The following is a 60,948-nucleotide window of genomic DNA, read 5'->3' as shown; positions in this document are numbered from 1 at the left end:
AGCTTCTTCTGCGCGTTGAAGGTAGGCGGCGACGTCGACGTTATCGTCTTCGGTAACGTTGGGCAGCACAGCATCTAGCGTGGCCTTTGCCTCCCTGCCATGGACGAGCCTAAAAGGCGTCATCTGGGTGGTCTTCTGCACTTAGGTGGTGTAAGCGAAGACGATGTAAACTTGTGTTCGGCAGCGACATATATGGCGAGCATGTCTGTGATGGTTTTGTTCAGGCGGTAGGTCAGTTCGATAGTCTGCGGATGGTATGCAGTCGTACTCCTGTGGCTGGTTTGGCTGCAACACAGGGTGGCTTCCGTCAGTTCCGCTTTGAACGCTCTTCCTCGTTTCGTGATGAGCACATCGGGAGCGGCGTGTCGCAGAAGAACGCATTACACGTAAAATATGGTCACTTAAGCTGCTGTTCCGTTCGGTAGCGGGTCAGGTAGTCGCTCGCTATGATGATCGACTTATTTCCAGACGTTGACTTCGGCAAAGGGCCAAGCAGGTCCATGGCGATCTGGTGGAAGGGCCTTGAGAGGGTTAGCCTTGACATCAGTCGTGGCTACGGCACCAGCCCCCATTATTTTACACCAGTTCCGACTGCCGCCCACGTTTGACGGTTCACCGGCGAGGACCCGGAAGAATGGCTGGAACAGTTTGAGCGTGCCGCCGTATTGAACAGTTGGGAAAACCAGACTAAGTGAGCCATGTTTTCTTCGCCTTAGAAGGACTAGCGAGGATTTGGTTCGAAAACCACGAAGATTCTCTAGTGACGTGGGAATCATTCAAGCGGGAGTTACAAAAGGCATTCACAAGCATCATCAGGAAAGAAAATGAGCTCACCTGATTCTACAGCCATGCATCCAGCAGATCCACCAGATGTCACGTAGTGGTGACTGCAGTCCGGGGAGCAGGAGGCAGAGGGTATGGCTTCTAAACAAAACTCTTTATTTAATGCTGACTTGCACACACAACGAATTGAATTACTCGGCGGCGTCGTACCAACAGGCAGCGTTCGTACCAATCTTGACAGCGAAGTTTCGAGATAAAGCGTGCAAAGTTAACAGCACATTCTGGAACAACGTAGACTCGTTTGCGCGTGCATGCGATCAATCGAGATAAATCTGGCCGCGTCTTGCATCGCAAAAAAAGCGATAAAGCGGCGTGCCGGCAGCTTGGAAGAAAGTTTTGCGACATTAAAAATGTAAATGGGGATAACATAATGTGATGAATATAATAAAGTAATGCAAATGACACAATGCCAATCAATTCTGTTTTAAACAAATGGAAAAATAACGAAAACGGGGGTTTAATACATCTACACAAGAAAAGTAATGTATTAATTTACGATTTCTATCTATTATCAGCGCGTATAGCTAGGTGAATGTGGCCACGGAGAGAGTGTCGAAGCATCGGCGTACCACATGATTTTTGGTAGCGTGACATTTTCCAAATTTCGGTAGGATGTAGGATGAATGTTTGTCTTGAATGTTATGGGAGCAATAGAGTCTGTGGGAATCCTGACTTCCCGGCGTTGCCTTTGCGCGGCTGTTGCCGGCTTCCCGCATTGTTTCTTCTCTTTCCCTTGCTCCCGCCTCGGGCGGTGGAGGGGCGGCTAAGTGACTAATCACTGTCATTTGGCCACAGCTCTGCACCGGTTCCCCAAGGGCCTTTGCCACTGGTAGCTTTTGGCGGGATTTCGGGACCCGCTTGGGCGGCCGCGCGCCGCGCGACCATCCGAGAGGAGCCAGAGAGAGATACCTCCGAGACAGCGTAAGGTGCGTACGCTACTGTTTGCCTGAGTCAGCCTCTGCCGTTCAGACCAGTGCATACTCGAGCTCGCCAGCACGGGTCCTCTGACCTGCAGCGGCTCGAGCCTGTCCAGCGGGGTCCAGCGACCTCCGACAGGCGTACCCTTGCGTTGATTGCCCACTCTCTCTTGCAACCGGCCCAACGGTCGACACGAGAGAGATCACAGCACTGCCGCGGGGACATTCTCCTGCAGCGGCGTGCTCGCGGCGCGCATTGCTCTAGTCGCTTCGTGCGCGCAGCGGAGCCTTGCTCCCCGCGCGCCCCCGGACGGGTGACTTTTGAGTGTGTGTGTATCCGCTGGAGGACGACGTGAATAAACGTCTACTTTTTGAACTTGGAGGCCTATTTCTTTGCGGCGAATCGCTCTCCTCCCTGTGGAGGTTGAGTGCGCCGCATCGGTGCCCCAGGGTGTGTGTGGTGACAGCAGATCGGGGCCCTTGGCTCGTGCGAAGCCCGAACCCGCGGTGTCTGGTGGCCTGTGTCCACTCTGATACCCACAAGTCTAGCATCTCTTCAGAGGTCTTCATTTATTTCTTGCATTTTACTGCCAGCGTATAGAAGTACTTTGGACAGAAATAAGACAAAAACGGCTTAAAAAGGAATTGGTGCAATCGTAGTAATGTTCAGTAGTAAAATGGCAGTTTGGGCGAGTTGGTTCAGCATCTTGTAATAAAAACAGCGCAAGGAGTCAGGACGAGTAATGTTCACCAGCTGTGTAGTGAAGTGCTTTCCTTGGCAGCGTATGCAGGTAACTTGTATTAGTAAAAATGATTTTACCGGACAAACAATAACTCATACCGCGGGCACACAGCGCGTAGTAAATAAACACTATAAGACTAGATTGTAAAAAGGAATGGAATTTTGCCAGTATAATATCAGAATTTTAGCGCTAAGACGTACTAGACACAAGAAGGAACAGAACACGGGCGTTTGCTCAACACTGTTTAATGAGGTGAAAGTGATCGACATATATACCCTCACAAAACCCTTACGCATGCGCACACGTACAAGCCGAAAAGATGATTGACGGGGAATGAGCTGTGTGTGTTAACATTCATTACTGCATAAGCAGCGAGCTATGGAAAGCAAAGTGATAGTGTAACGTTAAGAGATCGGAAGCGGGCAGAGTGGGTGAGGGAACAAACGCGGGTTGATGACATCCTGCCAAAATCAAGAGGAAGAAGTGGGCTTGGGCAGGGCATGCAATGCGAAGGCAAGATAACCACTGGTCCTCAAGGGTAACGCAGTGGATTCCAAGAGAAGGCAAGCGTAGCAGGGAGCGGCAGAAAGTTAGGTGGGCGGATGAGATTAAGGAGTTTGCGGGGATACGGAGGCCGCAACTGGCGAAGGACAGGGTTAATTGGAGGACATGAGAGAGGCCTTTGCCTTGCAGTGGGCGCAGTCAGGCTGATGATGATGAAGATGATGACGATGATGATGAAGCGTTACTTGCCTCATGCGTGGCGTGTACAGAAGGTGTCCACACTTTCTGTCCACAAAGTAATCGAGCAACTTCGGAGAAACGCCGCGCAAGCTTCAGCCAGTGGGAGGAAGCTCGGGTAAGCTCGGGCAGTAACTCAGGTGAGCTGTGCGAGAGGTTCCTCGGGAAGAGCAACACGGGTCGCAAAATTCCGACGGGTGGCTGGGATAAAAACAGCCACCTTCCAGTGCAGTGGCGCATCGCCTAACCACTGCGCTGGTAGTGGCATAGGAGGACTCTCCGCTATCTATGAATGTCAATTAGGCATGGCCAATTACCATATATTCCCTATACACACACACACACACACACACACACACACACACACACACACACACACACACACACACACACACACACACACACACACACACACACACACACATATATATATATATATATATATATATATATATATATATATATATATATATATATATATATAATAAGTTGGGGAAGTCACATTGAAAAACTTAACAGATTTATTCAACGTTTCGACCAGGGACTGGTCTTTTTCAAGAATGATCATACAGTGCATGGAAGGGTCTTCTTATAGCAGTGAACATAGCACACACAGGGCTTGAAAAAGAAAAATGAGAAAAAATCAAAGGGGAAAGAGGAAGACAGCCGAGACACGAAACCCAAACGTCAAGGTGCGCCAGCAAAGGCGCCGCCGTGAAAGAGGTGAAAGAGGGTGGTGGGCCTGGGCGGGCACGCGACTAGTTAAGGGGAAAAAAAAAAGCGTGGGGGTGGTTAACAAAAGAAGGCAAGTGCCTGAGCAACAAATCTTTTTACAAACCTGTAGCTTCCGACCCAACTTCACATTTCAAACATCTGGTCCAAACCACTCTAGAAGACCTCGTAAAGGAGAACAAAATAACTGATAAAATCGCCAAGTCTTTGCTTCCGTTGTCTCCCATCCCCGGTAGGTTCTACCTTCTGCCAAAAATACACAAGGAAAATAATCCAGGACGACCAATTATTTCCGGAATAGGAACCGCGTCAGAAAAAATTTCCAGTTTTGTCGACAGCTTAATCAGAGACATACCACCAACTTTTCCTTCGTTTGTCAAAGACACAACTCATTTTCTTTCTGACATAATTGATCTGTTTATTCCAGAAAACAGCATACTCGTTACCCTCGATGTCGCGTCCCTATACACCAACATACCCCACTCGGATGGGATCAGGGCGGTGGCTAAAGCTTACAGAGGTTCAGAGCTGGAAAGACCAGTGGATGGCACGACCCTCGAAACACTTCTGCATTTGGTTCTGGAAATGAATAACTTTGAATTTGATGGCGACCACTATGTGCAAATTAGTGGCACATCAATGGGGACAAAAGTTGGTCCTAATTATGCCAATATATTTATGGGCATTCTGGAAACTGAATACCTAGAGAGCTGTCTCTTAAGACCCCTTTTTTATAGAAGGTTTATAGATGACATATTTCTTATATGGTGCCATGGTGAAGAAGAGCTACTCAAATTCATCGCTAACTTTAATAATGCTCACAGAAGCATCTCTCTTTCCCACACCTACTCAACCACTACGATCAGCTTTCTCGATGTCAAACTTCAGATCTCGCAAAACAAGCTTGTCACCTCCGTGTTTAGGAAGCCAACGGACAGGCACCAATACTTGCATTTTAAAAGTAGCCACGTAAATCATTGCAAGAAAGGAATACCATATAGCCAGGCTCTCAGATTTAAACGCATTTGCTCCCGTGAAGAGGACTTCGCTTCTAACTGTGAGACACTCCGCAAGGATTTGGTCCGACAGCGCTACCCGAAGCCTATCATCGACGATGCCTTGAAAAAAGCTGCAGTACAAGACCGCCGTACAATGCTAAATAACACCAAGACTGCGCAGACGAACTACCCAAATAATCTGATATTAACATACTCTCCAACAGCACCGAATGTTAACGCTATTCTCAGAAAGCATCACAACATTCTCCTTCAGAGCGACAAAATGAAGCGCTTGCTTCCCGAACCACCCCGTGTCGTATATCGGAGGGCAAGAAATATCAAAGATGCCGTAACCTCCTCGAAACTAGACAACGGTGAAGTCTCAGGGTGCACACCTTGCAATAAACCGCGCTGTAAACTTTGTCCAATGATGAATAAGGTCACAGAAGCTCGCAGCACAGCGTCGTCTTTCTCATTCAAAATTCGAGGAGATTTCAACTGTGACAGCAGCAACGTAGTCTACCTCCTCGAGTGCGGTGTGTGCCATGCTCAGTATATCGGGCAAACTGAAACTCCTTTCCGATTGAGAATAAATAACCACAGAGCACACATAAGATCACTGCCAGATCTGCCTCTTTCAAGACACGTAACGACAAAAGGCCATTCATTTGGAAACTTCAAGGCCACCATACTCCAATCTGGCTTCCAGACACATTACGACAGGGAAGCCTGTGAATCCTATCTAATATTTAAATTTAACACCTTGTCTGCTGGAATTAATGAAAGCCCTGACAAACTCTCCTGCCTTTCTGGCTAAATCTTCCTGCAATGTTTTGTTTGTTTGTTTTTCTTTTCCTTGTGAACTCTTTTGCATCGAAAATATTGTTTCTTAAATCTACTATGATGACAGTTGCACGATTTGTTATGCAACTGTTATGCACTTTCATTTCTAGTCGAGGTACTGACATTATTTTTGTTGTGGTTAAGCACGAATTCTGTGACGCTCGTCTCTCATGTGTATTCACCGCATTATTATCATTTTGTTGGTGCTGATCACGGCGTTTGGGTAAACTTTGTTTCTTGGGACAATTTTTCACACTCTTGAACTCTATTATTTTGGGCGCCTCTATTATCTCGCGTGCCATTTGTATTTATTCTAATATTGTTGTTGTGTTATTCCTAAGCGGTGTTTCCTGTAATGAAATTTGCCTTTTTGGTACACTTTCTAACACTCTGGCGCTGCCTTTAATTTAATTTGTGGGCTTTTACGCATTTCCCCACATATCCTCTGCTAAAGAATGCTACAAAAGTGACACAATTTTGTGTATATTCTGTGTATTCATGTCGCCTCTGCGTGTGTGTGTTTTTGTTCCTTTCGGCCATCGCAGTGCCATTTTCTGTCTTTATTTATACTTTTTTTTCCCACTCCTGTAAAGAAGGAGCCTATCCATGTGGTTCTCACGTGCGACCCTCATGTGGTTTTGTTTCCTTCGGCCATCGCAGTGCCATTTTTTGACTTTTTTGTCTTTACTTATTCTTTTTTTCTACTCCTGTAAAGAAGGAGCTTTCCATATGGTCTTCATATGCAACCTCATCTGGTTTTGGGGGTCCGCGTGCCACCCGTGGAGACACTTAGCTCAACCGCAACCTGTGCGTTCTCGTGCTTTCTTCTGGAGTCGCGCGGGGCCACACAGAGATGGCTAGAGGCGATACTTACGCACACAATTGGCAGGCACTTGCCTTCTTTTGTTAACCACCCCCACGCTTTTTTTTTTTTCCCCTTAACTAGTCGTGTGCCCGCCCAGGCCCACCACCCTCTTTCACCTCTTTCACGGCGGCGCCTTTGCTGGCGCACCTTGACGTTTGGGTTTCGTGTCTCGGCTGTCTTCCTCTTTCCCCTTTGATTTTTTCTCATTTTTCTTTTTCAAGCCCTGTGTGTGCTATGTTCACTGCTATAAGAAGACCCTTCCATGCACTGTATGATCATTCTTGAAAAAGACCAGTCCCTGGTCGAAACGTTGAATAAATCTGTTAAGTTTTTCAATGTGACTTCCCCAACTTATCATATTTTTAATCAGTTGCCTTGAAGATTTTGTTATCCCTTATATATATATATATATATATATATATATATATATATATATATATATATATATATATATAGCGACGGAAACCAAGGGACAGGGGATTTTTAATTAATTAATTTATTTTGTGCGGTTGTTCGATTTAGAATATTAATGAAAACGTTATCGCTTAAAGGTAATGGGTAAGTAAAGCATATATATATATATATATATATATATATATATATATATATATGGGCATCAACCCACGGTGCTCCGAATGGTGTGCGGTTTGGTGGCCTGTGGGAACTGAATTATACAAACGCACGGAGTACCGCTGACATAATCAACCACAAACGCACCAATGGAAACAGCAGTAGTACATAATTTTTTTCTCATTCACAGCACCTAAAGAGACTTAAGTGGTCCCGGTAGCTTTTGAAATGAGTTGGAAGCACTCCTTAGGCTAAAAATCTGTAAGGCCTTCATTTGTGTTACGCTAATGCAGTTTGCAATCAGAATGACGAAATAAAAGTGCTGTACATGTCATCTGCGCTCATGAAATAAGTTGGTTGTCATTTGCTGCGAGCAATACCATGAACATAAAATTCAGCAACAATAGTCCAAGAATGCACCCTGGAAGTCGTCCTTACTTATAACTTTAAGTTCATATAAACTGCCGTCTACACCAAGAATTTGCATGCTGTGTGAGAAATAGAAAGTCATGAGTAATAAGGTCTCTTACGTATTTCATAAATTTTCAGTTTATTTAGCGAACCTCGTAGCTAATACTCCTGCCACAGGGGCAATCTCAACGCTCCATGAGTCAATGACCTTCCATAAGGCCCTTGTAAGTTCCAAAGGTAGCGCAAACCATTTTTCACCGGCGTTTTGCCAGCGTTACGATGGTACCCGTTCTCGAAGTCAACGAAGTTCTAGCAAATAGACACCTTTAGCATACCGTGTACCTTGTTACCGCTAGCGGAATACCGGGAGCCCGCCTACTGCCGGTGAGCAGGCGTTATTGGTCCCGATGCTGCAGGCGCGCGCGTAGCTGCCGGATACGTGGCGCCATCTGGCGACGTCAAGGAGATTTGCGCATGCATTGGCTGCGCCTCAGTGATTTGTGGCTTCTCGTGTTCTAGTGTTTCTAGAACCATTGGTTCTAGCAACACTGTTTTGTCCTATGACGTCACCACGCTTGTACTTGCGAGTGTGGCCTGTGGCGGCAATACCTGTATTTTGATTGTTGCTCTTTTCTACGTTACAAGAGCTTTGTTGTCAGTATGAGTGGCGTTTTTGTAATCAGGAGCTGGTATTCTGTCGATACAAGCCGGCTTCAATTTCTCCTCAGTGTCCCTTTAAAGGGCAACTGCAGCACTTTTTTGAGAATTTCACGATATTCTAGGATTCAAATCTATGTAGGCTGTAGGTAAAGCCTGCCAAGTGTTTTTGCCCTAGCATTTAAAATAGTGACGTAATCGACGATTGAATTTTGCGCTTCTCCTCAATGTACCGGAGGAGTGCAGAAAAACTCAACGTGACGTCATGGAAGGCATGATTTGAAATGAACCCTGTCGTCAGCCACACCCTGCCCTGACTCGTTAGACGCTGCCAAACAACTCTCGGCAGGGTTCGACTTCGGTGGCGTTGTTTTTTTTCCTTCAAAGCAGGCGTTTGTGCGTTGGAAATGTACCGATACCTTCAATGACGTCATCATGCACCCCCCACTTGGCGTTGTGCGTTGTGGAGAAGCTTGAAGGGCATCCGGATTTTAACTGGCGATTACTTCACTATTTTAATTGCTAGCCCAAAAAGACTTCGCATGCTTCACCTGCAAGTTTCACACATTCTGCCCCATTCTTGGAGTGTCGCAAATTCGCTGCAGATTAACAGCAAGAAAACCAAAGTCGTTATCTTCACTCCAAGGCAGTCATCAGTGCAACGTATTAATTTAACCTTCGGTGACACAACAATAGAAGTCGTGGATACAATAAAAATACTTGGTGTACATTTTCATAAACACATGTTATGGGACACTCACGTTAACAATATTGTTTCCCGAATTGCCAAAAGCGTCGGCTTACTAGCGAAATTCAAATATTTTCTACCGACCACAATTAAGTTACTTTTGTTCAATGCATTGTTTCAGTCACATGTAAACTATTGTTTTCAGGTATGGGGAAGCCCAACATTTACAAATTTACAACAGATTCACACGCTACAAAAAAAAAAGCAGTTCGCCTTATCGCAGGGGTAGATCCTTATGCACACACTAGAAGCCTGTTTACGCAATTCAAAGTACTTTCTGTGCATCGGCTCTACTCTTATATTTTAGCCAAAAGATATAAACAGGATGTCCAAAACAATGAGGTCCTCATTCAAACCATATCAAATCTAAGTGTAAGAGAAGGTAGATCTACATCGCGGTCACCTAAAATTTGGAAAATTCCATTCTTACGCACAACCATCAGCCGTCAAATGCTCGAATATTCACTGCCAACCTTGTTAAATTATCTCCATAAACATGATATTAATATCCAAGGTGTTAGCACCCAAACTCTGAAGAATTTTTTTACACAACAAGAGTGATGGTTATGCTCGCTATAATTGTATAATGATGTTTTTCTTTTCTCAGGTGTATTATGGTGGTCTTGATGTGATGGGGATATCTTATTGTTGTGTAAAATGCGATTTTTTTTTCTTTTCAGACAAGTAGGTCTTGACTCACTTTCTATGTGTGTATGTTCTCGTGACTATGCTGCTATACACGTAAATGTGCAACTGCTGTATGCCTTGTAAATGGGGGCTCGAACCACGTCAAGTGACATGCTTTCACTTTTTTTCGAGTCCCTTTCCGCCTCGACGGAATAAAGTTCAATTTCAATTTCAATAAGCTCGTTGATTTCTAAAACCTATGCAGTTTCCCTTTAAAGGGAGACTGAAGCACTTTTTCTGAAAATTGGGCTGGCAGCGGCATCCTATAGTTTTTCATGCTGTATACTGGAATATCGCATCCAAATAAGGCAAAAACAAGCGCGAATTGCCTTTTTTAGCCGAAATATGCGGCCTGTGCCGCGGGGCACGCCGCGCGGCGCGCCGCCGCCCGTGATTGGTCAAGAGAGGTCGTGACGTCACTTTGAGGACTGGAGAAGCTGCCGATGCGGATCCGGCGCTGCGTTGAGGGCAGATCGCAGCTTTCCGCGTCGTTGTAAAAGCGAATACGGCGACTATTTTTTTTTACTGACCACCGAAGAAAAGGATACTACAGTTTGCTCATCACACGTATCGCCTGAAACCAAAAAAGACACAAGCAAAAAATTCTATGCCTAGCACAAGCATACGCCAACGTCAAAGACGCGATGCAGACCATGCGTAAAAGGTGCCAGCACAACCTCGGCTCGTATTCTCGGAAAGGAAGGGGAGCGAACAATACTCAAGTCAATTACCACCACCGGACACCTCCTGGCTCGCCCGGAAGAGAGTCATCCTAAAGAAAAGGCCCAAAGCACTGTGTCCAAAAATCCCGTTCTCAGTACCCGGCGTTGCAGGTTGGGGCAAGAAAGTATTTCAAGGAAACGATGAAGGAGCACAAAGTTGGTGTCAAAATTAGCGAAGCGCAGTGGCCAAGCACTGCGAGGCATGTGACCACAAGATAGTGACGCAATCATGGTGCGCTGGAAACCAAGCCAAATACGCGCACAAATACGCTTCACTCCTGGCGCGTTCAGCAGATGCCAGAAAATATTAATCGCTGCCTCGGAAACGTTCGCCCTTCCTAGATTTGCAGTTTAGGTTCAGTGAAGTAGTTGCCAACTATATGTGTGTTTAAAAGCCAAGCTAGCTGCAACTCGCCCGCTGCCATAACTTGATGAAGAAACCGAGTAAGGTTGCGGTGTTTTTTTTGCAAAAACTCGGTTGGCATTCATTTCTGTCATAAATTTGCATCCGAAATCAACGTCGAACGCTTTCATTTTAATTGCTTAGCTAGGATTAAACGAGATGCCGCATATGAAGAGCTTCGATGCTTGCTTGCTTTGCTTTGCTTTATGGTGCTTTGCTCTGCTTGCTTGCTTGCTTGCTTGCTTGCTTGTTTGCTTGGACACGTCGAACCGAGTATAAAATCACCAACCGAGCCTTACTGAGCACGTCTCAGGCGGTCTGGCCGCACCTAAGCTGAGGAGAGCGACGCATGCTTAAGCCTCTATAAGGTTTCTTCAGGGGCTAAGTGAGCATGTTTCTACTTTTAAAAGAGGCGCTTCTTCGGAATGGTGACACGCCTCTTATGCGCGAGGAAATCAATGGAACTGTGTCATGGTTCAGCCGCGTCTTTTCGACAGAAATCTCCAGAGATCACACTAGGACAAGCTCTGCCTGTAGCCGCTCTTACGAAAGTGTTTCGAGCAGAGTAAGATTGCTTTAGTCGACTTGAATTCTTCGTCACAGCAGCGAGCGGTTGCGCTGAGAGCTTGTGATCATGCGGAAAACAGTGGAAGACGACACAGTCGCGGCCGTAGTTGTTCGTGGACACGAACACAGAGTAGTACCTGTTTAATCTGATTCTCAAGGTCGGCTGACACACTTTGTACGTCACAACGCACGCAGTACGAGGAACAACGCATGCAGCACGAGAAACAACGAGCGCTGAAAGCGCGCTCGGGTGCGCCGAAGCATCCCCGGGTCCTCAACATGACGTCACGCTGGCCGACATGGACGAGGTTTCCTTCTCCGCTGTTCCCCTCTCCGGCGCTCGCGCGGGGCGCGGGAAATTTAAACATCGCATTTTTAATTGGTGAGTATTCTTACCAGGCTCGGAATTAACTTTCAACCTACGAATAACGATGCTAAAGTAGATTTACCCCGCGACTATAGGACGGCCCTACTAATCAAACCACTCCCCAAAAACATGCACCCCTTACACCATGAGGGTAGAAGACAACCAAGAGCCAAAGCCTTACATAACAAATACAGACAGTGCGCTGGAACACTTTATGTAGATGCGGCAGAATACAAAAATACCAATGCCTTTGCAATTGTGGTTGTGAACGAGAATGGTGACCACATCGTCTCGGCGACAATCAAAACGAAATCCTCTGAAACGGCAGAAGAGGCGGCTATAGCCCTCGCCCTAGCGCATACCCAAGGGAGCATCATCTTCAGCGATTCCAAAATGGGTATCAATAATTTCGCTAAAGGGCGAATTACAAACACCTCCCTTAGAATCCTTATCGCAACCAAATTCTCACCAAATTATTCCGAATTGATATGGGTCCCAGCCCATTCGGGGAATCCGGGGAACGAGGCAGCCCACAATAAAGCCCGAGGTTTCGTCGACCGGGCAGTGGATGAGTCTGGCTCCCTGAATTTCACGAAGGACTCCATGATCACATATCATGATCTCACCAATCATTTTAAACTAGAGAGGAGAATTTTCCCCCCTCCAGACAAAAGACTTACTAAAGAACAAGAGGTTACGTGGCGTCGTCTACAGACGAGATCGATACGCACCCCATCACTCCTCGCGCACATTTATCCAGATCTTTACAACCCAAACTGCAAACACTGTGGCCACCGTGCTACCTACGATCACATCCTGTGGGACTGCAAAATAGAGCCACCTCCGGGTGATCTAGTTACAGCTTCTTCTCTCGAGCGGTGGGAGACCGTGCTGGCTAGCTCTGACCCCAGAACGCAAGTTTTGGCGGTGGAGTGGGCTGACAAAGTCGTCGAGGGCTATGTACTCTCGACCACTTAACGCGACCTCTTGCCAAGCTCTTCCCGGCGAATAAAATGTTTTACAATCAATTGCGCCACTGTTTTAGCCAAAATCGGAAAAATAATTTCACAGACGTGATCAGCAATGACACTACTTCAAAACCCTAGAAGGTTAGCTGATTCGAAAACCGCCTCAGTATCCCTTTTAGGCTCCGTCGCGGCGTCGTGGCCTTGAGCCGGTTGGTCACGTGGTGCAGAGCACCTGCTGCTGCCAGCGGCGCGGCGCGCCGGCGAACCCCAGCTGCAAGAACTGTGCGCATGCGCCGTGTCGAGTGGAGGGGGGGGGGGGGGGTGATTTGAGAGGGTGAGAAGTGTCGCAGCTGTTTAAGTAGGCGGCTCGGCGGAGCTCTCGCGTCACTCCAAATTTAACCAGAGCTAAACCACAACCAATTTTTTAACGAACAAGTTAATGGAGTTGAAAATTTTGCAATTAAATGAAAAATATAGAGATCACACCTCACGCCTGATATCGGAGGCCTTTCACATTCACACATTAGGCAACTCATGTGTAAGCCAACCATCGGTGGCTCTATTCCCACAGGAGATCGCTTTTCTTAATCATTGATGATATCCGGAATGTATGCCTTGTCATGTTTACACCGCAGTTTTCCCTTCTATGCTTTATATTGCACCCCTCTTTCGCAATAAACCATTTGGTTGTTAGTTCAGCGCATGTGTCTGTCTCATCTTCTTCCGTCCCGTCCGTCAGCGCTGTTTTGCCGTACCATTCAACATGAAAAATATCTTTACTTTCTTTCGACTTTTTATATTTTGTTTTTTCAAGGTATGATGAGGGCAAGACTGGTCTAAATGGCCATCTAGATAACAATGGCGATTCACGAACCTCCATTGTACCTATGACCAATGACCCCTCGTGTGACACCGGTCGATCGCCATTGAGTACAATGTCCCTTGACTCGATAGGGATCCAAAGTGCTCGTGTGATAAACAGGTTTTTATGGAGGCTGCACAGCTTTTCTCTGTAGCCGAATGGCTGCGCTTGGATGAATGCTATTAGTAAATATTCTTTTATTACAAACCTACTCCACCATCGAAACCATCCTGTAAGATTTTTGGCATTTTCGTAACTGATATAAACCCCGTTTTTGTTGAGAGTGTTGTCTTTGTAATTACCCAAGTGAAATTGGCCGACGGCCGACCATCGGTAAGCAATTGGACAGTGCTCGGCAGCCGGTATCCTCGGCTAACCAATGGCGGCCCCTAGTCGGCCCGTGGTTGGCTGCCAATTGGGCTGGTTAATAGTTGGCCAAAAACGTTCAGCCAACTACCGGCAAATGATAGGGAATTAGTCGGCACCCAACGCTCGGGCAACCACACGGGGACCATCGTAGGGCCATGGTTGGCTACCCAATGGCTTGGCCGGTGACGTATATGCCAGACGCACGCGCAGTAGGCGCGTGGAAATTGCGGATGAAACGCTTGATCGACGTACGCTTCATATTATCCCAATATTTTTTTTTACGAATACACTGCGCGAATGACTGCATGCATGTTGAGCCTAATTTATCAATCGGTGAAATGTAATGTGTAAGCAATATGAAGGTGCAATGCTGCGGCATCAATTCCGTTTTAATGCTGAGCATTTAAATAATTGTCGGACGAGTGCAGTTTCATCGAGAGATAAACGGAAAGTCCCATAATTCTGACATCAAACGAAACCGAAACTCAAAAGTTTCGGTTTCGTTGTTTCATTGAAACTGGCAAGCAATTGTTTTTTTATCTAGACGTAGTGAAGCAATGTAAATTTTAACTTGCATAATTTAAAGCAAATGAATAAATAGCACATTTATTTTATTGTTTGTTCCTCGCGAACATATTTTTGACAGCACATCTACTAAAGCGCGGTGTCAGTCACAACGACTGAATCTGCGACGCGATGCTCTTCCCGCGCTTTTCAGTCTCATGCTCTCGTAGCGGCGGCGTAGCTGGCATAGTGCTTTGTTTGGATTTGAAGCATTGGTTGTTGCTGCAGTGCCGTGTCTTGGCTTTTCACCATGACAACACCACCTGATCTAAACGTCGGAAGGTAAGACCTCATCATGGAGCGGTTCTTGAGGGCGAAACGTCGCCGAGAGCTTTATCTGGCGAAGGCGGGCAGCGTTCGGTGTTTGCAGCAAGGCGCAGAGGACGCAGAGGCGGCAGCATGCTCTGAGACATAAGATTTGCACCGTTCGGGGACAGCTTAGGGCAAGCATAGGCAGCAGTGAATACTTTTGAATCCTCTGTCGTGGCAGCTGAGGCACAGTGTTCAAGTGGAGATCAAGCTGAGTCAGATGTAAGTGACTTGCACGGCCAAAACGCTGGTCCTGTGGTTACTGATGAACATGACTTGGTTGATGTTCCCGACAATGCCGAGTGTCCAAAGGGGATAAGGAGTCAGTTGAGGGCTTGGGCTGTGAAGCATCATATCAGGAGAGCGGTAGTTAATTCACTGCTTGACATTCTTAGGCCGCACTTCACTGATCTTCCTAAGACACAGTACGCTCTAGTGTCCACTCGACGAAGCGTGCCACTTGAACAACTCGGCAGTGGTGAGTGCGTTCATTCTGGCCTTCAGAGAGCTTATTGCGTGCATTGGACATGTGGCATTCGGCTCGAAGTAATGGAGCCGGAAATTCTTCACCACAGTGGTGAAGAATTGTCATGCTGTGCTAAACATGCTGGTCATTTTATCAGTCATATATTCTTCATTACAATACATTTGTCCCAGGTGGTGGAAATTCCTGGAGCCCTCCACTAACGTGTCCCTCATAGTCCATGTGTTGCTTCTGGGATATTAAACCCCTCAATGTTTTCCCAGGAAAAAAAAATTAAGTGCTTCGAGATTCTATTCTATTTAGTCTACTTTGTCATTTAAGGGTAAATATGCATGTTGGCGGCAGGGTAGCTGTTTTCTTGCTGGCTTAGATTGCCTCATTAAGGCAACTTGTTAAAACAATTGCTACTGTATACTGCATCAGGTTTCATGCAATTGTAAAAATAATGAATTTCTAAAACTGCTTGCAATTGTTTAGTGCTATTTACAATGGTACATACAATGCCAAATTTTTCAGTATATAAGGCTCTGATTTTAGCTAAAACATTTATAATACTGTTGTTAAGACATTGAAGACTGCCCACAAATATATCATAATGGATGCTATGTACAAAGGACAGAAATTCTAGTTTATTGCATTTTGCCCTTTGCCGCATGTTATTTTGGGTTCAAAGTGAATATTGCAATGGTTATGGAATATAGGGCTGGTTACTATTATATCCGAGTCTGGACTACAAAGCACTGGATTATTTGGTTGGAATATCACTGCTGAGCTGGTTTGAGCCTTTCTGAAGTGGTGGCATTTGTTTTTGCTCTCTTCTTTTATCGTAGCTTGCCTGAGAGCACACTACCCTGAACAAGCGACCCTGAAGAATAGCAGCGCTGTTATAAAGCGCTGGCTGATTGGCGCGCAGGATCGGGAAGGTGGCCGCAGCCAGAGGCGCCAGCCGACTCGAGCAAGGGAGGCAGTGGGCACAGAAGAATAAGAATATATTCAACAATCATAAATATGCGGCAATCATAAACAATCATATTCAACAATCATTGCAGTATGATACAAATGGTTACAGCGGATAAGAATGAAGGTGGGCACGTGATGGCGGCAACATCGGCGGGGAGGGCATTCCAGTCAACAATGGTGCGGGGAAAAAAGACCTGAAAAAGTTTCAGTACGCGATAGAGGCCGGGCGATCTGAAACGGATGTGCGGTGCGATGAAATATGCGGGTCGGATGAGAAATGTAAGGTGTTTGATTCAGAGTGCTATGGAAAAACTTGTGGAGCATAACACATGCAGGCGACTCGACGGCGAGCTTCAAGGCTTTTGAGACCGGAATTATTCTTTAGAGATGAAACGCTGATTTTATATGAATAAGCAGAATGAATGAAGTGAATGGCGCGGTTTTGAACTGATTCGAGTGCATTTGTTAGGTATATTTGGTGTGGATTCCAGATGGGACTGGCGTACTCGAGTTTAGGTCTTATAAGGGTTTTGTAAGCTAGAAGTTTCACGTGCTGCGGTGCATGACGAAGATAATGGTTTAAGAATCCTAGAGATCTATTGGCAGATCATATGATTGTGGTAATGTGTATTCGCCAAGAAAGATCGGTACGGAGTTACACCGAGGTACTTGAATGATTGGACGCTTTCTATAGATGAGTTGGCAACTGTATAGGAAAAAATAAGGGGGTTGACGCTGAAATGAGACGAGTTTGCATTTTTTAGCGTTTAGTGTCATTAGCCAGAGGTCGCACCATTCATGGATGCGGTTGAGGTCATTTTGAAGAGCCACTTGTTCAGAAATGTTAGTAACGGTACAATAAATTACACAGTCATCGGCGAATATGCAAATTTTACACGATACTTGTGGTGCCAGATCGTTAATACATATTAGGAATAAAAGCGGGCCGAGCACAGATCCCTGCGGAACACAGGATGTTATGGGGGAGGGTGCCTGAGTTGTGATTGTTAATAGAAACAAGCTGAGAACGGTGAGCTGGAATTCTTTAATTCTGTCTAGAATATTAGGGTGCAAATTTAAAAAGGCTAGTTTCAGTGATAGTCATTGGTGTGGTACCTTGTCAAAAGCCTTCGCGAAATCTAAAAATACTGCATTGGTCTGTATGTTATGGTTGAGGTTAGCATGCAGGTCGAAAGTGAAGATTGCCGATTGGGTCTCGCAGGAAAGTCCCCTACGAAACCCGTGTTGAGCCGGATGAAGAAAATTGCTAGAATCTAGGAGGTTTACGACATGGGAATAGATATATGACATATATATGTTCCATGATTTTGCAAGGCACACTGGTTAAGGAGATCGGGCGATAATTCAGTGGAGAGTCCTTTACACCTGATTTGTGGACCGGAATGACCCTCCCCACCTTCCAGTCATCCGGTAGCATTCCTGTTGAAAGTGATTGCGAATATAATAATAAAAGATATATGGCTGAAATGTGTTTGGTGTTTTCCAGTATTTTGTAAGATTGCACAGTACGCGTGCGTTTACAGCAAGTGGAACTGCTTGTATACTGATGTCTGCATAAAGGAACCCATTAATAATTGCTGCAAGTTCGTCTTCATTGTTTGTGTCTCCTCAAGATGCCTGTGCGTACAGGTCGGATTCCTCATGGCCAAAATTTAGTTTTCAAACGTCATATATAGATAAGGTAACCTCGATTTGTCATTGATTCACAGTCTAGCAGGGCACTGGCTGGCGACGGCAAGGTTGGCATACGGCCTCGGCCCTATGTTGGTAGCCAAAGGTCGGCCGGTGTGAGGCCAATAACCAATCCCGACCTCGGCCCAACCTAGTTTGCCAAGCTAGGGCCAAGGTCGGCCAGGCCGGCTACCGACTTTGGCCCAACATAGGGCCGAGGTCGTTCTTTCAGTTGGGTAGGGAATGGTACCCTATCGGACATAACTTCACCAGCGAAAGAACGAGACACCAGGAGAAGAAGAACGCAGGACAACGCTGGAGTCCTGTCTGAAGCTATGTCTGATGTACACCAACTAGCCCACATGGGTACCTTGGTACCCTATCGATACCGCTCAACTTCAGTTTCTCACTTACGTTGCAGTTTGGGCGTGCTGGTGTGACACTGCATGAAAGTTTCAGCGCACAACCATACGAGGAGGGTGAAAAAAGATAGGAACACACGAGCGCTAATTTGAAACAATTTCTTATGAACCACACAACGGGATATACAGGGAAGTCATGGCCTGACAACACGCTTGCGTAGCCAGCAAAATAGTCAGTTACAACGCAAGAATTGCAATTCCTTCGAGGACATGGCGATAGACGCCCTGGACACACAGATCTATTTTTTAATATATATATATATACAAAGAGTTGGGGCAAGCAGTAGCAGTTATCTGTCATTTCTGGGCTCAAAAAGAACTGAATCATTTCGTTGTGTGGTGTCCTCCACTCCCACTGCGCATGTTGGCATGAAGTGTAAATTCACCTTATAAAATTACCACTCTTTGCATTTTGCCGTCTCTAAAATCTGCAAGAGTATACAGAACTCCAAGTGACTTAAAAAGTGAGGACATCAGAGTAAATATGGCTGCTTAAACACCAAGCACTGATGTTTTTATTGCGCGCAGCAGTCATTACTATGAGCTGAAGCAACGTGCAACAGATTTACTCTGTCAAAAAGAAAAAAAAAGGGAAGTTGCACTGTTTAAGTGAGACCAGATGACTAGAATTAAGTCATCACGTTCAACTTGTTTTATGCGCAAGAACTGAAAATTGAAGCTCCTTGACAAATGCACATCACCAAGAGGTTTTGGCAGTGCAAAATGCCATTAATTAAGGCCTTGCCATTGACAAGGCGGGAACGAAGCGTGTCGTAGGAGTGGGAGCGGCAGAAAAACCCCAGGTGGTCGACATTTCCGGACATTTACAGCGTCCCTCACAGCCTTACTCGCTTTGAGACGTTAAGCGCCATAAACCAAACCAAACCAAACTGCAGAAAGGTCAGAATATTCACTGTCCTCCAAAGAAGCAAGTAATTCGACATTAAAAATTAAAAACCTGCTATGTCCTGTTTCGAAAGCTCATCACGATTTGCTGAAGTAAATACTTCATGCGACACAAAAGTTCACAGCTTGAAAACTTTTCAGACGATTCGTGCGCACAAAGGGTAGACTATTCTGTTCCTTTTCTTTCCCCCTCTTTCATTCCTTCCCTCATGACGCGGTTGAGGTGTCAGCAGAAAGTGAGTGAGTTGCTGCACCGTTTCTGAAGTCGTAACTACTACTGTGCGACAATTCTCTGATATCCTCCTATTCCATTTGCTGATCGAGTAAGGTTGTGTGGATTCGAAATTATTTTAAATGAGCCGAATATACTCTGAATTGTTCTACAGTTTTCAAATAACTGGCACTAAGTTCGAATAACGCACTGTGCAGTTTTCTTTGACTACTGTTTAAAAAACTGGGGCAGCTCGGCCGCCGCACACAAAGCCACCACGATCGGTGGGGGCAGTATGGAGAATTAAGCTCCGCTGCTCGGTCCATTGGTGGGGCGTTGTTAAATATGCTCATACGTGGCCACCGAGACTGGGCGTGCGGAAGTTCCATTCAGGTATAACAGATGTGCCTTGATGCCCGATCTCAGATGCCGAGGTTAAAACATATACCTCTGACCTCTCTCATCTGTGAGATCTGGCCCTAGTTTATTCACGGCCGTCATGTCTAGCAAATTGCATTTTATGCGAAGCATGTTAAATTAACGTAGGTTTCGGGCCTTCGCGCGACGCCCGGCGGTGGCCACCATTGACCTTCAAGTGACCTTCAAGTAGGTCACGTGACATGACGTCACGTGATGACGTCACACCGGCTGCAGATGGGGCCTCATATCGCGCCGTCAGTCGCCTCCCGGCGGTGGCCACCATTGACCTTGAAGTGAGATCATATTATGTGACGTCACGTGACCACGTCTCCGTTACTTAGCCCCATCCACACTGAGGCAGCTGCTTAACATGCTTCGCATCCACTGGGCTTAACCATGATAAGCCTCCAATTTTTTTCTTGTACGTATCGCTGGGCGCTCTCAGAGTTAATATACTGCCTTGTGTTCGCACCCTTTCGAGGAGATAAGTAGGGGCGCACGAATATTCGAAATTCTCGAATAGCGCATCGAATATCCTTGCAGTATTTGATTCCTTCATCGAATCGAATGCATTCTCAAAATTATTCGAAACCTATGGAATTCGTCCTCAGGTTTTGAAATGGCCACCACGGTGGCTCAGTGGTTATGATGAGTTGAGTTGAGTTGTGTGATGCTACAGGTGGAATTAGCCTTGCTTATTCTGCCGGGAATTGCTCCACCGTAGGGTCACTCATGGTCAAATGTTTAGGGGAATCCCCCAAGGTGGAGTAGATTTGTAGTAAGGGAGTAATTACTCATTGGAATCCACCCGAGCGCAGCCATACGGCTACAAAGGAAAGCTGTACAGCTTTCTCAGAAACTTCGTAGCCAAAGAAGAATTCGTCCTGGTCCGGGGTTCGAACCCAGGACCACCGCTACACCGGAGCAGTCGCTCTACCAATTGAGCTAACCAGGACGGCAAGCTTATGGTAGGACGAGAGCGAATTGATCAATAACTAGAAGTGGGAACTGTGTTGGTCAAATGTTTAGGGGAATCCCCCAAGGTGGAGTAGATTTGTAATAAGGGAGTAATTATTCATTGGCATCCACCCGAGCGCAGCCATACGGCTACAAAGGAAAGCTGTACAGCTTTCTCAGAAACTTTGTAGTTAAAGAAAAATTCGTCCTGGTCCGGGGTTCGAACCCAGGACCACCGCTACACCGGAGCAGTCGCTCTACCAATTGAGCTAACCAGGTCACTTATGTGTTAATAATCTCCTAAAACCGGTCAGATCTGCCCCGCTATGCACACAGTCGCTTATAATAGAACATAGGCCACTCCCGCAGTCACCATCTATGCACACGTCCACTCACAGCAAAACATTATCCATACCAGAAGTGCTATGAGTGAGTGAAGTGCTTCACTCCAGAAGTGAAATGCTTATGATGCTCAGCTGCTGACTCGAAAGACTCCTGTTCGATCTCGGCCGCGGCAATTCAATTTCGATAGAGGCCAAAATCTAGCGGCCCATGTACAGTGCGATGTTAAGATAGATGGATAAGATAAGAATTTTTTGGGTGCATATTGGTTACATAAATTCTGTATACAGGCGAGAATTCGAAAGTCAAGCGACTGTCACGGTACCCCCGGTAGATTAATACTAACTTGAATAAAAAACAAGCAGTGTAACAGACAGGTACAACTAGCAGAAATAACAATGGCAATTTAAATAAGTAATATTTGTATAATGAGAATGAAATAGATTAGCAAGACAAAAAACAGGCAAGCAAAACAAGAATAACAACTTACTATAAATAATATTGTAGAAAATACAGCGTAGTGAAAAGACATATAAAGAAACAATTGAGAATTCAAGGATACAGTTGTCAAACCACAAGAAACAAAGTAGAAATTTCTAGCAAATAATTAAGGACAAGAATTATCTAAAATAAATAGAAGCAGTTCACTTCGCATTTTGCTGCAACTTTTTAAATTCGATTTAAACATAGCCAAAGACATAGGCGATTTTAAACTCAGGGGTAAATTATTCCACAGGGAAATGCACGCAGAATGAGAATGACGTTTTCCATAATTAGTAAAAACTTGGGGAAGCAAAAAATTTTTTTGAGCTCCAAATCTCATAGGGTTACAATTTTTCAAAAAACATTTGTCAATAAATTCAAAAGAAAGTGCGTTGTTCCTTAATCTAAAAAACATGATGGCTAGGTGGTAATCAAATAAATTTTAACGGATAAGATATTATATTGACGAAGCAAAGGGATAGGAGTAACAAGATATGAACTGTGGGTAATGATACGAATAGCCTGATTTTGAATGTCCTGGATCGAGTGCAAATGACAGTTGTAAGTGTTCCCCCATACTACAATGCCGTAATTAATGTGAGCGTGAATAAAAGCAAAGGGATAAGAGAGCTGATGATGGAAAATAATGACGAGCCTTTATTAGTGCACGAATTCCAAATGCAGTTTCCTTCTTCAAATGGTCCAAATGATGATGAAATTTCAGTTGAGAATCGAGTTGAATACCCAGGAAAATGACGTTGTCGCAAGGGGAAATAGAAGTATGACAAAGCGATAATGAAGGCAAGTGTGCTGTGATTTTTTGTTTTGTTCGAAAAAGCATAAACTTACTTTTAACTGGGTTTATAATTAGGTGATTATCATGGCACCAGGACATAATGCTAACCAAAGAGGTATTTAATTTGGCAGATAGCGAGATTATACATTTATTACAAGAAGAAATTGTAGTGTCATCCGCGTATAATACACAATGAGTATCAGTAAGTGCGTCAGGAAGATAATTAATGTAGATTAAAAAGAGCAAAGGGCCAAGAATCGATCCCTGAGGGACACCTATGTTAGTAACCTTAAAATCAGAAAATGCATTAGCCACGAACACCACGTTATGTCTATCTAATAAATAAGTTTTCAAAAAGGCTGGTGCGGGACCAGTTATGCCATAAGCTTCAAGTTTGGTAAATAAAATATTGTGATTAATTGTATCAAAAGCTTTAGTGAAGTCTAAAAATACTGAGCCAACAAGTTCACCTCTGTCCAGCGATTATTTACTATAGTCAGTTAGGCAAAGCAACGCAAGATTGGTAGAACTTCCCGATCGAAAACCGAATTGACAATATTTTAGTAAGTTAAACTTACTTAAGTAATTATTTATTCTTAGGGTAAACAACTTTTCAATGACTTTACTGAGCGATGAGAGTATAGAGATGGGTCGATAATTATTTACGAGCTCTTTGTCATCTTTTTTAAACACAGGAATGATTTTTGCTTTTTTTTAGAATATCAGGAAAAATTCCAGTTTTGAAGACCAGGTTGATTATATAGCTCATTACATTAGATAGAAGAGGAGCGGCTAATTTGAAATGGCGCACACAAATGCCGTCTAAGCCAGGGCTCGAATTTTTTAGTTCAGAAATAGTGCGGTGTGCTTCTTCAGTGGTAACTGGAAAGAGATAGAATGAATGCGGTGTACGGGGCAAGCTTATCTCTGAAGTTGGGTGTGGATGATTGTAGGATGATAAAAAGTGATTGCAGAAAGCATTAGCAATATCTTTAGGTTGGTTGTAAGATTTGCCGGTGAAAGTAATTTTAGAAATAGGCGCACTCAGAGAACGCCTGTTCAAAAATTCGTTGAACAGTTTCCACTGTTTCTTGGAATCATTTTTGTTTAAGTTAAACGCTCTCTCAATAACATTTTTTTGCAAGGCTTAATAGGGAGTTCAAAATGTTGCGGTATTTCTTATAGCGGGCTGCAAGCGCAAGGTTAAAAGGCTGTTTTTTTAGTTTTTTTATACACATTATCTTTTTTGCGAATGCTTTGCAGAAGTGCACGAGTCATCCAAGGGTTAAATGCGAATTTGTATTTATTTTTACATTTGACAGTACAAGTGCTAGAGGAAACGGCCTGAAGGAAAGACGTGCAAAAGTACTCAAGTGCCAGCACAGGGTCGCGAAGTTTGTAAACAACTGACCAATCGGTAGCAAATATACAGATGTAAAGTGTCGTGTTAAGCCGGGGGGCGTAGCCGAACGCGCGCCTGAGCGCTGTCCGAAGAAGCAGTCCGGACACCGTGTACCCAGGCGATGAAATCAGCCCACTTTATTATCGCACACAGCTTTTATACACTCGCGTCACATGACCACAGATCCACTATCGCAGTCGCAGCGGACGATGCCTGCTGACGTCACGCGAGCATGAACAAACGATCCCTGCACATCCTCCTTTTCAAGCACTATTAACATCACATGCATACAAGTGAAAATGGTATAGGACGACAAGCATAATTGACACCAAAGAAAATACCACTGAACAAAGCATCAGTCGTCCACACCCAGCCTTATGGGCTTGCGAATGACTCTACCAAATCTAGTCCTAGTTACAATGCTGGCTTGAGAATTGTTACCGTCAGTCTCCGTCCGAGTTAGAGGCACCGAAGTTTCGCCAATTTGGCTGTCAGCACCAGTGGCCAATCGGGCCCGGCTAGGCTCTTCCTGACTATCTGCAAACTCGTAGCCCCCGCTATCTACCCGGTCTTTTGGGAGACGGTTGAGCATTCTCCTGTTTCGACGGACTTGGACCCCGCTCTCTGTTTGAACCCGGTATGAACGCGGCTGTGGTGCTGCTCCGAGCACTGTACCTTTGATGCGGAGATCAGTCACCCACACCACATCAATTGTTTCCAGCTTTGGGAGATTCATAGACCGATGACGTCGGTTGAAGTGGCGGCTTTGCCCCTTCCTGACCTTACGGTCATTCGCCATCGCTTCCTGCAGACAGCATTGTCCCGGATTGCGGTGCGAAGGCAGCATTGGGACTCTCGTCCTGAGCCTTCTACCCATTAGTATCTCCGCTGGGCTGACATTCAGAACACCAGGCGTGGCTCTATAAGCCAACAGGGCTAAGTAAGGGTCGTCCGATTTCAGAATGAGATTCTTAACCGTCTTTACCATACGTTCGACTTCCCCATTGCCCTGAAGGTGCCTCGGACTAGAGGTGACGTGACGGAAACCACACAGGTTTGCAAATTTCTCGAAGTGTGCACTGAAAAATTGGGGACCATTGTCGGTCACCACACACTCAGGAATGCCATGTCTGGCAAAAATGCTCTTCATGCGGCTTATCACAGTAGCCGACTTCGTTGACGGAAGAAGGGCGATCTTTGGGTATCGAGAAAGATAATCTACTAAGACAAGATATTGCCGTCCCTGAATTTGACACAGATCCACTCCTACTCTCTCCCAAGGAAAAGAGGGTGTTGGCGATGCAATCATTGGTTCGAACTGTTCTGGCGCATGCATCCCGCAAACGTGGCACTGTTTCACAAAACACGCTATCTCAGTGCTAAGTCCCGGCCACCAGATAGAACCTTTCGCCAGACTGCGGCATCGCGAGATGCCTTGGTGACCGTCATGCAGCTTGCTTAGTGCTTCTTTTCGAAGGGACTGAGGAATGACCAGCCTCACACCATTAAGCAGCAATCCATTCACAAATCCATTCACACCATTCACCATGCACTATTGTGCCAGTATGGCACAAGATAACAGGGAACATTGTTTTTTAGGCCACCCTTTTTCGCAGAGTATGCGCAGTTTTCGGCACACTCCGTCATTGGCTTGTCCTTTTCTTACTCTGGCAAGGAAATCATCGCCTGTTTCTAAGCCCAATAAACAAGCTTTCGAGTAAGCTGTCACCTCTGAGACAGTCAAGCAGCTTTCCACTTTCGTACGGGCTAACGGCGAACGTGAAAGAGTGTCGGCAGTGGTTAGCGATTTGCCTGGATCATATACCACGGAAAAACTGTACCGCATCAGACGCAGTCGGAATCCCTGAATTCTGGGCGGCATAGCATCGATTACCATGTGACCCAACAGCGATACCAAGGGCTTGTGGTCCGTTTCGAAAACAACTTCCAGACCCCGTATATACTCGTCAAACCTTTCTGCTGGCCAAGTCAACGCCAGTGCTTCTTTTTCGATCCGGGAGTACCGTTGCTCAGTTTTGGTGAGCGAACGAGAAGCGAATGCGACTGGTCTACGTTGCCCGTCTTTTTGCTTTTGGAACAAAACTGCTCCTAGACCGAAAGATGATGTGTCAGCTGAAAGAGTGGTGGGTAGCGAAGCGTCGTACATAGCCATGCATTGCGCAACAGATGAGCTCTTTGAGTTCTTGGAACGCTTTTTCCTGACTGCTACCCCAGATCCAGTCCCTATCCTTGTTCAAAAGAACGCGCATGGGAGCCGTCACTTGAGCTAAATGCGGCAGGAAGCGGCCCAAATGATTGGCCATGCCCAATATACTTCTAAGCTCGGTTACGTTGTTCGGTGGCCTCAAATCTTTGACAGCATCGACCTTCGCCGGATCAGGATGAAGGCCTTCTTCATTATGAATATGACCTAAAAACCGTACTTGCCTAACTCCAAATAAGCATTTCGCTTTGTTTAAGGTCACATTTGCCCTTGCTAGGCGTGTGATCACTTCATTTAAAAGCTCATCGTGTTGAGCTTTGCTTTTGCCAAACACTAGGACATCGTCCATAACGTTAACGACCCCCGGCAGGCCACTTAGTATCTCAGACATCCTATTTTGAAAGTATTCTGGAGCGGAGGTAATTCCAAAGGGTAGTCGCGTGAAACAGTATCTACCGAAGGGTGTTAAGAACGTGGTTAGCTCTTCCGAGTCTTTACTGAGTCGTACCTGGTGGAAGCCCGAGTTGGCATCTAGCTTTGAAAACCATTTCGCTCCTGACAGAGAGCCTAGAGCTTGATCCACAGTTGGCAATGTAAAACGCTCTCGCACTACGCATTTGTTCAATTTTGTGAGGTCTACACAGACTCTCAGGTCTCCTGAAGGCTTCACAGCCGGAACTATACAGGCGCACCATTCGGTGGGGCCATCCACTTTTCTGATTATGCCTGAACGCTCCATTTTTTCTATCTCGCGCTTCAGGGACTCCCTCAGAGGAATTGGTACCCTGCGTGGAGCGCTTATAGCATGCGGGATAGCGGCAGGTTGTAGTCTGATGGTGTACTGCCCAAGCATCCTGCCTAGACTGCTAAACATTTCTGGAAAACGAGCCTCGTACTGTAGGTTTCGAGACTCGACCACGTCAGCAAATTTAACTACCCCTAAGGCCTCAAGTGCTGGTAATCCCAGAAGGACATCACGTAACGGACTGACGACGTAGCATGTTTGATACACGGTTTTTCCTTTCCATGCGATCTTTGCTACGAATTTGCCTAGTACGTTAAGTTTACTGCCTCCTGCACCCTGCAAAACTTCCATCAGTTTTTTCGAGTCTGGATGGTAATTCCGGAAACGTTGACGGTAACATTGACACTTCAGCACCTGAGTCAACCTTTGCAAATATGGGCACAGAATTTATGCACACCTGAACAAATCGAGCTTTTCTGCATGCGTCTACTGCTCAGTCTCTCCAGATTCCTGGTTGACTGCGGAAAGGCGTACCTTTCGTTAAGCGGAAACCGGCCCTTCCTTCAGGCAGGCCTTTGCGAAATGTCCCTTCTTGCCACAGTGGAGAGACTTGGCAGCTCTGGCTGGGCACGCCGTCTTAGGGTGGGCGGCGCCACTGCAGAAAAGGCACCGTCCCTCCGGCGGTCGTCGCGCATGCGGCGGGTGCACTTGCAGACGTCCCCTGTGCCTCTGTTGAACCACAGTGTCCACATTGGGGTCTTGGTCACAAAGTTCCGGTGACTGCTGGCTTTGGTGTCCTCGTAGAGTACACTGCTGCTGTTGGACGCTTTCCTTTAGGCGAGCCTTCGCCAGCGCCGAAGCCAACGTGAGCTGCGAATCCATTTGTAAAGCTTCTGAGAGCTTTGCGTCGCGGAGCCCGACAACCAGTCTGTCTCGGATCATCCTTGTCTTTAGTTCACCGAAGTCGCAACGGTACGCCAAGCCATGTAGCGCAGTAACGAACTGGTCTACCGACTCGCCTTGCATTTGTGTACGTCTGTGAAAACAGGCGCTTTCGTACACGATGTTGCGCTCCTTTACAAAGTGCCCGTCGAACTTTTTCTTCACGGTTTCATACGTCTTTGCTTCTTCGTCGGATAGTGAAAATGTCCTGAATATTTTCCGAGCTTGCTTCTCCATCGTGTACAGCAGCATGCGTACCTGAGCCTCCCCGGAGCATTCGTTGAGTCCCGTTGCATATCGGTAGTCGTCGAAGTGCTCTATCCACGCCGACCACTCTGACGTGCAGTCAAAGTCCAGCGGTGGCGGTTGCTGAAGCCCATGCAGCCGCATTGAAGGCGTCTCCGACATCGTAGAAGATGTCTCCGAAGGCGTCTTCGACATCGAGGATGGAATGAGCCTCGCTCAGTGAGAAGGTTCTTCACCATCTGACACCATGTCGTGTTAAGCGGGGGGGCGTTGCCGAACGCGCGCCTGAGCGCTGTCCGAGGAAGCAGTCCACACACCGTGTACCCAGGCGTTGAAAGAAGCCCACTTTATTATCGCACACAGCTTTTATACACTCGCGTCACATGACCACAGATCCACTATCGCAGTCGCAGCGGACGATGCCTGCTGACGTCACGCAAGCATGAACAAACGATCCCAGCACATAAAGTACGAACGGTTGAGGCAGGATGCTGTGGATGGTTTGGTTTGGTTTAGTGGGGTTTAACGTCCCGAAGCGACTCAGGCTATGAGAGACGCCGCAGTGAAGGGCTCCGGAAATTTCGACCACCTGGGGTTCTTTAACGTGCACTGACATCGCACAGTACACGGTCCTCTAGAATTTCTCCTCCAAAGAAATTCAACCGCCGCGGCCGGGATCAAACCCGCCTCTTTCGGGTCAGCAGCCGAGCGCCATAACCACTGAGCCACCGCGGCGGCCAGGATGCTGTGCAGGTAATGGATACGAAAATAGGAAAATGGTCAGTAATTTCGACATTTACTACTCCCGAAATGTGGGGAAGCGATAAAATTGAAAGTGCATGGTCGATGAGCGAATGAGTGCCATGAGGGGCAATTCTTGTAGGGGACTCAATTAGGCATTCAAAACCGTAGCCAGAAAAAAAAAAGTGTACGTTAAAGAACCCAACGTGGTAGAAATTATCCGGAGCCCTCCACTGCAGCGTCCCTCGTAGCCTCAGTTGCTTCGGGACTTTCAGCCCCATAAAACAGAAACCGAACCAGTTTTCAAATAGTTTTCGGATAATGCGCATGAAGTTCAAATAGGGCACGCCGTAGATATTTTTTTTTACGACTCTTTCAAAGACAAGGTGCACAACAACTCCGCGCTGCGTGCTGCTGCTCTCGGTCTGTGCGAAGAGGAAGAAGGTTGAGCGCCACGACGCTCTTCGAAGATTGGTGTGTCGGGCGCGAGTTGGTTATGCTCACACATTTGGCCTTCAAGAGTAGGCGAACTGAAAATGTTAAGCCAGCTTTGGCAAGCCATGTTTCATGACTGATGTCATAACTCATGGCTCAACCCCTCACTCTTCTCGTCGTCACCATATCACATCATAATCATCGTTTATTAACTACTAAAACCCCAACTGCCGCAAAGTTTTTTGCTGTGTAAAATAACTTTTTTCTAGTAATAAGCCAATAAAGAGTACTGAAAACAAAATATTGCAACCATATTAGAACCGAGTGCGTCAAGAATCGCTCGCAGAAACTGTCGTTTTTCAAATTGAAACTGCGAAAAGGATGGCCATTACTAAAGCCTAAAATTGATTTTTGCGCACTGGTAGTTAAAATTTGGCGGCTCACTGCTGCCCGTATAAACCACAGCTGAACGGCACGCTTACAGTCGTGTGTTATGAGCGATGCGAACACCGATCGCCTGAATTTACAGCAATGCGAACGAGCACCGGTCAAACCGTGTGCTTCATTCTTCGTCCCCTTGACCTTTGCGTGGTTGCGTACAAGTGGGACCACTTTTTTATTTTACGGCGTCTTCTTTTGTCCTTCGTTCAGCGAAGAGATTTCGTAGCTGGCGAACCGTTTGCGCAAACTGTTTTTCGTCAGTAATACTCACTGCCCATGTCGTCAGCCACTTCCCATATAATAGGTTTATTATTGTAAAGTTCTCTTCCGTTAAAGATGAAGACAAGTAGCTCGCTAACGCATATAAATTTATAGACCCCCAGACATCATCTAGCGAAGACTTTTCCAGTCATGTGCGTTTGAAAAGAAAGAAATTGCTTGCGTTTTCGAGGGCACAAGGCGACAAAAAGATATAAGCTTCGTTTCAACAAATTCTCTATAGGAAGGAAAACTTTTGTTTATAACACTACTTCTGGCCTGTTTTCCAGCGTTCAACAATAAAAATCAGTATGGGCTGTCACAAATTGCGCAACTCAAAATTACGAACTCAAGTTCCTTGTTGTTAACTGCGGAAGCATCAAAAATAGAAAGGAAGAGTTGTTTGCTCTGCTAGCCACGACAGAAGCCGATGTCGACCTGGGCACTGAATCGTGGCTGGACGACACAATTTTGTTGCCGAAATATTTCCCTCGCATTTTACCGTCTATCGCAAAGACCGCAATGCTCGTGGCGGCGGTGCCTTCATTCTTGTGGACAAAAAAATTAAAAGCATGCCACGGTCGTTCAGTCACCCTTGTGAAGTTATACTGTGCAGAACTGAACAGCAAAAATGCACAGGCCCTCAAATGGTCCTAATTCCGGACAGTTTGAAGCACTGTCTGATGCTGGGTCGTCCTTGGGATCTCACAGCCTTCTTCTTGGCAGGGATTTTAAATTCCCTGAAGTTGTTCGGAAAAATAAGCTGCCTCTTTCATGAAGCAAATCCAGTGTACATTCGGAATTAGGGAAACTACTGAGCGACTGTGGTTTTCATCAGATTGTTACTTTGCCTACAAGACAGAGTGGCTCATGCTCTACTATTCTTAATCTTGTGCCCTGTAACAACCCCGAGATGGTTAACTCAGTCACTACAATTCCCTGGAATAAGGGATCATGAGGTAGTTATCTGTACTATTTCCTGCATCGCGTTAAAAATTCAGAGCCCGCTTCCACCTAAGGTTTTTTTATATGATCAAGACAACTTTGAAGGAATAACGACATAACTAGTATTACGACATAACGACATAATAAAAGACATAACTAGTCAGGTGGATTCCAAGATAAGACTATTCGCAGACGACTGCGTCTTGTATAGAGAAGTTCTGAACTGGCAAGACCAAATTGCTAAGGATTTTGATTTGATACCCGGACTGGCACGGACTGGCAAATGGCCATAAACCTTAACAGAACAGTATCAATGTCTATAACAAAAAAGAAATCTAAGTTGTGTTTTTCGTATGGATGTGACAGTACGATCCTCAAAGCAGTAACTGAGTATAAGTAATTGGGCGTCGTGGTCTCATCAAATCTGGGATGGTCAGATCATGTAGACTACGTGGCAAACAAAGCGATGCGGAAGTTAATGTATCTAAAACGGGCCCTGCGGTACTCTACGAGGGAAGCCAAACTTTTGGTTTATGTGACGTGTATTCGCCCAAACATGGAATATGCGAACATGGCATGGTTTTCATTTCTCCAAGATGAAATGTCTACGCTCGAAGCTGCCCAGCGAAGTCCACGCGTTTTATCTGCAACAGATACCAGCGCACCGACTCACCCACGTAGTAGATGCTGACCGAGATCGGGCTTCATACACTAACCAGCCGTGCGATGCTACAACGTCTGAAATTTTTGTGCGTTATCCAGCATAACATGATTAAAGTAAATCCTGATACCTACATTTCTTTCAATACTTCCAGAGAAACCCGTCATAAGCATCAATTCACTCCCCAAGAATATTTTTGTGCCAAAAATAGATGCAGTTTTTGTTTTTTCCGCGAGCTGTGCGTGATTGGAATTACTTAGATCAGAGTGTGGTCTCGCAGTTTACTATTGACAAATTTGTTGAACTTGCTGGCAATTCTGTAGTGTCAACAACGAGTATGTGATGTCGAAAGTTGAAAGTTGAAAGTTTATTGAGGAATACAATGAAAGTTGCAATTGTATACAGCGAGAGGTCCCATGGTACAAGACCGCGGGCGGGACCTCCCATGAAAATAAATTTCAATATGCAACTTAATATAAATACACAACGCATTAATTAGCGACGCACTAAATAATATAGGTACATAGTATAATATTAGTTACTGAAATATTTAGATACAAACAATGTAATGCAGGATAATGCACAGTAAAACATTCACAGATGCCGCGATACATAGGATCAATAACAAAAAAAAATTACAAATTAAGAAGGAAAACCTTTAGTTTGACCTTGAATAAAGAAAGCGTATTAGTTTGTTTGATGTCTATGTTCAAAGAGTTCCAAAATGATACGGATTAAAAATGAAGACATTGTTTCCCGTAGTTAGTTCTGACCTTAGGTAGTAAAAAGTTATTACGCAGCGCAAAACGTGTGACGATGTTGCTCATGATCGTGCCGGGAGAAAATATGCTTAGCGGGAGATGATGATGAAGAATCTTAAAGAATAGGATACCAATGTTGTAAAAATAAAGGGCCGAGATAGGTAGAACGTTTAAATCTATGAACAAAATGCGGGAGGGGGACATTCGAGGGGTATAGGTTATGATGCGCATGGCTTGCTTTTGCAGCTTTATTAAAGGCCAGAGATGAATATGATAGGCGTTACCCAAAGATGAGATACACATCAGTAATGTGTCTTTCTTTTGCTCTTTATGTTTATCTTTTATCTCAGTGCGTTAATGACAGCATCTTTAGTGTTTTTTTATGTGCTTGCTTCTTTTTTGTTGCAGTGGTCTTCGCATACCCTTGTGTACAAACGTGTGTATGGCTGTATGAGCAAATGCATACGGGTCCTTAATCCACTCCTGTAAAAATCCCTAAAAGGATTGACAGCATCTTCAAATAAATAAAATAAATAAAAATGACACTGGATCCTCGTGTTTCTACCTGAGCTTGAAGACTGCTCTGAATTTAGGAAAATGAATAGCCTATGGAACCTTTTTAAATCTGAACTTGCTTCTCTCGTCCACCGACATGTCCCTTTTAAAATGATTACTGGAAAACACAAAAAATATAAACCATGGTTTAATAAAGACATACGTAAACTTATGAGTAGAAAGGATCGACTTTATCAGCGCAACAGAGTTGGGAGGCCTGATGCTTTCCCCGACCAGCTCAGACAACTTGGCTAGTGCTTGAAAAAACTGATAAAAAAAGCTGACAATAATTTTTTGTTCATCTGAAAGAAAAATGACGTACGAAATCAAAGGAAGTGTGGAAGTATGTCAAGTCGAAGAAAAAAGATTCGGTTGTCATCCCCACTATTTCACACGGTCGAACTACTGTAAGTGATGACGCTGGTAAAGCGACGCTTTTTAACGACTACTTCAAGTCAATATTTGCAGAGTGCTAAAAGAGAAGCCTCCCCCCTATTACGCAGTGTCTTCCTGAACCCATGTCTGATGTTGTAATGTCGGAGAGCGGAGTATTTTCACTACTACAGTGTGTTGATCCGTCTACTGCTCCAGGGCCAGACGCTATGTGTAATAAGGTTATGAAGGAATGTGCTAGGGCTTTCGCGCCCTTCCTTGTTATTTTATATAACAAGTCGCTACATGACAATGAACTTCCATCAGACTGGAAGTCTGCAAATGTAGTACCCGTTCACAAGTCGTCCAGCAAACAATTGGTTCCAACTATCGCCCCATCTCTCTAACAAGCGTGTGCTGCAAAACCATAGAGCACATAATATATAGCGCGTTATTGAAGCACCGAAAAAAAATAGATTTTTCTCGCAATACCACATGGTTTTAGATCCAAATTGTCATGCATCACACAACAGTGCGAATTCTCTAATGACATCTTTGTTTCTTACGATAAAAGCCTTCAAGTTGATTCTGTATTTTTGACATGGAAAAGGCATTTCACACTGTTCCACACGTTCTCTTATTGCACAAAATGCCTGTTCTTGGTTTACCTGCCTCTGTTATTCAACAGAATAGATAAACGGGCGAGTTGGTGATACATAATGCAAAAAAACAGCGCGAACAAACGGGGACGAGACGAAGAATACACAGGAACAAGCGCTGTTCCTTGAAGAATACACAGCGCTTGTTCCTGTGTATTCTTCGTCTCGTCCCCGTTTGTTCGCGCTGTTTTTTTTGCATTCTGTTATTCAGTAGGTATAGGATTACCTATCAAAAAGAACTCAATGGGTTGCAGTTAACGGCACATCCTCCTCAGTTGTGGATGTGAGGTCGGGTGTGCCAGAAGGATCGGTTTCAGGGCCGCTACTTTCTTAGTTTACATTAATGATGTTACTAAGGGAATCTCTTCTCACATACGCCTGTACGCTGATGATTGTGTAATTTACAGATGCATCCGCAGTTCTGTTGAAGTTGGCATTCTACAGAGAGATTGGAATTACGTGGCATCATGGTGCGATATGTGGAAAATGCGCCTCAATATAAAGAAGTGCTGTCACGTGCAGTTCACGCGAAAAGGACCGCCCGTCCCCTTTCAATACCACATTAATTGCAACTCTCTTAAACGCGTTGATAATTTCAAGTATTCAGGCGTCTGACTGTTCATAGAGCAAGCATGTGGACTACTTGGCTAACAAAGCTAGCGCTGTATTGAATTTCTTTAAACGAAATTTTAAAACCGCACCCCTGACCCTCAAAGAAGCGTTCTATCTCACTAACATACTGCCTATTCTAGAATATGCATGTACAATCTGGGACCCAAATACGCATAACCTGATTAACAAGCTGCAGAAGAACCAAAAACTGAGTGAGTTGGTGCATATTTAAGGTGCAATTAACAAACTAGAACGAATTCAGAACCGCGCTGCACGTTTCGTCACTGACAATTATAACTTTGACTTCAGCATATAAAACATTAAAACCGAGCTACGGTGGCAGCATCTGTCCCAAAGAAGAAAATTCTTGTGATTAAAATTTTTACACAGTGTATATAACGGTGACACCGGAATAGACGAAACTGTTTATCTAAAGACTCCACACTATATTTCCATTCGAACTGATCACGCGAAAAGATTTTCTTGCTGCAAAGATATCTTGCCGCACGAATGTTTTTGCCCATTCATTTTTCCCTTTCAGGATAAACGAATGGAATCGTCCGCCTGTAAGAATTGTCAGTGTTCTTTCTACAGCGTTTTCCTCAACTCGGCTTGAGGCATGTTTTGAATGAGCTTCGTTATATTAGTACACTATTTTTTATTATTTGTTCTTGTTGTCTTTGGTGTTCTTTTTTTTTGTCCTTGACTTTTGTATATTACCATGCTTATAATCCCCCAACCATAATGCCTCTTGGGCGATGTAGGTATAAGCATAAATAAATGCATAAATAAAAATGAGAGATCAAGCAGCTAGTCAATAAGTGCCGTTACGATGAGAATAGCCTGCGTAGATCGAACTTCATCAGGGGGGGTTTCCTGCTGCGAGTGAAGAAAAGTGGGCCAAAACAGAAAAACGGGGCGTTCCTTTGCTTTCACGAGATCTTGGAATGTCAGTGGACCCCGCCTGACTTTGAGCGCGCGCATCGCAAGGGCCGCTACAGCACAGACAAAAATCGACCAATCATTGCCCAATTTACACGTTTCAATACCGATTCAGCCGTTCTCAATGGAACACCAAAGCTAGAAAACCAGATTTCTCCATCAATGATGCTCAGAAAACAAACATTGATTTCAAAATCTGTTTCCACAGAGTTGTACCTTCCCTGCTTTCCCGTCACCAAAGATCCTTGCCTCTTAAAAAGGGGCCGACTTATCTGACGAACCATTACCACCATATAAACTAATATCTGCAGCTACTCCCCCCCCCCCCCCCAGAAGAAATAAAAACAAGAAATAGAAGCGGTTCTCGAAGATATGTTCAGTGATACTGCGGTATTTACTCAGTCATTGCTGACAGCAGACATCCTGAATTACGAGCTCCTTTATAATATAACTTTACTGCTTGCACGCAAGCCAGAATGTGCGGAAAGCTTGGTGGTATTTTGGTTCTTCCTTAAGAAAGCTTGCATGCGTCCCCCGTAGAGATTGACTGCAAGCACGAAATCCTTTGCGTTAAAACATCCTCCCTCATTATTAAAGATCTATTCATCTTATTTTACTGAATGTCTACAGTGACGTTTCGTTTGTTTGTGAGTGGGAGTTTGGGTGTTAATGGAGATTATCTAAATACTCTGCGATTCGCTGATGGCATTGCCTTGCTAAGTCGCTCAGGAGATGAGCTGCAAAGCATGATCGATGATTTAGATACGCAGAGCAGAATGATGGGTCTAAGAATTAAGATGCAGAAAAGCAAAGTAATGTTCCGCATTCTCGGAAACGAACAGCAGTTGGTAGCGAGGTGCTGGAGGTGGTTAGGGAACACGTCCACTCAGAGCATATTGCTACCTAAGAATGAGTCTACTTAGGGAATACATCGATGTCTACTTAGGTAGTGACCGCAGATCCGGATAACGACAGGGAATTAACCAGAAGAATAAGAATGAGGTGGTGCGTTTTTGGCAGGTTATCTGAGTTCATAGATAAGAGTTTACGAATATCCCTCAAGAGAAAGGTATATAACTGTCACGACGCAACTAGCGTACGTCGCGGTAAAGAGTATGAGGAGTGCCGCCGAAGGGGAGCAGGGGAATGCGCTTACAAAAGGGGAAAGACTGAAAACGGCGCCGCGTGCGAGTGTCGTACTTCTCGGCCTCAGGGATTGAGGAACGGTTTCTTCCCGGAAGTCGGTTCGAAACATGAGACGACGACAGGGCGGCTCGGGTGGACTGGCGCTGGGCTTGTTTTCGCTCTTGCTAGCTGGCCAGAGCGGCTAACAGTGGCGCGTGTGTTCTAAACTGTTTGTTTCTTCTCGTTGTAGTATCCTCTAGTTGGCCAAGGCGGCTTACAGCGAGACGTGTGTTTTAGATTGTGTACTTGTCTTTTGCGTTGTGACTTCTTACTTCTAAGCGACGGCGGGAAAGTCATCTATTGGCTAGAGAGTAAGGTTTGGTGGGAGGATTGTCTATTGGCGGAGGATAGAGTTTTTGGCGGGAATCTAACGAGATGGGTGTGCGCGAAGGAGAGCGCCGAGATTGGGTGTGTGGCAACCGGACAGAACGGTCGTGTGCGGCCGGTGGTGGTCCCGGGGCCGAGAGCATGGCGTTGGAGACGCGAGTTACTTGAGCGGAGGCCGGACGGGTTAGCCGTGTGGTGGCTGGCGGTGGTCCGGAGTCATGGAAGTGAGGTTTTATTTTAAAGCGGAGAGGCCGAAATCTTTCGGCATATGTAAATAAGTTGTGTACATATTTGAAATAAATAATTTTTTGATGGAAGCCTTCCAAGTGCCTCCCCATCCGAAGACCCGCACACCTGTCTAAACTCACCAGTCGCGAAGTACGTCCCCAGGGTCACTCACGAGACCCGCCCTCTACCACTCCACATTAACATCAGGAGAACAACATCATCGAAGAGAGAGGAAAAAATTTGTGACTATAACAGTAGTACGTCACCGGCACTTGCTTATAGGGCAGAAACGGGCAGGTAAATGTAAAAGGGTTCAACTTAAGTTAAGGTTTGGTTTGGTTTAGGGGGTCTAATGTGCCAGAGCCACTCAGGCTATGAGGGACGCCAAATGAAGGAAATTTCAGCGACCTATGGAAAGAAAAATGATAGGTGTAACGTTAAGACACACGAAAAGGGCAGAGGGGGTCAAGGATTAAACACGGATCAATCACATCCTAGTCGAAATCAGGAGGAAGAAATGGGCTTGGGCAGGGCACGTAATGTGAACGCAGGGTAACCGATGGCCCTTAAGGGTAACGGAGGGGATTCCAAGGGAAGGCAAGCGGAGCAGGGGGCGGCAGAAAGTCGGGTGGGCGGATGAGATTTAAGAAGTTTGCGGGGATAGGGTGGCCGCAGTTGGCAAAGGGCAGGGTTAGTTCGATAGACATGGAAGATGACTTTCTCCTGCAGTGGGCGCAGTCATGATGATAATGATGATGATGCGGTTAGGATGCCTCCTCGTAGTGCTTGCATTTTCAACGTCGTTCCTCATTCGAAATCAGAGTCAATTGAGCTACCGTCATGCATAAATGTTCTAAGCGATCACGAAATCGTAAAATTCAACTTTGGTGTTCTTATTCTTGTGCGCTAGCCAATCAGAAAGTGCATTCGCGACAACATCAAAGCTGGCTTGCGGATTAGGTAGCCTGCGTCTATCAGGTCCGTAGAACGATATTGGCTACTCTGCAAACACAAATTTTCATTGCTCGTCGCACGACAAATCCTCCTCATCGTATTCGCAGTAATTCGTACACATGCTATTATTACGCGTCTCCCGTCTGGAATCCTAATAAACAATGTGAAATTGATGAAATCGAGAGCATCCAAAGGAAAGCCATCAGGTTCATACATCATCGATACGATCGCTATTTTTCACCTTTTCGTGCCTTGTCCGCTTTGAATCTAACCCCCTTGTTCGTGCGCCGTGAGGTGGATTCGCTGAAGTTCTTGCACTGCATCGTCAATTCACTTTATCATGTCACACCTAATGTCTATCTTACCCCTGATATTCCCCGATCAACCAGGAGCCATCATAGCCTTAATGTTAAGCCATATTTCGCGCATACTAATAATTTCAAACACAGCTTTTTTCCTCGTACTATTGAACATAGGAGTTTAATTCCTGGCATAACGCAGTCTCTTCCATTTAACTCATTTTTAACCGCTATCGGTGCCACATGATGTTTCCTTTGGGCTGTGTTCATTGTACATTGCTTCAATTTATTAGTTACTACCTATCTACTGTTCGCGCTATGTATTCAAGGAAGTTGATGTAATCTTTTTGTGTGTGTATTGTACATTGCCATTTTTACAAATTGCTAACCCCACTCCTGCAATAGCCCCAACAGGGGCTGCTGTATGTAAAAATGAAAATAAAAAATAAATAAATTAACAACGCCCTCAGAGGCTTAGCAAACAGACTGTTGAAAAATTGGTAAAATTACAGGGGGTGTGTAAAAGAATACACAAGGCTCCTGCGGCAGTCGCAAAAGAAATTTTTCACCACGATGCTGAAAATATTATTTGCCAGAGTAGAAGCTTGGGCGAGTTGGTGATGGTTCACTTGCCAGATAGCGCTAAAAAGGCAGGGACACAAGGGAGACACACAGGACGGGCGCCCGTCCTGTGCGTCTCCCTTGTGTCCGTGTCTTTTTAGCGCTATGTGGCAAGTGAAATATTATTTGCGTCAACCGATAGATGTTTTGGAATTTGGTCATTTCAGGCGAAAACCGTATGCATAATATTGCATTCGTAAACCGAAACGGCTTCTATGTCCGAGATTATGAGCGGTCAAAAGCAATGAATCCGTATTTCACATTAGAAATAATTCGCAAACTCACACACAATATTCCCGTCTCACCTGGTGGAAGTTTTTCACAAATACGGTTAATATCAGATCCTGAGATATTGGAAAACATTTTGACGACCTCAAAATCAAAATCAAGCTCTCAGGGCCAGATGACATCAATGCCAAGATACTGGAGGAAACTAGGTCCATTTCCAGCAGCATATTGAAAATTATTGCTTATCAGTTCATGCGAAATAGCGCAATTCTGAACGACGGGATACAAAGCAAAGTCACCTTAGTGTTTAAAGGTGGCAATCGCTAGGACCCCTCTATTTACTGTCCCATCTTCTTTACGTGCATTCCAAGCAAGCTATAAGAGCATATATTAAAATCCCCAGTGGATTGACAGTATCTCTAAATAAATAAATAAATTATATTCCCCAATCACGCCAGACCTCGACAATGCATCTTTCTTTTAGCAGGCCAGGCTTTTCCTGTAACTCCACACTTGATTAATTTACTACAGACCTTCAGCTTAACCTTGATCCTTCTTTTCAAACTGACACCATCTTCCTAGACTGTTTTAAGGCTTTGAACCACGTTCGAGAATCAGCGTTTAATGACCTAGCTAGCATGCCTTCGAAGTGATCTTAACTGCCCTGTCAGCTTCGAAGCAACGCTTTTTTGTTAAAACCTCACAAGACTATCTGAAAGCTTCTCCCCAAAAATTCTGGCGTTTTCTGGGCAAAAAGAATTACAGCATACATCAGATCGCATGGAACACAAATAATTTGACTGAAAAGTTGGAGATAGCGGATGGCTTTTATTTATTTATTTATTTACAAATACTGCTAATCCCAATTCGGATTGTGGCAGGAGGGCTTAGTAAGGTTAACAGAACGCGGTGAAGCATAATCGAAACATTCAACTGGCCAGCATGTTAAGAAAAAGAACAAACGGTAAAACGAAAATACAACAGAGCTGTGACGGAAACAGTCAAATAACACATAAAATAAGGCTAATGTCGGTAGTATATACAAAGAAAAACAAAATGTTGAAACAATGCTAGTTGTTATGATATGCAGGCAATAAGTAAACGGTAAATATTATAAGCGTACACTAAAAGGCATTAACATAGTATAGGTATTTAGTTTATGTAACTGCAATATTAAATTTTGTCAATGATGAACAGTTAGTAATGGATGGATCAAGGCTGTTCCATTCTCTAATTGCTAGTGGGAAAAAGGAATTTTTAAAGCAGTTAGTATGGAAATGATATTCACTTAATGTATGCAAATGTTTAGGACGCGTTGATCTTGCTTCGGAAAGGGAAATATATTTAGTAGTGTCGAGTTTTAGATGTCGATTTATTAGTTGAAACATGAGTTTTAGTCGTGCGACTTTTGCACGGGTCTGCAATGAATATCTTGATTAGTATAAGTAAACCAAACTACTTTAGCATATTCGAGAACAGATCTAACCAAAACATTGTAGGCTAATAAACAGATTCACAACAGCGCTACGGCACAAGGACAGAAGAAACACGAAAAACACAGGACGGGCGCTGACTACCAACTCTTTATTGCGTGAAAAATCAGCACAGATTTATACTATTTCCTTGACCACGTGATGCACTGTCAGCCACGGGACACAGCGAAGGAACGCTTCACACGTTTGGGGAGTCATCACACAGCTCGACAGAACTCATAAAACGTGCATGCACTATCAAAAACTATAGCATTACCAAGCTAATGATAAAGGGACTAACAGATACAAAGATCTGCATGGACCAGCTACAGCCAATGACAACTGCAGCTCAGATAGGCAAGAAAATGAGTACTTCAAAGCAAAGCGGAATCTTTGGGCTACGTAAAAAACATTCAAGAGAGCGAGAAGGCGTAAAAGCATGAGAAAAGCATGAGCAAAATGGCGATGAAAAAAGTAAAAGTTGCTAGGCAATAGGCACAGTCAGCAGGCTAAAAGCGAAAACAAGAAACCGACACCAACAAATAACACGGTAAAAGTAACAATCGTTAAAAAGGGAAACTAAAAGAAAGAACAAAAAAACATGAACCACCACCGGCCAAGCAATGAAGACGGTAAAACAACTAAAAGTCTTTAAAAGACAGAGGAGCAAAGTTCCGCATAAGGTCAACAAACAAAACAACGCAAAATAAAACACTATAAGGTGAGATGCAGGAAAAACCGTTTGTCAGGATGTCTAGCAGTTAAAACGCAAGAATCGCGTCCGTTCAAGAAAGGTCCTTTCTTTCTCCTGTAAACAGACAGATGAGGTGCTGATGCACTCGTCCCCAGCCTTTTCAATCAAAAAACCTTCAATAATCTCCCTTTCTATTCTACTCCTTGCGGTCGCCAGAAACTTGGTGTCTGAAAACATAGGTCGACAATCGTGACGGGGTTGGTTACAATGTAGTGCCATGTGGCTCCCAGACTTGTTTTTTACGTTCAGGAAGTGTTCGCTTGCTCTGTCATTGAAGCAGCGTCCGGTCTGGCCGATGTATACTTTTCCACAAGTGAGGGGAATCTGGTAGACAACTGCGGATCGACATTCGGTGTACTGACGGGAATGTTTGTGCCGTAGCGCTGTTGTGAATCTGTTTATTAAGCATGAACCAACTAGCCCACACCAGAATCCTCTTAGAATTGTAGGCTAAAAGCTCAGTTTGAAAAGGGGCTAATGTGAGGCGTCGTCCAAGAAAAAAGAGTCGTTTCAAAGCTGTTGAGGTGGTTTTGGTTTGGTTTGGTTTATGGGGTTTAACGTCCCAAAGCGACTAAGGCTATGAGAGACGCCGTAGTGGAAGGCTCCGGAAATTTCGACCACCTGGGGTTCTTTAACGTGCACTGACATCGCACAGTACACGGGTCTCTAGAATTTCTCCTCTAAAGAAATTCAACCGCCACAGTCGGGTTCGAACCCGCGTCTTTCGGGTCAGCGTTCCACCTGAGATCATGGGTTATTAGTACGCCAAGATACTTATGGTTAGCCACTGCAGTAAGTAGTGTGTCATTTATAGTATACCGAAAGTCGGATTTATGTTTCATCCTAGAAACTGTCATAACAGCAGATTTAGTAGCGCTAAGTGTCATCTGCCAGTCAGTGCACCATTTTGCTATAGAATGTAATGCATTGTTAACAGCTTCATGATCCCCTATTGTATTAATTTCGCGATAAATTACACAGTCATCGGCGAACAGTCGTATATTAACGTTGAGATTAGACGCCAGATCGTTTATGAAAATCAAGAACAGAACAGGTGCCAAGACACAACCCTGGGGTACATCAGACACAACATTTATATGTGGGAGGCTTGATGATCAGTTTCTACAAAATGTGTTCTGCCTGATAAGTAGTTGCTAATCCAATTAACTATTAACCCGCACGTCCTAGTACATATTACATGGACAGCGTCTCGTTCCCACAGAAGGCCGTTTTTCAGTTATTACTGACTTTAGATGCGAAGAAACCTAGCGGTCCTGATTCTATACCAACAGTATTCCTAAAAAGATATGCCGATTGGGTGTCTTTCCACTTCGTTCGCATTTTTGAAAAATGTTACTAACATTCCCTACAAGATTGCCGTTGTGCGGCCGTTATTCCGATATTCAAAAAATAATCGCTTGCTGATGACCAATTATCGGCCCATGTCTCTGGCTATAATTTGCTGCAAACTGATGGAACACATTCGAGCGAAACACATCACTGTTTATCTCGAGGACAATAGATTACTTTATGAGCATCAACACGGCTTCCGCCGAGGGCTTTCAACGACAACAGAACTTATAGAGGCCATTCATGATTTCACCAAAGCATTGGATGACCGTCAGCAGATCGATATCATTTGCGTATATTTTGCCAAAGCCTTTGAAAAGTGCCAAACAGTAAATTGATTTTTAAACTGCGCGAAACAGGAATTAATTATTAGGTGAAATGGATGGAAGCCTATCCCGCCAGCCGTACACAGGTTGTAAGAACTGATGGTTGTAAATCTGTTTTCTCGAATGTGTACTCGGGCGTTCCTCAGGGTTCTGTGCTTGGGCCTTTGGTATTTCTGATCTACATCAATGATGTAGTGACCACCATTGACCTCAGTGCACAAATAAAATGTTTTGCTGATGATTGTTTAATTTATGGATCATTAACTTCTACCGATGATCAGGTAAGAATTAACCAGTGTCTTAATGCATTCAGTGAGTAGTGTCGGAAATGGGGAATAGAGGTAAATTATGGTAAAAACACTTTTACACATATCACCACGAAAAAGAATCCACTTTTGTTCCAGTACTCTATCTGTAACTATTCCTTGACAAATGTAAGGAGCTTGATATATTTAGGTATAACCATGATATGAATTGCACACCATCTGACTTGGCGTAAGCATGTTGAATCTGTATCAACAGCAGCTTTTAAAAAGCTCTGTTTCTTGAGGGCAAGGCTGTCAAGGGCCCCGAAGGACGTCAAGTTATTGCCCTATAAAACATTCACCAGTTTTATACAAAGACTCGCTCGTTTTATCTGTCGTTGGTATAGGAGGACCGATTCGGTCACTGAAGTGTTGCAGTCCTGAAACCTTTAGCTGCTAGAAACCAGAAAAAAAAAGTTTGAAATTTTTATACCAGATACTGCATGGGGTATTAAAGATAAGACGGACACAGGTACCTGCATCCACCAGCCAAACGTAGCGCCCGAGTGAATCATGATCTCACACATACTTTGCGCGCACTGACGTCTTTCGTTGTTCCTTCTTTCCTGGTGCGATACAGCTGTGGAATGAACTGCCTACTCATGCTGTACATAGTGTCTGTATGACAGCTTTTCAACCAAATCTTAACCAATATTTTAATCAGAGCTAACCTGCATTTTTCTATGTACAGTTTGTAAATCGCATTTTTTTTCTGTGTTATTAGCTCCATCGTAACAGTATTTCAATTTGAATGTTTTTTTTGCCCTACTGACTCGAAATTTTCTTCGTTACAATGAAACATATTTCACGTGAAAACAAGAGACATATATGAAAAAATCTTGTAGGCATAAGATGACGCACAATTTTTACATTCCAGGTTTAAATGCTTGTCGCTGCTGGATACTGTCTCCACATGTTGGCTTCGGTGGCGGAGGGTGTGCTGAAGAAGTTGAAATTTGGCGATACGTTTAGCCAAATCCGCCTAGGAAAGAATGCATCCGTAATTACATACATTTATGTTTTATCCCACAATCTGAAAAGAATAGGAAACGAGCTGGAGTAGATGTTGCTTTTTCAGCCCTTGTAAAACTGAGGTCATTATGCGCCGTGTAAATCGGCCGGAAAAAAACATGTCGCGATGTTCCTGAGTGCACGAAGAAGCATGAGAAGAAATACGTTCAGTGCCGAGACAACTTTGTGTATTCGATTCCTTTCTCCTGTGGTGGATCGTAAGGCGGCCAAACTGGTCGTTGTTGTAATGTGAAGTATGCCGTCCGCCATATCGGGACTCATTGTCGTGATTGTTCATGCGGACCAATGTTCGAGAAGAGCAAAATTATAGCAAAAAGCAAAGACCAGCTCACCAGAGAGATCATTGAGGCGTCAGAGATTATGAGGCTAGGCACGGAATGCATAAGCACCCCTTCTGTTGCTATCTCGAAGAGCACGAATACTTGACATCCTAGATTACGTGCATCGATGCTCAGAATGATTAGCCTGATGAACGAGTTTCTCTCTATATTTTTATTTTTCTTCTGCGATACCAGCGTGTACTTAAGCACTGGTGTCTTGAATAAAACCATTCTGTTGTTAGTTCGGCGCTGTGTTTTGTCCCTTCCTTGTTTAGCTTAGAGCCGTTGCGCTGGTTTACAAGAATCACTGGCGAGGAAACTTCCAAAATGGCGATGACTGCTAATGCGGCTTCGCTTATTCCCCTGCATTTCTGCAGCCTCGTCAGTACCACTTTTGAACAGTAATTCAGAGGGCGTGATTATCTCGCATAATCCAACAGTAGAATTAACCAAAAAATTTTTTTTTCGCAAACTAAGGGAACGCAAATACACGGGGCAGCAGCATGGTGCATCGCGACTTTACTTACGCTGTAACAAACAGATGTCGTTTTGTAATGTTCGCATTTTCCTTTCCATTTAACAGGACTCCAGCGATTAAGGAAAAGACGAGTATATGGGATTGGATTAACTCAGCGCTTGATCATAAGCTCAACACCTCTTGTACATAAATATACCCCTGTTTCAGGCACCACTATCGAAAACTTTCTAAAAATTAGATTTGTGGCAAAGAATAAAATCTCTTCTTCAGGAACAAGCCATCAGCTGCGGCGGACGTCAATAATTTTGCAAAGCATGCTAACTACCTAGCAAGGCAATTAAGATTTACTTACTAACTCAAAAATTTTAAAGTTGGCTTGTTATTGCCAGTATTAGGTTTGTAACCACGTGAATGCGATGCCATATCAGTTACTAAAACTGAAAATTAGCTCTCTGAAAACCTGCAGCAAGAGCGATACCGGTGTTTTTTTTTTTTGCTGGAAACTGCTACGCAGCGCACGAGGAGCGCTTTAAGAAATTCGACGGGTCTTGTGACTTTCACCCGAACCTACAAAATAAAATTAATTTGCAGCCTTAAAGTTGTAACGCCAATGAGTGCACACCTTCCACACCCTTATTTTCTTGTTTTTTCTTTTTAATGGGACAATGCGCACATTAAAACCTTTAATGTGCCCATGTAATCGTCAAATCTGCACGGGTGCAAGGGTGCTGCAGCTCCTTCGGGTGCAAGGGTGCGTAATGGCGTACGCGTGTTCTTTGACTTGTTGAACAGCATTGCAGTAGTTCAATCGAGCGTGCTTCTAAAATGATGCGAGCTATTCGAGCTTTTCATTAAAATGACAACTGCAGCTTTAATGCGAGCAGCTGTGACTATGATTTGCGCCCCCATAATGTGATAAATGAATTATTTGCGCTGAAGTGCTAAGCACCACTGACTCCAAATAGGGGCTCACTGAAATGGCTTATATAAACTATATAAAAACTTGAAGAAAGAATGCGCGTCATGGCAATTAAGTATTGCGCGCAATAATGGTGTCTTCTGTCCCCAGACAAGGGATGTAGCGCGGAAAGAGACAACACACAGCAAGATAGACGGGACAGACGGGATTGCGCCTGTCCCGTCTATCTTGCTGTGTGTTGTCTGTTTCGGCGCTACATCACTTGTCTGGAAACATGCACCAACCAGCCCCCCAACAAGTATTACTCAGTGTATTCTGTGTTGGACTCTGTTACCTGAGTAGCTTTGTATGACTCATTCCATTTAAGCTTATGCGCGTTTATGTTTCTCACGCAAATATACATGGAACACTATAGCTAAGTGTCACTGTGCGAGGGGGTTCGCTGACGGTGGGCCTCCTTTAAAAAGTAGTTTTTTTCCTTTTCTGAATATATTAAAAAAAATCACGCCGTGAGCATCATGAAGACATCACAAATGCGACTCTACGGTTAAAAAGTTCACAAACATCGCAGAAGACACATCTGGGTATTATAATCATAGGCGTGAATGCCGTAACTGCAGTGCAAAGTGAAACAGGTCGTCGGCAGCTTTTCGTAGCGCATGTTTAACTTCCCACCAGGCGTGCACCCCCCCCCCTCTCAAACGAGAAAAAATTGATCAGCGCTTTTTAAAGCAACTAAAACCTACGAAACTGCCAAGCACATGAAAAAAGGGTGCGACTGCAACGATTCCAGCCTTACAATTGGTCTGAGAAGCATGCTCTGCACCCTTTTGCGAGGAAGCAAGGGTGCGACTTATAGGCACCGAAATGCACCCTGAAGGGTGCAAATTTTTAAGGCGAAAGCCTTTAATGTCTCATCGTTGTAAGCAGCAGTTGTCGACAGAAATGTCACGCTTTTCAATTGGTCGAAACGGTCTTGATGTCACCGTGCGCGAATTTCAAACGGGGCCAATTGTACTTTGGCTAGTAACCTGGCAACCAATTGAAGGGATCGTATAGTGATGCTCCAAGAAAGTGGGACTGAGCTTAGTTAATTGCTTAATTACTCAATCAGCCTAATTAACTTTTCTAGTCAGGCCATATAAATAAATAAAACCGAGTAATAAATTGGTCGAGCTCCGGAATCGAACCCAGGTCATCGGAGTGTGAGACGAGCATGCTATCTACTCCGCCATGCGAGCTCTTTTTTTTTTTGTCTTTCGAGCTCGATGGTTTGGGAAGAACAAAGGTACGTCTAGTGAATACGGTGTCTTCGCTCACTCCCATCCTTCTCCCTTCCCTTCCGGCGATGTTTAGGTGTCCACCGAGATATGAGAGACAGATACATTTCCTTTCCTCAAAAACCAATTTACCGACGAGCGAGGCATAGAACCGAATGGGCGATGGCGTTCTATAGACTCCTGGAAGCGGTGCAAGACGCTGTCGCGTTCCACTCTTAGAGGCGAAGCTTAACATCTTAACCACACATCAGTGACCAAACTTTAGGTCAAAAAAGTGCCCCCCTGAATTTTGACGGGTGTCCACCGACATATGTGAGACAGTTACTGCGTAATTTCCTTTCCTCAAATACAATTTTCATTTTCTTCATTACGGGCGATCTTTGTCTTTCTTCTTCCACTCCCGCTTCCTCCCTTCTTCTACGGTGCGGTTGAGGTGTCCACCGAGATGACAGAGAATTACTGCGCCCTTTTCTTTCCTCAAAAAGCGTTCAAAGGGCAAGGCATCGCGCCGAACGGGTGGTGGTGTTCCGTGGACTCCCTGGGCCACGCTACAACAAGCTGTCGCGTTCCACTCCTAAAGGCGAAACTTAAGCGTCATTAATTAGCAGTTAATTAGTATTCAGGTACAAATCAGTAATTAATAGTTAATTAGTGATTTGTCGTCACTTAGTAATTAGTACTCAATTACATGTGACGCCACCAGTGCCACAGAAGCAGTCAAAGTGGTGCGGAAAACGCTTTCGCCTCTACGCACTTTAGACAGTCAAAGTGCCCCCTGAATTTTTTGAGTTTTTATATAGAGGGTCACGCCATTCGTCTTTGACATGACCATCGCTGTCTTTCACCTCGTTTTGTACCACAAGAGAAAAGATAGTCTTTGCCGTCGATTTTGAGAACTCTGGTAGGCGCTGCACTGGCACATTGCTGGTGCAGCCTTCTTTTTCTTTGTAAGTGCAACTTCTAATTTTGCTTCCGCACGGCCTAGATGTGATGCGTCACAGTCCCTTCGGTTGGACACTAGCTTGAGGAGCTGTTCTTTGATCGCTCGTTATTCGTGTCAGAGAGGGAAAAGAAGGCTTGCGTGACAGCTGCCATTAGGCAGCCTTTCAGGTGCGCGTGTGACACGGCCATTGCAGTGCCAGTCTGGAATTGCTTGAAACCTCTAAAATATAAGGGCTTCAACCTCGGTATGCTCTCCACCTCGACTGTGCGCACAGAATTCACCAGCCGAAGACGCGCTTGAGGATTCCCGGCAGCGCCTTTGCCGCAGGCACGAAACGGCAGAAGGGAGAAAGCAACTCACCGGGCTCCTCAGCCGGGAGGGTAGGAGTCGTGCGAGGCGCGTCGATCCAGGGCGTCAAGTGTGAGAGCGGTCCTCCTCCCCCGCCTCCTCCTTTTGCGCTTTTTCCTCGGCAGGCTGACGGTGCAAGGTCCGCGGGCCGCTTCCTGCGAGAAGCAACAGTACATGAGGCACAGCGAATTTCAAGGCCCCATGCGAACGCTTGAAACGAGCAACCAGACAAGTTCACATTGCGTGAGAGCTTCTTGGAGATAAAACTAGGCGTAGGTAAAAACCAGATGTATGCGATAAGAGACAAAGAGGGCAATGTAATTAGCAATATGGGTAAGATAGTTAAAGTAACTGAAGAGTTCTACACAAATCTTTACAGCAGCGATTTCAATCAGAACGTTACTGAGAGAGGCAGTAGAGCACAGCAATGGGACATTCCGCCAGTAACGAAGGAGCAAGTAAAGAAAGCCTTAGGAGCAATGCAAAAGAGGAAAGCAGCTGGTGAGGATCAGGTAACAGCAGATTTGTTCAAGGAAGGAGGAGAGATTGTGCTAAAAAAACTAGCCACCCTTTATACGCAATGCCTTGTGACCTCGAGAGCTTGAAAAAACGCAAACATTATCTTAATTCATAAGAAAGGAGACGTCAAGGACTTAAAGAATTACAGACGGATTAGCTCATTGTCTGGTGCCTACAAGATATTTACTAAGGTAATCGCCAATAGGATCAGGACAACCTTAGACTTCAACCAGCCAAATGATCAGGCAGGCTTTCGTAAAGGATACTCGACAACAGACCATACTCACGCTATCAATCAGGTGATAGAAAAATGCGCAGAATATAACCAGCCCCTATATATAGCGTTCATTGATTACGAGAAAGCATTCGACTAAGTAGAAACTTAAGCAGTCAGGCCGGCATTGAGGAATCAGGGTGTAGAGGAGTGTTATGTGAAAATATTGGAAGATATTTATAACGATTGCACAGCTACCATAGTTCTCCATAAAATTAGCAACAAAATTCCGATAAGGAAAGGTGTCCGGCAGTGAGACACAATCTCGCCTATGCTATTCACTTCCTGTTTACAGGAGGTATTCCGGGGCCTGAAATGGGAAGAGTTTGGGATAAGAGTTAATGAAGAATACCTAAGTAATCTGCGATTCGCTGATGACATTGCCTAGATAAGACGCTCAGGACATGAACTGCAAAGCATGACCAATTAATTAGACAGGCACAGCAGAACGGTGAGGCTAAAAATTAACACGCAGAAAACCGCAGTAATATTCAACAGTGTAGCAAGAGAAGAGCAGTTCGCAATTGATGGCGCGATGCTGGAAGTAGTAAGAGAATATGTCTACTTAGGGTAAGTAGTGACCGCTGATCTGGATCACGACAGGAAAATAACCAGAAGAATAAGAATGAGGTGGAGCGTATATGGCAGATTATCTCAGATCATGAATGGCAGTTTACCAAGATTCCTCAAGAGAAAAGTATACAACAGCTGTACCTTATTGGCAGGACAGAATCGTGGAGGCTAACAAGGAGGGTTCAGCTTAAGTTAAGGACAACGCAGCGAGCTATGGAAAGAAAAATGGTAGGTGTAACGTTAGAAGAGATAGGAATTGGGCGGGGTGGGTGAGAGAACAAACGCGGGTTAATTACAGTCTAGTTGAAATCAAGAGGAAGAAGTGGGCTTAGGCAGGATATGTAATGCGAAGGCAAGATAACCGCTGATCTTTAAGGGTAGCGGAGTGGATTCAAAGAGAAGACAAGCGTAGCAGGGGCGGCAGAAAGTTAGGTGGGCGGATGAGATTAAAAAGTTTGCGGGAATATTGTGGCCACAACTGGCGAAGGACAGGGTTAATTGGAGAGACATGGGAGAAGCCTTTGCCCTGCAGTGGGCGTAGTCAGGCTGGTGATGAGGATGGGCGTACTCAGGCTGATGATGATGATGATGATGATGATGATAGTTAGCACCACTTAGCCGCATGCTGATGCGCTACACCACTGACAGTCTTATGCCGAAAAAAAAGCTCATCTACATCAAAAACCTTACTGGAAAAATTGCGCACAAAAACGAGGACAAAGCAATGAAAAGACAAGGACGAGCGCTACTCACAAGTGAATATTTATTCCAAAACACATGCACATATAAATAGGAAAAAAAAAACAAAAGAAAACCTTATTTTCAAAAATTGGGTAAAATCGTATGTAAAACACCCTGTATATGTCGGCTGCTTTCACCTGGTTAAAAAAGCTTTAGCAATTGCCCGTGTTGTCCTCTTCCTTATCTGTGTCTTCGTTGCGCTTAAAATCGCCGTAATATGTCCGGAAATCAACTCATATAGTTAATTCTGCTAAAGTAAACTGAAAAGGCGGAGAGTTTATAAAATCAATACTCGCTCTGAGCTCACACGATAACACACACCAACAGCGACGAGACGAGGTGCTTCTCTGCTCTCAGATAAAAGAGAATAAAGAAGGAGCAGCGGTCTGCTCTCTCGCCAGCGTTTATCGGTTATGTTTTACTAGCTGCACGCGCTATAGATGGTAGCAGCTGGTCTTTACTTGACTCTTTCAGGTTAGATTTTCCAACCCTGTACCTAGTGCAGTAAAAAATGCGATGACCCCTATGGCGCCGTACTAAGCTGTAACAACTGCTTCGAACATGTACTATTGTGAGACATTCCAGCGGCTAAAAAGACACGGACGAAGGTAGACGAGACAGGAAGAGCGCCGGACATCAACTGAGGTTTATTCTACAAACAGGCATTGTATACAAAGGGGGGAACAAAGAGAAGTAATCCGTGACAAGATCTGTTTGTCTTTTCGCAGATGACTGCGTCCTGTACCGCCGCATAACTACCAACGATGATCAGGAATTGCTCCAAAGTGACCTAAACAGGATTGAAAGCTGGTGTTCCACATAGCTAATGACGCTCAATGTAACAAAATGCAAATACATGCAGGTATCACGCAAGCGCACTAATATTGACTACGCGTATACACTCAGTTCAACCATCCTCACTAAAGCCGAATCATACCGGTATCTTGGAATCCATATCACGAGCAACCTCACTTTGTCCGAGCACATCACGAGGATTGCTACTGATGCATCGAAAACACTCGGCTTTATCAGACGTCACCTCAGTTTCTCCCCTTCTTCCATTCGCAGCCTAGCCTACAAAACTTTCGTCCGTAGCAAACTTGAATTTGCATCCCCAATGTGGAACCCACATCAAGCCTACTTAATAGCCAGCCTAGAAGCCGTCCAAAACCGTGCAGCCCGCTTTATTTCCTCCAACTGCGACTCCTGCTCTAGCATTACCAAAATAAAATTATCTGCCGACATCGAGCCTCTCGCGCTTAGGCGTAAAATTGCCCGTTTATCATTATTGCATAAATTGTACTATTGTTTTCCCTCACTTCGAGACTCCCTTCTGCTCCATCCCCTCCGAACATCACGCCGTCTTTTCAACTCCGTGAGCATCCTAAGACTCCATGGCTCCTCAAACGCATTTAACAAGTCATTTCTGCCTCTTGCCATTGAAGAATAGAATTCACTACCCGAATGTATTGTCACTGAACGCGATGCGCTTAAATTCCGCCCAATGCTGTCATTTCACTTGAAATCCCAATGTGGGTAACTGTTGCCTTTGCGTTTTATTTTTTATGTTATGATTGTTTGATCTACTACTGCACCTGTCTGCCTGATTTATAAACGTGTATTTCTTTTTTTCTCTTCCCCAAGCAACGATTGTTTCACTGTATACTTTTTTTCACTGTTTTACTGTATTTTTTTACCTAATAATGTCATTACTTGTTTCGATGTTCGCCCCCCCCCCCCCCCTTATTTAATACCCCGCCAGGGGTCTTTAAGGGCCAATAAATGATGATGATGATTATCCAACAAATGCAGAAGGCACCAGCGCCATGCCACTCATGTTTGCCACATCGGTGCACCTTCTATTTATCGCCTACCTGGCTGAATAAACACGTTTGCCTTTAGGGAATCTATTTCTTTTTTGCGTAGCGCCACAAAATATCTGCTGACGCAGTTTTCTTTGTCATTGATTATGCTGAAGGTTTCAAACATTTCTCGGCTCTTTTGAGTCTTAAACTTACGCATCACACTTGTTCTATCTGAAAACGACTTGCATGCTGGTTTGTGTGAGCAACGGCGAATGTGGGAGCGTCGGCGAACACGTATGCGTAGGCGACGATGTAATTTATACTGGTAGTTTATACGTTCATAACTTCAGTTCGCAGGAGCCGAGTATGATCCCTACTAGGCCAACCTCATCACCACGCTCGAATCTGGCCAGAACCTCGCTACCTGATTCTTAGGCTCCTAGTATTATTGTCATAATAGCGTTTCGGCACTAAAATGTCAGCTCCATCTCCCAGAACTGGCCTGTCATCACAAAATCGCCCCTCTTTCCTGGTATGACAAGTTTTACCACACTGTTAACCACCGAGGTCACATTATCACGTGGACGCACCGGATTTTTTTTTTCAGTCAGTCAGTGAGTCGGTCATTTATTCAACAAAACACATAAATCATACATCAAAAACTGTTCGGTCCATAGCGATAGCTAGTTTGGGCCCATGTTACGCACACTTGGCATCACAGGAACAAATAGTACAAATGCATCTCAGACATAATACAAAAAAGAAAAAGAAACAAACAGATAATTGGATACACTACATGTCATTACTACATACTGCTAAGTACAAATCTTTTTACTGAGTATTCAAAGTTCGTGGATAGTTTCATCTCCAGCGGCATGTCATTCCAAATATTTGCACCATAAAACTACAGTAGTCGCTGACCATAAATGTTGCGTGTTACAGGGAGATTGAGGTTGAGATGGCTAGAATTCCTTGTATTACTGGTAGCCATGGTAAAATATGGATTGGGAGTGGGTACTTGTTGGATATGTTGTGCACTGTACATGACACCTTAACCTGAAACACAAGCATGAACGGAAGTATTTTAAGTTCTAGATAAAGCGGACGGCTTGGTTGGTGTCGGTTGGAGAATGCCACAGTACGTATCGATTTGTCGTAACAGTCAACCTTATGCCGTCTGCCTCGCAAAAGCTTACAGGCAAACTTATCCTCGGCCTTTTTCTTCAGAACAGCCAGCGAGTGGAATAGCGTTTTTTTCCGAAGTGGCTACCATCACCAATCCCCTGCACTTCGAATACTACATAGAAGGCCGTCTGTAATAATGGTGATACCATTTTTGTCATCCTACCCCTTACTGATGTCCCCTGTGGACATTATAGGATAAACAAATGAATAAAATAACACTTGGTATTTGGTTCGCTGGGCGCGAACCAAATACAAAAAGTGGAAGTTATGGAGCGCGCTGCCATGAAACAGAATTTGCATTTTACCCGAAAATTTCCAGCTAGCTTTATTTCGATCGTAGTCAATTGCACCGCCGCCCCGAATAAACTAAAAAAATCGTTCTGTATGAAATTTGGAGGGAACGTAACGATGAAAATTGTTGGCAGCATCCGTTGTGCTACATATGGGCAAAAATGTTTTTGATTTGTAAATCGTGCGGCTTAACACCGCGAATTAGAGAGAGGACAAGTGGATGGGCTTCTTGTAAACACAGAGTGAACAAGGGAGGGGGAAACCGTAGGGAGCTTGCCAGCCTTTCGACAGAAGTTTGGGCAACATATGGGCTGAGGGAGGCAGTAGTGGAGGATACCGCATTAATTTAGAACAGCGGGGGTTCTTTAGCCTCCAGTGACATCACACAGTACGGGGGCGTTTTTTATTTTCGCCTTGATGAAACTACGGCCTGTTAGGACTTATTAACTGAGAAGAGTTAGTGGCAGCAGTGCTATTGACTTCACGGGCAACCTATTATCTCTATGGTGAGAATAACCGCACTATCCACGTATTATGAAATGCCTCATTTGTTAGACAAACTATGTTGGAAAAATTATTACTCTCCATGCACTTTTTGTAGGCATAGTTGAGCTAGCAAGTGCCTTAAGCGTGTGGTGCCTTATAGCTCACACCAGTAGCTTGATGAGGCAATGTAACAACGGCTAGCATCAACTCCATGGTACGTTTTCTGGGAATTGTTCTTTGGCCCCAGTGAGAAACAGTTGAAAGCCATGCTTCTGTACAAGTGTAGTGATGTTTCTCTACAGCGAGGGTTTTGTCGCCGCCGTAAATGAGATAGACGGTGAAGCATTGCATGCCAATGGCGTGTGGGAGCCGTGGGTTTATCTCCTTCCGGTGGCTTGAAGTTGGCTCGTATTTGCTGGAGGTTGACGTGCTTACACGGATATACCACTGCCACGAACTTAGCCAAAGAGAGGAGTTAAAGGGCAACGGCAGCGCTTTTTTGAGAATTTCGCGATATTTAACGATTCAAATCTATACAGGCTGTAGGTAAAGGATGCCAAGTTTTTTTGCACTAGGATTTGAAATAGTGACGTAATCGACAATTGAATTTTGCGCTTCTCCTCGATGCACCAAAGGAGTGCAGAAAAACTCTGCGTGACGTCAGGGAAGGTATGATTTCAAATTGCCGCTGTCACACCCTGCCCTGACTCGTTAGACGCTGCCAAACAACTCTCGGCAGAGTTCGCCTTCGGTGGCGTTGGTTTTTTTGCATCGAAGCAGGCGTTTGTGCGTTGGAAATGTACCAATACCTTCGATGACGTCATTAATGAGCCCCCCCCCACTCACTTGGCGTTGTGCGCTGCGGAGAAGCTTGAAGGGCGTCCGGATTTTAATCGCCCGATTACATCGCTATTTCAAGTGGTAGTCCAAAAAGACTTCGCATGCTTTACCTGCAAGTTTCACACATTCGACCCTCTTAAGCTCGTTGATTTCTAAAACCTATGCAGTTTCCCTTTAAAGAACTCACTGAAATAAAAAGAAACCGAATATAGCACGGCCAGTTTCTACAAGCTAAGTATACAGCCGAGGCGCCGAGGTCGCGGAGAAATATAGAGATGGCACAAATACCACGGAAGCCACTGATATGTTGAATTTATTTCGGTGGCAACATTTAAGAAATGTGCACGACATCACTGACCGCAGCAAAGGATGCGATGCAGTCTCCACGCAGCAACGTCCGCCGTGATGTCCATGGCAACGCTCCTGCCTATTTCGTGCTGCCCAGTCCTTCGTCCCTCCTCCCTTGTTTCGTACAGTCGTTCGGTATCCTCCACACCCTTCGCGCCTTCCTTCCACATTCACATCCAGCCTCTCCTCTGCCACGTAAGGTCGTCAAAAGTTCGCTTCTCCGCGCAGCTCACAGGTCTGAAGGGGAAGATTGTTGTAGCTACTTGAGTGGGCGCAAGAAAAAAAAAAGGCTTTATATTCCTACTTTTTTCGAACATAACGCGAGATGAGTGCTGAAACCGATAACATGAAGAAAAAAATTCTCATTTTTTACGTACATACGGTATCATTCATCACTTTGTGAAGTAAAACTCTTGCTTAGGCGAGTTGTTTCATCGTTGAACAGATACGTACTTGCGCGAAGAAGACGGGACACAACAAAGGATCACACAGGAAATATACAGAGCGCACTTTATGGTAGCAAAAATAACTATGAACGTTGCCTTCTTTCTCAGTTGTATGTTACAACCAGCACCCCATTTCATTGCTGTTTTCTCCTCAACAGCTTAACGAGCAGGGGGATTGCTGTGGATTGTTCTAGATTGTACGGGTAGTTTCTGCGCGATGTTGACGGAGAGGGTGTAGCCTTGCGTATGATATGAGATGCCCTGCACCTTTTCAGTCGCGCGACAGAAAGTTCCAGATGCTCCTCGAAGCCACTCCCGGCCTTTGACCCATGAGGACACGCGCCCAGCGCGAGAAAGAGAAGGCGACTGCACAGCCGACACTGTGTATATGCACGCCTGTCTTGGCGCGAAGTTCAGACGGACGTAGAGCGATCCTATATAAGAAGGGCGTTGAACGCCCGAGCCGCCGTTTAAGCTTCACTGAACAAATTTGGTTTGTATGCCTCTCTCCCTTGTGGTAGCGCACTTTAAGTCCAATAATTCTTTTGTTTTGTAATCTCTCTCAAGTGTAACTTTACTGTTAGTAGGGTGTTTCTTGAAGAAGGAGTATGTCTGAAAAATAAAAAGCTGTCTGTGATTGCACATACATGTCTTGCTCACATTCTTTGCGTCAATCTAACGAAAAGCTCGAACAGCTGATGAGCTGCGCTCAAATTTCGCATTAGGAAACAACGTATTCGTCGGCAATTTTTTCTTCGGGTCCTGTACAAGCGAGAGCCTTTCGTTGATTATCACGTTGCTGATTTTGCCGTCACTTTTAGCCGACTTAAAATGCATCAGCAGTACTGATCTCACCCCCGCCTGCAGACCGGTGCTGGAGATGTCCTAGCCGAACAACAGCAGGTCTACATACTCGTCATTTCTGATGCCAGCTGGTGGGCAAAATCACCAAATGCGAGTGCTCGGCGCTTGCTCGGGCTGTTGCCAATTTTCGCCGTTCCTTGTTCAGTCGTCATTTCACAGTGCTGATCAACAACCAAACTTTTTCTGTCTTTCTTCGCTAAAGAAAAAGGAACTGCCAAGGGCCGACTTGCAAGGGTATTCGCTCACCGTCACATACAAGTCCGGACGTCTGCACCATGACGAGGGCTGCTTGCCTCTTCACACTGTGCTTCTCTTCCTCATTTTAGAATTTCTTAACATCACCCGCGAACACCGCCGCGATATCTCGTTACGATCGCTGGCTGCACACCTCGACACAGAAAACCTGAATTCCTCGCTGACGGTATTTCTTCTGCGCGAGAGCACTCTAATGCCGCAATATATAGGCCTACTCTGACGGGCCTGAGTTGCTGCTCCTTTCGCCCCAGCGGCTCCGCTCGAGCGTCTTGAAGGAGTACCTGCAAGCGATGGCCACCTTAGCGTACCGCGTACGTACGACCAAGTGCGCAGCTGCTCTTATTGCGAAAGCAATACTACGCTCACTAACGGCCTTTCGCGTAGCGGCGGCCGGTAGCCACGTTTGACCTTTAGAATGACCTTTGTAATAGCAACCGTCGCGGTGGGCACCTGAACAGCACCGTACAAGAAGGGAGGCAGTGGGAGTGAAAGAAGAAAGACGAAGAGGAGCCGTAGTGAAGAAAATGAAAATTCTATTTCAGGGAAGGAAATTACACAGTTACTCTTTCTCATCTCTCGGTGTACACCAGTAATCCGTTTGTAGAGGAAGGGAGAAAGTGGGAGTGAAAGAAAGAACAGAAAGAGTAGTGAAGAAAATGAATTAGAGGAAAGGAAATTACGCAGGAGGTTGCGCCACTGCGCGGAGGAGAGGCCACAGTTGGCACGATTCCAGCGCAAGGACGGACATCGCGAACATGAATGGACACCGCGAGCATGAACGGACGCCGCGAGCATGAGGCATTAAAGGCTTTCGCCTTAAAATGAATGAGGAAAGGAAATTACGTACAGGCGCTAGTGACGTTATTGCGTGACGTCATACCAGGAGCGAGAGACGGGCTACCAACTCGGCTCGTCGGGTAACGGCGGCCGCTTGCCACGGCGCGCCGCGCTCTTCCCGCTAGAGGCGCTGCATATGCAGTATAAAACAGTTGCTTTCGCAACCTACCAGGCTTAACCAAGGCTAAGCCCCCGCCAATTTTTAAGGTCTGGTTTGCCTCCTCTGACAAGTGTTAGGGTAGGAAAAGGCCATTTGCGTCACTTGCTGGTGGCCCTCCCCCTTTATACCGCATTGTCTCGGCGTGCTGGTGCCTTTCCCACGTCCTGCTCATGTGATAATTAGATGGTCGTTGTCACTGATTTTTCAACCAGGTGCGTTGTAATAAAGTCCATTTCCATAATTCGCACTGGCAATGTTGCGAATTTTCTTCGCAAGAGGGTATCCTTCACCATGGTACTCCATGCCAATTATATGCCGATCGAGGCCGCTAGCTTCTGCCAAAAGCCCTCAGTCATATCCTTCGCTCGTGTTCCAACTGACGCAAACTCACCACAGCCTATCATGCCCCGATATAATAGACTAAACTTCTCGAACCATTTATCGATGTGCTTCCCAAAGTACGTTCTTTGTAAAACTAAAGCGCCCAAGGGGTTTGCTCCTAAGCAGGCTTGTGGAGATACTGTAGGATCGATATAAGTTTTTAATTTTTCAGGGCTTCTTTCAGTTCCCTAGTAGTCTAGCGTTGCATAATGAACCACACGTCATGGGCCCAAAGGGAAAGCGCCTGGGATCGTAACTACAGCAAATTCCTCAGCCAACCATGGTGGTTGGGGAATTGCTCTACCTTATGTTACGCTCGCGTACAGTTATCTCCGCCATGACACAGCTGTTTTTTCGCCGTTTTATCCTTTCTTCACCACGCAGCTTACATCATCCCAAGGTCTGGATACATCAGCATTGCCTGTTGGCGCCCAGTGCACCAGATGTCTAAATGCAAGTGGAGTTGACGCACCAACTCTCCCGCGTCCGCCTCTGCTGGTCATAAAACAATCAGCAGGTGGTCTATGACTGCGGCATCGGGACGTCCACGTCTTACCGGGGTGGCTCGTCCAAATGTGGTGCCTATCTCGCCCGGCCGGACTTTCTAAAGAAAGTATTCTCCCCATACAGTGGCCATTACCGCATACTTTGTGACGTGGCGGTAGTACCTAAAATATTGCCCTGCTCTATTTGTCCGACATTGGTCACCCGCCTAGCTACTAAAGCTGTTGATGCTGTTCTGTTCAAACCTTACCACACAGCTGACGTGCTTCGAGATTGTGATATTGCCGCCTAAGGGTTGTGTTACGACGGTGCGTGCAGACGAAAAGGAAGACGAACAGCGGTCCATGTGCTGGCTGCCGTTTACTGCTTAAACGATCCAGCAGATAAGGGAATGGAAAGAGGTGCTTGTTCTGAGCATCTCTTTCCTTCCCTTGTCTCCTTAGATAGTATAAGAGAGAGAGACCGCTCGACCACGTTCTGACGTGGCACTCGCGGTAAATGAGGACGTACTACGCCCGCAGCTGTTGACGAGGGTCACGCTGGTGAGCTCTCAAGGTTCGGTTGGACTACAGATCTAGAGTCTGCATGTTTCCTACGAGAGAGTCTACAGGTTAGACTACGAAACAGTCTACAGGTAACTACGGTTAGACTAAAGAAGGTTCGGTTATACTACAGACTACTACTTTCGAAAGTACACGATTTGACAGCCGCCCCCGTAGCTCACTTGGCGGAGCACCGGGAGCGAAATTCGGAGCTGTTCGAACGCCACGGGCCGCGTATGGTGGTCTTTTTCCTGCTTTATTAACCTGCCATTGCTGAAAACTGCGAATTCAAAAAAATAAAGAAGTCCTCTATGCTCCTGGGTTTCGGTGAGAGTCGGCTTCCGTTATATAGTAGCACCTCTTGCCATCGCCTTGTCTCTATCGTATCAGTCGCGCATGCGCTCTTCGCGTGGGCCCTTTGCTGTGCTTGATCTCTGTATGACGTGGCTTTTATCATGCAGTCGCCTATGCTATATAAATCGGCAAGCAATCACAAATAAACGTTCTTCTTCTTGCTTCTTCAACTCTGCGTGTTCGTTGCTAGACGCCAGAACATAGTGTCCGAAGTGAGATGCCCATAAGCAGTAACGCCGGCAGCACGAGCGCCGCAGGGCGCTAGTACGATTGAGTTAGTGAAGCCACCGCATCCAATGATGCTGTCTCGAAGCACTGAGAAGAACTGAAGTCTGTTCAAGCAGCGTCTCGAGCTGTTCCTGCATGCAACGGAGTCGACGACAGAACCAAGGTCGGAGGCAGCCAAGACCGCACTCCTGCTCTTCGTTGCGGGGAGGATGCCCTAGAGGTATTCAAAAACTTTTTATTTTTGTGGAACGAAAGCAAAGAGGATGATGGAATAGTTACGAAGGAGTTCGATGAATATTGCTGACAGCAGCAGAACGAAGTGTACGACCGGTATGTTTTTCGATCAAGAACGCAAGCTGAAGGGGAGCGATATGAGCATTTCGTCACGGGATTGGAGGAAGCTAGCGCTAAGCCGCAATTTTGGAACCTTAAGTGACTCCTTGGCC

General features: G+C 45.1%; 1 long non-coding RNA gene and 1 pseudogene across 1 annotated transcript; one reads left to right on the top strand and one right to left on the bottom strand.

Moving 5' to 3' along the window:
* Nucleotides 1-14,629: 14,629 nt before the first annotated feature.
* Nucleotides 14,630-16,413, top strand: LOC149337798 (uncharacterized). Its single transcript, XR_016284658.1, has 2 exons — nt 14,630-14,859; nt 16,201-16,413. It is a non-coding gene; the product is annotated as an uncharacterized LOC149337798 (long non-coding RNA).
* Nucleotides 16,414-27,416: 11,003 nt separating this feature from the next.
* On the bottom strand, nt 27,417-28,280 carry LOC149337797 (uncharacterized; annotated as a pseudogene).
* Between the last annotated feature and the right edge of the window lie 32,668 nt (nt 28,281-60,948).

Source organism: Amblyomma mixtum, chromosome 7, assembly GCF_055824585.1.
Source record: "Amblyomma mixtum isolate Tamu chromosome 7, ASM5582458v1, whole genome shotgun sequence".
NCBI classification, from domain to species: Eukaryota; Metazoa; Arthropoda; class Arachnida; order Ixodida; family Ixodidae; genus Amblyomma; species Amblyomma mixtum.
This window is presented reverse-complemented; position numbering and strand designations above follow the sequence as displayed.